Source organism: Asterias amurensis, chromosome 6, assembly GCF_032118995.1.
Source record: "Asterias amurensis chromosome 6, ASM3211899v1".
Lineage (NCBI taxonomy): Eukaryota > Metazoa > Echinodermata > Asteroidea > Forcipulatida > Asteriidae > Asterias > Asterias amurensis.
Genome location: NC_092653.1, coordinates 14,270,014 through 14,330,961, shown reverse-complemented (window position 1 = coordinate 14,330,961; position 60,948 = coordinate 14,270,014). Strand labels below are relative to the sequence as shown.

Here is a 60,948-nt window from a genome sequence, read left to right as displayed (position 1 = left end):
GTATACGAATTTTGATAGACTAATAATTGTTGTTTACTAATTGAAAAATCCAGTTCATTAAAACTGCTACAGCACCAAAAGGGAAAATAGTTCAACTCAGAGATTGAGACTCTAAAGCGTGTAGATTCGTGACTATACTCGCCTTCGTCACGGTACATTCTATTCGCGAAACTTCACGTTTTTAAACCATCTCCTTTAAGGCAGTGGACACAATTGGTTATTGTCAAAGACCAGTCTTCACAGTTTGTGTGTCTCAACATATGCCTAAAATAACAAACCTGTGAAAATTCGAGCTCAATCGGTCATCGAACTTGCGAGATAATAATGAAAGAAAAAACACCCTTGTCGCACGAAGTTGTGTGCGTTTAGATAGTTGATTTCGAGACCTCAAGTTCTAAACTTGAGGTCTCGAAAACAAATTTGTGGAAAATTACTTCTTTCTCGAAAACTATGGCACTACAGAGGGAACCGTTTCTCACAATTTTTTATACCATCAACCTCTCTCCATTTTTTGTCACCAAGAAAGGTTTTACGCTAATAATTATTTTGAGTAATTACCAATAGTGTCCACTGCCTTTAACTTAACAGAACTGCTGAAGGTTTGTAGTCTACAAGCTTTTGCTTTTAATGGGTCATGCCTCAGTTTCAGTCTCTGTAAAATCAAATTGTTTATTTTGATGTATATGTATGAAGAAAAAAAAAGTGGTTGATGTTGATTGATTGAGGTTTGATTCCGATAAGTTCTCAACAAAAACACCACTTGAATATTTCCCGGCCAAACATTGAACTAAATAATCGCCAGCGATCGAACACTGTTCCCGGTTGTGATACACGCCGGCTCATTACATTCGGTTTGGTACGCACTGCACGTCGGCTGGTTATAAACACTGGTCATTATCAGAAGTTTATACACCCCCAAGTGACGCGCTCTCCACCAATAGGAATACCGAAACTGTCTGAGATGTTTATGAATAATATATGGTTATTAGTTCCAGTCCAGGTCAGTCGAACACGTGACACAAAACCTTCCCTAAATAAAGACCACCGATTCCTAGTATAATCAAGTATTCCCAATTCAATTAATAAGGTACGCCTACATCTGCTATGCTTGACTGGCAAACAAACTGTATTTCCGGCGTAAAAAAAGGCTAATATATAGATTCTCCGAAAAAGATCATAGGTCAGAACCAAGTGTATGAAATAGCCCGCTTGTCTTTTGTCAACCTCTATATATACATCGCACAGTTTGCTATTTCCGTCCATACAAAGTAACCAGCGACGCAATATCAAAAAGTAGACTGCGGGTCCACTGCGCCCACTGTCACCCCATTCTATGACAACTTAACGCTTTGAATGATATTCCGAGATTTGGGGCTGTAGTTGTTGTCAACGGGTGTCAAATGTCACATGTATCACGTTAATGGTCCTTCGTCATTATACAAATATTGAGTGGCTCAGAGTAGAATGGGAGGAATAGTATCGCAAGGTAAAATTTGGACTGTTCCATTTCACAAGGCGAAGCCGAGTGAAATGGAACAGTCCAACATTTTACCGAGCGATAATATTCCTTCCATTCCACGAATTATAGGCACTCAATATTTGTTTTATATAAACTGAAATATAGATCCTTGTCATTTTGATGTATTTTAAAAGTATAACGTTATGAAAAATCACACAAATTACTGGTTCGGAACAAAATTAATTGTATTTCAATTGTAAATCATATAGCGCCGCGTAGCGGCAACAATGCACAAATTTAATAGCGATCGGATCACAACCTTTTGCACAGGTGTTCCTTTGTTTTAGCAGCGGCGCGGCGGCGCTGTACTGCTCAACCACATTGGGAACAAGGATGATCCTAACTGTTGAATGGGAAATGCTACTCCCCATGGGCGAATAGGTCTTATTGATCGCCGGTGCGGATGGGAGTAATAGTGAATGTCACGTGAAGTAAGTTCCACCAATCAAATGACAAGAATCTGTATGTCAGTTATATAAAACTGAATATTCGATTGAGCAGCTGGAAGCATGAAGTTTCTTGGGTCATTCACATGGTTTGTGTCCTCGTCACTGTATCGTTATTTCCGTTCATTATGTTTGTGCAACTTCGATTACCAATCGAGGCAAAATGTTCACAGCTTTGTTATCGTTTGCTATATGTTGGGATACAGCACCAAATATAGGGAGGGGGGGGGGGAGTTCGGGGGCTTTTATTTTGTTTATCGCATTAGTTAAAACTTAAAACTGCTATTTTTTGAAAGTATGATGGCGTGATTTATAATACACGATAAATTCCAATTTGCAAAGTATTTATTTATCTACTTGTTTGTAAACTAATATATTGAAGCCTTCTCAGTATTACAACTGCTATCTATCCATTTAAAGGCACTGGACACTATTGGTAATTACTGAAAATAATTGTTGCCATAAAAACTTACTTGGTAACGAGCATTGGAGAGCTGTTGATAGTATACAACATTGTGAGAAACGGCTCCCTATGAAGCAATTTCTCGGTTAAATATTTAAATTGATTTCGAGACCCCTTATACGCATGAGGTCTCGAAATCAAGCATCTGAAAGCACACAACTTCGTGTCACAATGATGCTATATTTGTCTTACTTATTATCTCGCAACTTCGACAACTAATTGAGTTCAAATTTTCAAAGGTTTGTTTTGTATACATATGTTGAGATACACCAAGTGAGAAGACTGGTTTTTGACAATTGCCACTAGTGTCCAGTGTATTTAAAAGCCCTGTGTACAAAGAGTAATAAAGTAAACTACAAAACAATAAGAATAGCCGTAAATTAAACGAAAATTCCCATCTATTAAAAACAACTATTTCAAGTTTAGGCATACAAAACTACAAAAAAAAATAAAAATAAAAATTACCATCAAAAGAAAATCCCTAAAACAGGGTGTATGAATAAAAAAAAAACAGTTATGGGTAATATATGCATACATGATTACCTTTGCACCGCATTTAAAGGAACGTTACAAAATTGTTTTTTTTTGTCACGAAACAGTTGATGGCAGTGTAAGCAGATTATGTAATCCATCATATACATAAACTGACAAACCTGAAGTTTGAGATCGATCGGCCATCTTGGTCACGAGAAAAGAGTGAACAACCGATTACACATTTTATCAATTCAAAAGAAAATCTAACAACGCTCACTGAACGATAAACTCCAAACGGGAAGGTAGTTTAAATTATTTCTCATCAAATAATATGACATTTCATACAAAATTATTTCGAGGGATGTTTTCTATCATCATTGAATTTTTCCATTTTCAAATTTGTCCTTCACACCATGCAAAGCATCAAACATAACTTCTTGTTATTCTTACTATGCATATAAGCGGTTGACCTTCCAGATGAAGAGTGCCAGCGACAGACCACCCAGACCAAGACCAGCCAATATGATGGGTATTAATACAAATAAACCCAGTCCCGCGAACTCAGAACCTGTTGGGTACACAATCAGATATAGTTGTCCATATTCAAAACTTATATTGAGTCAACAAGTGGAATAAGAAGATCATGAAATTATACAGACATTAGATAATAATATAAACTAGTCAAACAATAGTTAGCAAGAACAGTGTTTACAAAGTGCTATTCATAAATACCTAAGACAGTTTATCCATTCTAATTGGTCGAGAGGGCAACACGTGGGTGTGTTTGAACGGCTGATATAACACCTGTCCAGTAAAAAGTGTTGAAACTTGGGCGTGACACACAAGCTTGCACCTGTGCTTTCTTCATTCCTATTGGTCGAGAGCAACGGCTGGAACAATATTGTGCCACTAGATCACGCGATACGCGCGACGCGCAAGCAATCTCCTTATAAGGAGTTGTTTACCCGAGGGCCTCACCATTTCATACTCGGAGGGGTGTTGTCTTGAAAGAAATGATTTAACAATTACAATTCTGGCATTTATTTTACTCTTTGACCAAACAGTGTTGATGTTTTTTTTACCGAAAGGGTATTTATGAATGGGAATCAAAGTGTGTTGCATCGGTTTTCAACAAGTGGTTAAAATCCGCCGAGGCCTGGTTCCTGATAATTGATTTACCTCGACTCAGTCTCGGTAAAACTATCAAGAACCAGGCCTCGGCGGGTTTAAACCACTAGTTATAAACCTCTTCACCACACATTGATTCCCTTATTCCAAAAGAGAAATGGCAACATGCAATCCTTGGGCAAAATATACACACAAGTTGTGAAAACAGACAAAAGCAAAGCACTCATCTTTACTGAAACAGGTTACTTCAACTGGCGATTGAACATGAAAGTTGTGACGTTTTTGCAAGATGGTTGGAATTGGTGACAACATAATCAACATCCTGGCAATTGCGAGGGCACTTTGGTGCTTTTGGAGTCTAGCTGAGCAACACAATGGGTTTTTGGAACACTGATGGTATATTTGTATTTTTGTTTTTTTGTGTGTATTATATGCAACCTTTAAAGGCAGTGGACACTATTGGTAATTACTCAAAATAATTATTAGCATAAAACCTTTCTTGGTGACGAGTAATGGGGAGAGGTTGATGGTATAAAACATTGCGAGAAACGACACCCTCTGAAGTGCCATAGTTTTCGAGAAAGAAGTAATTTTCCACGAATTTGATTTCGAGACTTCAGATTTAGAACTTGAGGTCTCGAAATCAACCATATAAACGCACACAACTTTGTGTGACAAGGGTGTTTTTTTCTTTCATTATTATCTCGCAAGTTTGATGACCGATTGTGCTCAAATTTTCACAGGCTTGTTATTTTATGCATATGTTGAGATACACCAACTGTGAAGGCTAGTCTTTGACAATTCCCAATAGTGTCCACTGTCTTTAAATGCACCCTTAAAGTCATTCAAAAGTAACAAATGAGCAACTCAGGCCAATGGTGCAGTAGTTTCAAACGATTTAATTATCTACGCCCCTGTGATGAACCAAATACTTTTACTTGCTATGTATGTTGCATTTGTGAAGTTTTGAAAAGGGGAACATGTTTAATGTAGGCTATCTGAAAACAATCTGTCCCCTGAAAGTCCACATGTACAGTACAACTAGAGGTATTATTCTAGTTGACTGGTATACTTACTTGTCTCCTCACAGTATGTACCAGTGAATCCGACTGGGCAGTCACATATTGGTTCGTCACCTTCAAGATATGCTAGGTAAATTCCGCCATTCAGACATAGTGCACCGTCTACAATTATGTGGAAATAAAACAATTGGATCAAAACCACTGATGTCATACGCCCGCCTATTGCCTGCCATTTTGGTGGTCGAATTAAATGTAATTTGTGATTATCTTTATATTGACATGCAAATTAACATTCATTAAAGGTGTCAATTTGCGTTTAAAGATGTTGCTCGTCTATTAGCACACAGTACCTAAAAAATAGCACCACACAATCACACATGAATTTTGAATCTTAAACTGGTACAAAAATATTTGATTAATAGGTGATTGTGTCAACATGTATACATTATTCTGTTTTGACCGGAGCCAAGTTTTATAAAACTGTATACTTATGACAATGTCTGCTCATGCGCAAATGAGAATGATACAAGGCACACATTGTGTATACAGGTTTACATTAATTAACTGTCTTTTTTTACATTTGGCTATTATTCAAAATTAAAACATTTTAAAAAACATCTCTAAGAAGAGTTGCTATTATATACAAAAAAAAAGGCAAACAAATAAAAATAATTGTAGTTAATTGTGAACCCGATGATACATGTTTGTTCTCTTTTTTTCTTTTATGTATTTACCTTGCTTGGTTGCCTTGTATGTAATTTTGTTGCTGCTAGTATACTTATATACTTTCATATAGTTGTTTTTGTTTGTTCTTTTCATAGGATCAGTTGGAGAGGAGAGCCTCTCGACAGGAAATGTGTTTTTAGGCAATCCCTCGGGCTCCCCCTGTTTCTTTTTCTTTACTGTATTTAAATTGATCTTCGCTGTTTTTTTTTTAAATAATTTTTTTAACATAATGACAGTGTTTTTTATTTTTACGTTTTATTCCCGAGAAATGAAATAAGTATAACATATAAATGTAAGTGTTCACGTGACATGGTAGTTTCGCTGGTGACCTTAATGTGGTAAGAATGTTTTTCTACGCATAGCTGCTTTTTTTATGCTGAAGCAGCTCCGTGGAACTTGGCCCTGGTCTAAATTTCATAGAGCTGCTTAAAGATGCTATGTCAGATTTTTTGCCCCAAACATTAAAAAATAGATTTTTTTTAGTGAATGGTATTTCAAAGAGTTTCCCGCTCTAACGAAACCATGACAAAACAGGAACCATGACAAAAATTTAAAACGTTTATTTTAAAACACATAAGAATTGGTCACGTGATACATTGTCGGGATCCCGACAAAAATTAATTTTGAGCACTTTATTTCACTGCTACTAACAGTTGACGGACTTTTTCGAGCAATGGCTCAAATGAAAGCTGGTAAATTTCTCGACCTCCATCAAAATACCTATTGAATTTTAAATCAAAATGTTTGGGTCAAATCGGCCAAAAATCTGACAGCATCTTTAAACAGAACAATATGCTTAAAATTTGTCTGCTATTGCAGCAATGAACAGGATACAAGTCACAAATTGTTCATCTGACATGATAGTTTTTGCTGGTAACCAACCCTATTGTGCTAACCATCATCTGGTTGTGCTAAGCTAGTTTATGTGCTTAATCAACTCTACGTAAACGGGCCCTATAGATTAATGCATAATCTTATGTGGGTCTGGTGTCCTACCCTGTTCACAGTGTTCTCCATGCCATCCTGCCTCACAATCACAGAACGCGAAGCCCCCAATATCCGTACAGCTCCCTCCATTGAGACAGGCCAAACTTGCACATGGAGAGGGTATTTCTGGAGATAAACAACAAACAAATGTTTTCTTGAATGTTTTTAAGTGTAAAAGTTTCCGACTATACATTATTTAATTCCGAAAAAAGGTCAATTCAAGTAAACATTTATTTTATACTATCTCTTTTTAAGATATATCGTATAAGCAAAATAAAGAGTATGAGGCTGTCAGATTAAGCCAAGGCTTGTAGACGACAGCCTAGATAGAAAAAACTACAAACAAGGAGACAAGACAAACAGGTAACTAGATAACATCTAAAAAAACAACTTAAAAAAAACCGGATTGCTATGAAAGAAATAATGTATACACTATAACATGTACAAATACAAACAAAGGAATTGTTCTGGTTGACTGGTAAACTTACTTGTCTCCTCACAGTAGGTACCAGTGAATCCGAGTGAGCAGTTACATATTGGCTCTTCACCTGCATTATACGATAGGCATATTCCGCCATTCTGACATGGGTTTAGTCCACGGCACTCTTTGGCTACATATGGATACAAAATATTCGAATCAAAACCACTGATGTCATACGCATGCCTGTTGTCAGCCATTTTGGTGGCCGAATTGAATGTAATTTGTTCTTACCTTTATAATGACGTGTATTAAACACTACTCATACTGTTCTTTCCCGTGTTCGGTAAACAAAAATTTACAGGACCGTTTTTTATTTTTTATTTTTTATTTAAAAAGTATTGAGTGCTTTCGAGTGTACAGTGCTACAATACACATTGGTGTAGATTAAAAATACATAATATTTTCTTCATCCCGTTTCGAAAATTAGCATAAAGGTGTAAACATTGCCTGTAAAGATGTTGCTCGTCTATTAGTATGCCATTTGCACACAGTGCCTAGAAAATAGCACCACACAAGCACACATGAAATCTGAATCTTAAACTGGTACAACAAGATTTGATTAATAGGTGATGATGTCAACAGGTACATTTCAATCAAGGCCCGGGCGTACCCAATTTCATAATCTGCTTTATAGGCCTAAGCAACAGATAGTCCTTGACAATTCTGTCTGCTATTGCAGAAATGAGCAGGATACAAGTCACCAATAGTTGAACATGTGACATGGGAGTTTCACTGGCAACCCAAGTGGTACGAATGTTGTGTTTTTTTTTCTTTCTATATGCAAAGCTACTTTGTATGCTTTAAACAGCTCCATGAAAGTGTGCCTTGGTCAAAATTTCGAAGAACTGCTAAAACATAAAATATTGCTTAAAGGCAGAGTACAGTATTGGTATAATTACTCAAAATAATTATTATCATAAAACATTTCTTGATTACGAATACGAGTAATGGGGAGAGGTGGATAGTATAAAACATTGTGAGAAACAGCTCCCCCTGAAGTAACGTAGTTTTCGGGAAAGAAGTAATTGTCCACGAATTTGATTTCGAAACCTCAGATTTAGAATTTGAGGTCTCGAAATCAAGCATCTGAAAGAACACAACTTCATGTGACCATGGTGCGACAAGGGTGTTTTTTCTGTCATTATTATCTCGCAACTTCGACAACCGATTGAGCTCAAATTTTCACAGGTTTGTTATTTTATGCATACATGTCTATGTTGAGATACACCAACTGTGAAGACTAGTCTTTGACAATTACCAATAGTGTCCAGTGTCGTTAAACATTGTCTGCTATTGCAGAAATGAGCAGAATAAATCAGTCACAAATTGCACATGTGACATGGTAGTTTGGCTGATAATTCTGGGTAAGCATCATTTGGTTGTGCTTAGCTAGTTTTTGTGCTTAAGGAGATCTACGTAAACGGGCCCTTTAGATCTTATATGGGTCTGGTATCCTACCTTGTTTACAGTGATCTCCTTGCCATACTGTTTGACAATCACAATAAGCGGCACCCCCAGCTCCTGTATAACATCTCCCTCCGTTATAACAGGCCCAGCTTGCACATGGAAAAGGTATTTCTGGAGATAAATAATACACATAAACTTTGTCTTTGTAAATGAACACATTATGTTGTATGTTTAATTTAACATTACTGAAAAACGTGTTTGCCCACTTTTGTCATAGTTACGTCCGCCCAGCCTTCCATTTTGGTGGTCGAATTGAATGTACTTTGTTTTTACCCTCAATGTGGTAGGAATGTTTTGTTTTGTTTTTCTATGCACAGCTGCTTTTACTGCTTGAGCAGCTTCATAAAAGAGGGCCTTGGTCCGAATTTCATAGTACTGATTACATAGAAAATATTGCACAAAAATTGTCTGCTATTGAAGTAATGAGCAGGATGAAATGACAAGTCATTTATCATTGACATTGATGTTTGGCGGTTATTCTGGTAAGCACCATTTGGATGTGCTTAGCTTTAATTGTTGTGCTTATAAGCAGCTATACGTATCAATCGATGCATATCTTATAATGGGTCTGGTATCCTTACCCTGTTCACAGTTATCTCCTTGCCACCCTTCATCACACGAACAGTCCGCGTAACCCCAATCATCCCGACAGCTCCCTCCATTGAGACAGGGCGAACTATCACATGGTGTTGGTACATGTAAATCTGGATAAACATATCGAAAGGTCTGGTTAATCAATTATGAATACACAAAAAATAGTTTTTTTTCTGCTAATTGACTTTGCTCTTTGAAACATTCTCACTATTGTCAGTGCAAACATGAAAGTATAATATTGAAGTGTATAATGTATTTTATTTTGTAAAGTAATTTCAAAGATTGATCCCCTAACAGACACAACAAACATAAAAATGGTGTAAAGATCACTGGTTGGGACAATGTAAGCAAATTTTCACTCAAATCCTCTAAAAATTATTACTTATAGATAAAACCAAAAACAAGTTACGTTATTTCTTTTTAGCTTTGTGATTTACTGCTCGTACATTTGCTCAGACACCTTGAATAAAATAACTGCTACCAACGGAGGAACATCAAGAGTTTTGCACATTTGACTTCCTCTTTGATATACTTACTTGTCTCACAGTATGCACCCGTAAACTCTAGAGGGCAGTCACATGTTGCACCATCACGTGCATGGGGTAGGCATGTGCCACCATTCATGCATATTACACTCAGGCAACTTACAGGGTCTCTACCTGGAGAAAAAAACAACACTTACAAATCAAACCATGTGTTACACGCCTGTGTCTCATTTGGTGTATCCCAACATTATGCTTACAAATAACAATTAACTTTGTTTTACTAATTTCTCAAAAACTACCGCACCACCTTGGCAAGTTTTATATAAGGGAAGCTTTCTATACCTATATTATCTTCAAGCGGTGTAAACTTTAAAGGAACACGTTGCCTTGGATCGGTCGAGTTGGTCTTTGAAAAGCATTTGTAACTGTTTTTTATAGAATGCATATGGGGAGAAAGATGTTGTAAAAGTAGAATACAATGATCCACACAAACATGCCTCGAAATTGCGTGGTTTTCCTTTTACCTCGTCGACTAACACGTCGGCCATTTATGGGGGTCAAAATTTTGACCCCCATAAATGGCCGACCATGTTAGTTCGCACAGTAGAAGGAAAACCACGCAATTTCTAGGCAAACTTGTGTGGATCATTGTATTCTACTTTTAAAACATCTTTCCAACCATGTGCATTTTATAAAAAACGGTTACAAACGCTTTTGTTTTGACCAACTCGTCCGATCCAAGGCAACGTGTTCCTTTAATGTAAATCTGTGGACATGGTGTTTTGTATCGTATCCAAACCCTCTGCAACGTTATGAATCAGCGTAGTCAAAAATGTTGTAGATTATACCGTGTTGAAATAAGAGCCCGAATCACTTACAAATGTAAATTGATTTAGGCGGTTTTGTTTCAGGGAGCAATTTTTTTCATTTGAAATAATTTGTTATAAATGGGTCTGGTTTCTTACGAATTTCACAGTTAGCTCCACGCCATTCTGAATAAACACATCTACAGTACGCTTCACCCATCAAAACCACACAGGTTCCTCCATTATTGCAGGTCAAATAATCACACGGATCTGGAGACAAAAACAAATAAAAACTTAAAGACAGTGGACACTATTGGTAATTGTCAAAGACCAGTCTTCTCACTTGGTGTATCTCAACATATGCATGAAATAACAAACCTGTGAAAATTTGAGCTTGATTGGTCGTCGAAGTTGCGAGATAACTATGACAGAAAAAAAACACCCTTGTCACACGAGTTGTGTGCTTTCAGATGCTTGATTTTGAGACCTCAAATTCTAAACTTGAGGTCTCGAAATCAAATTCGTGGAAAATTACTTCTTTCTCGAAAACTACGTCACTTCAGAGGTAGCTGTTTCTCACAATGTTTTATACTATCAACCTCTCCCCATTACTCGTTACCAAGTAAGGTTTTATGCTGATAATTATTTTGAGTAATTACCAATAGTGGATTTTTTTTCTTTTAAACATAAGAGTATATGTTTATTAACAATAAAACAATTTTTTGAGTAATTGTTTGTCACGATTTATATGTTAAAAAAATTAATTAAGTGCTTTGGGGGTTGACTCCGCCTACCCCTTTTGTGACGTAGGAAAGGGAAGACTTTGCCTCGATGCGTAGATAAACACACGTGCAAAAGTACATGTAATTCAAAGACGTGAGTTTGTACGCTGCGAAAAAGTTTTTTTTGGGGGGCACTTTTCCGGCAATGCCGACCAGGTGTATTGCTGCTGGATGCAGCAAAACAACTAAAGATGGGGTCAGTCTTCATCTATTTCCTGCAGATCCCAAGTATAGGCGGTTGTGGGCTGCGAAAGTCAGATTAACTAGAGCAAAGTGGTCCGGTCCGACGTCTTTTTCAGCGCTATGCAGCGAACACTTCGAGCCGTCGTGCTTCGAATCCGGGATACACCACTCATTTGACATGACGAGAAGAGCCATTCTTAAACACGACGCCGTCCCAACAATTTTTCCAGCTAGTGGGAAATCGAAGAAGGTATCTGAAATACGTTACGAACCCAGAGGAGCATTTGCTAAACGTGAACAAATTCGGGTAAGTTTGAACTTTGAGGGTATGTTTTTAGCTTTTGCCAAGTGACACGATTTTTTTTTGGTATCGCATGCGATTCACCGTGCGTGCAGGTCTTATGTGACCGTCCGCACTTTATACAGCAGCCATAGTGCGTGCGTGCAGTCTGCTCCGTGGCCGTATTTCTATATAATACGTAGGCAGACCCACATCTTACAACCCATTTGGTCACTAAAAAGTCGCATAGTTAAATAAAAATAGCAAAGGTAAATGCTTTATTGTAACTAAGCTGCGTTGTTTTTATGGTGTACATGCACCTTTTTGTTCATAAGGCTTTGCATTCCAGAAATAGAGGAATTATTCTGGTTGACTTGTATACTTACTTGGCTCATCGCAGTATGTACCAGTAAACCCGAGTGAGCAGTTACATATTGGATCTTCACCTGCAATATATGATATGCATATTCCGCCTTGCCAACATGGGTTTAGTCCACGGCATTCTTTGGCTGCATTATATGGAAACAAAAATATTTGAATAAAAACCACGCATGCCTGTTGTCAGCCATTTTGGTGGCTTTATAATGACGTGTTTTTACCTTTACAATGATATGTATTAAACACTACTCGTACTCAAACAGTTCTTTCATGAGTTCTGTTAACACAAATCCACAGGTAATTGTTTTTCTTTAACAATTCGGAAAAATGTACAGTGCTACACATTGGTGTTAGTAGATTAAAAATACAGATTGTTTTCCTCATCCCGTTGCAAAAATTAGCATAAAGGTGTAAACACTGACTGTAAAGATGTCGCTCGTCATGCCAATTGCACACATATGCCTAAGGTAGGTGATGATGGCAGTAACATTTCTGTTAAGACCTGAGCCAAACTTTTTTTAATTTTAATTTTATTTTATGTCTTTAACTTGCCCTCTTATGTATGTTTTTTTTTATGCGTCTTTGCTTTTATTGCTGCTATACTTATATAATGTTATAAGTAATTTTGTTTTTCTTGTTCTTAGGATCAGCTGGAGAGGAGAGCCTTTCGACAGGATTTTGTTTCGTTAAGGAAATAGTTCAGGACTCAACTGTTTCCCTTTTTTACTGTTTTTAAATTGCTCTTTGCTGTTTTTTGTAATGTTTTTAATTAGTGTGCATTTTTGTACTTTTTATTCCCGAGAAATAAAATATTTATAGCTAGGCCTATTTATATATATATACACGTGACATGGTTGTTTCGCTGCCAACCTTAATGTGGTAAGAATTCTGTTCTAGGCACAGCTGCTTTTTTTGCTTAAGCAGCTCCATAAAAGAGGGCCTGGTCCAAATTTCATAGAGCTGCTTAAACACAAAGTATCGCTTAAAAGTTGCCTGCTATCGCATTAATGAGCAGGATACCAGTCATGGAGTGTACATGTGACAGGGTAAATTGGCTGGGAATCTTAATCTGGTAAGCATCATTTGGTTGTGCTTAGCTATAGTTTTTGCGCTTAAGCAGCTCTACGTAAATGGGCCTATAGATTAATGCATATCTTACATGATGTTCCCCTCCATTCATCACAGTGTTCGCCATACCATCCTAAATCACAATCACAGATCGGCCCGTCCCAAATATCCTTATTACAGGTCCCTCCATTAAGACAGATCCAATCTACACATTGAGGTATTACTGGAAATAAAAAATACACCAAAGTTTGTTATTGTAATAAACACACTAGGCCCTATATTGTATGTTTTCCCACTGGCTACAACCTTCCATTTCGGTGTTCGAACATACCAATTTCGCTACCAATGTTTAAATGTGATCACGTGACATATAGTGGGTAAAAGAAAAAAACACAGCTACACAGTAAAGACATAATTATGGCAAGACTCGTACCGACGGACCATTACTCGGCTGCAATTTTGATAAATAACACTTTAACTAAAAACGACGCCCCCCCCCCTTTTTTCGGTTATAGAAATGAATGTTGTGACAATGATACCCCGAGTTCTGCGAACGAAATTCCACAGTCAATTGTTGCTCCAAAAAACCTGGAAAAATAGTGAGTGTACAGTGTACATTGATGTCAGGTAAAAACACAAAACTGTATTTGTTTTGTATCAAGGGTTCGAAAGTGATGTTGCAGGTCTCAGAGGGCCTAAAATATAGCACCGCAAAATCACACACGAAATCTGAATCTTAAAACGGGATTTGCTGAGGGCGATGATGTCACCAGGTACATCCTATATGGACCTGGACCCAATTTCATAATCTGCTTATAGGCCTAGAACGCCACAAACAATCCTTGACGATATTTGTCCGCTATTCCAGAAATGAGCAGGATACAAGTCACTAATAATTGTGCTTAGTAAAAGGTGAGTTTGGCTGGTAACCTTATTTTGGTTGTGCTTAGCTAGTTTGTGTGCTTAAGCAGCTCTACGTAAACAGGCCCTATAGATTAATGCATATCTAATACGGGTCTGGTGTCCTACCTTGTTCACAGTGATCTCCTTGCCATGCTGTTTGACAAATACAATACGCAGCACCCCAAGGTCGCGGATAACAGCTCCCTCCATTATGACAGGTCCAGTTTGCACATGGAGAAATTATTTCTGGAGATAAACAATACACCGAAGTTATTGTAATAAACACATCATATTGTTTAAGCGAACATTACTGAAACAAAATGTGTTTGCACACAGATGTCATACATATATGCATACACCTTATAATGGGTCTGGTATCCTACCTTGTTCACAGAAATTCCCTTGCCACCCTGCATCACAATCTGAACACTCCGCGTAACCCCAATCATCCCTACAGCTCCCTCCATTGAGACAGGGCGAACTATCACACGGAGTTGGTATTTCTGGGAAAAAAAAATACAATTCTTTGTTGTATAAACACATCAAATGATGGTAAATAAAAAAAAAGGTTTTTTTCTTTCTGCTGATTGACTTTGCTCTTTGAGCTATTCTCTAGTGTCAGTGCAAACATGAAAGTATAAACATTGAAGAGACTAACTCTGGTTGGTTAATAAACTTAAATAGTTTGTTTTCACAACAACATACAAAAAGAAAAACATGAACATGTAGGTTCCTTTAATATGGTGCACAGATCACACGGGTTGGGGGAGAATGAGTCCATGTTCAATCAAGTGTGGCACACAAATCCCCATACTTAGAAAAAAAGAAATCATTAATTAGATAGAGAAAACAAAAACAAAGACCTTCCGTTTACTTCTAAGCTTTGTGATGATACCCAATACATTTGCTCCGACACTCAGTTCTTTGATATACTTCTTCTATTGTTATAAACAAAGGATCATCAAGTGTTACAGCACATTAATAAGGGAATCGATGTGTGGTGAAGAGGTTTTAAACTAGTGGTTTAAAACTGCCGAGGCCTGGTTCTTTATAATTTTACCGAGACGAAGTCAAGGTAAACTGTCATAAACCAGGCCTCGGTGGGTTAAACCGCTAGTTTAAAACAGATTCAACACACTTTGATTCCCATTCACAAATACTTTTTCGGTCAAAACATCGAAACATTTCGATCAAAAATTTAAGACAAAATCAAAAATTATAATTTGTCAATGATTTATATCAACACAACACCCCTCTAGCTAAGAAATGGTAAGGCCCTCTGGTGAAAACTCCTTATAAGGAGATTTAGGTGCGCGTCGTGCGTATCGCGTGATGTGGCACAGGTGTTGTCGTTGTAAACTGTCTTATATGCCTCTCTTAACATTTATGCATGACGTCATAGTTCTAACCCAAAATCAGGCCATGGGCGCACGTCCCTCATACTTGCAGGGGCTGCGCCCGTCGCCTCGTTTTGAGTTAGCATTTGACGTACCTCACGCATAAATATTAGTAGTGGCGTATAAGCACAGGTGCAAGCTCGCATGTCACGCTCCATTTTTACGGGTGTTATATCATCCGTTTAAACACCCCCACGTGATGCCCTCTCGACCAAGTAGAATGGATAAACTGTCTTAGGTATTTGTGAATTTGACTTCCTCTTTGGTAGGTGGCTGATTGATATACTTACTTGTCTCACAGTGTGTACCAGTGAAATCCTGTATGCACAGACATCTTGGCCCACTAACTCCATTTATGCATCTACCATTTATACACGTTATAGCACCAGGGCATCTAGTTGTGTCTATATTAGGGAAAATAAAACACTTAAAATCAAAACCTGTACTAGTCATCACTTGCTACTGTGTCATTTGTGTTTGTATTTAAGCAAGCCTACTCTCAGTATATAGTTCTAAGAACTGTAACAATAAAAAGTCGCAGTGGCTGGGTAAGGAAATACTCTTAGGTTGGGCTTAGCTGTAGTTTTGTGCTTAAGCAGCTCTACGTAAACGGGCCCGTTAGATTGATTCATATCTTACCTTGTTCACAATAATCTCCTTGCCATCCTGCTTCACATGAACACTCCACGTGACCAAAATCATCCCTACAGCTCCCTCCATTGAGACAGGGCGAACTATCACATGGAGGTGGCATTTCTGGAGAACAAGTTTTACAGTTTGTTATTGTATAAACACATCAAAGTTATTTTCCCACCCAGCAAACTGGAATATTATTTTGAAGACATAATTAGCTAATGGGCCAAATTAAATAGCTTAATAGTTACAACAAAAGTTGGCTATTAATGTAAGTTACAAACACAAATCGTGAGTCATTAGCCATATTATTACTGTTACTATAAAACAAATCTTGTTAAAGATTTGTTTTATATTAACAAATAAATAACATGAAAACCATGCTCAAAAAATATTTGGATTTCTTTTGAAGTGTTTTAAGGACAAAGTTTGTAATTATCAATATATGTTATCTTATGACAATATCTTCAATGTAGTTTTAAAACAATTCTTCATCGTATTTTAATTTGTTTGTGTATTATTTTGGTGGGGTGGGCCCTTGAACAATAAAAAACAATGACTGATTAAGTTGTGTTTGTTTTGTTTTGCTAAAACGAAATAATAAATATATTATGAACCGGGCTTTAAGCAGTAAGTTGTGACGTTGCAGTTTCCATGCGCAATACCATACTGAATTGCGCCATCAAAATAGAGTGCGTAAGTTGTGCCATTTTTGTGGCGTAACTTTCAGACTTGCCCCACTTTTATATACGTGGCGTAAATGTCGTGAAATCGGCGTAACTCGACCATAAATTTGTGGCGCAACTTACGCCATAAACGTTGCGCAAGTGGACTTACGCAGTTTCGTGAAATCGGCTGCGGTGACTTTAAGGAGATCTACGTAAACGGGCCCTATAGATCTTGTATGGGTCTGGTGTCCTACCTTGTTCACAGTGATCTCCTTGCCATGCTGCTTGACAATTACAATAAGCGGCACCCCCAGCTCCTGTATAACATCTCCCTCCGTTATAACAGGCCCAACTTGCACATGGAGAAGGTATTTCTGGAGATAAACAATACACCAAAGTTTGTTATTGTAATCAACTCATTATATTGTATTCTTAATCGAACATTACTGAAAAAATGTGTTTGCCCACTGATGTCATGTCCTCCTACTCCTTCCATTTTTATGGTCGAATTGAATGACATTTGTGTTTACCCTTATATTGATGTTAAACACTACTCATATATGTACGCAATGCTTTCCCGAGTTCTATGATTACTGCATAAATGTGTTCAAGTTCTTTTTAACTCTGTGTAAGCATTCATGAAGGGCTTGGTGCTAGGACCCAATTGGCCATGGTTGTTTGGGGTCAATATAAATTATTCATTATGCGCACTTTTGACCCAGAGGGGATACCCCAACATCCCTTACAAAAAAGTTCTATAGAATTCTAAAAAAAAAATTCTATAGAATTTCTATAGGCAATTCTATAGAAATGTTTTATAGAAATTCATTAGAAAAATGGGCCACTTTTCTATACGAATTCTATAGAAATATAAAAAGGACTTCTATAGGATTTCTATAAAACATTCTATACAATGGCCTATAGAAATTCTATAGAATTCTTTTATAGAATTTTTATTCTATAGAAATCTTTTGTAAAGAATTCTATAGACCATTTTTATAGAATTCTATAGGACTTTCTATAAACAATTTAATAAAATTCTATAGAAACTTAGTCTCTTTTCTATAAAACCTGGAACCAGATTCTTTAGAAAATTTGATTTTTCTATAATAAACCATTTGATAGGATTCTATAGAAATTAGGTCGCTTTTCTATAAACCATTTCATAGATTTCTATAGAAATTTGGTATCGTTTATATAGAACCTGCAATCGAATTCTATAGAAATTGTGTTGCTTTTCTATACACCTGCAATAGAAATCTCGCCTTTTCTATAAACCATTTGATAGAATTCTATAGAAATTTTGCATCTTTTTTTTTATATAAAAAATGCAATAACATTCTAGGAAATAGTATTTCTATAAACCATTTGATAGAATTCTATAGAATTCCATATGTGACTCCGACAGATTGGTTCTTTATCAAGACTGGAAATAGCATTATGATGATATAGTTGTAATGTGTTTTATTCCATTGTTCCAACAGTGGAAACCGCGCGCCAGCGCTGTACAAAACTATACCTCTTTCAAAAACAACTCCTTACAGAATGGCGTATTGAGAACAACTGAATAAAGACTATGAAAAAGACCCACATGAACCAGTGTACTGCATTCCTGGGCTATGACTAAGCTAATGAATAAACATGAATCAACAAAGGAGTATGCAAATGAGACTAGTGCTACTTGTGGCTCCAATAAACAATGACCATGGGGTGCAAAGATTAAGATTAAGATTGGCTGAAGTTAAACCTCACAGTTTATTTGCATAATCTTGGGGGTAAGTTTATCATAAGAAAGGATCCGGGTGTCGGCTGATAGAGTGTACATAGAAGTGTGTGGGAAGTAGATGAATAGGGATAGTGGGAAAGATGCTAATAATTATTTTGAATAATTACCAATTAAATAGTGTCCATTGCCTTTAAACTTGTTTGCTATTGAAGAAATGAGCAGGATGAATTAGTCACAAATTGCACATGCGACGTGGTAGTTTTGGCTTTTATTCTGGTAAGCATCATTTGGTTGTGCTTAGCTGTAGATTTTGTACTTAAGCAGCTCTACGTAAACGGGCCCGTTAGATTGACGCATATCTTACCTTGTTCACAGTAATCTCCTTGCCATCCTGCTTCACATGAACACTCCACGTTAACCCAATCATAAATGTGTTCAAGTTCTTTTTAACTCTGTGTAAGCATTCATGAAGGGCTTGGTGCTAGGACCCAATTGGCCATGGTTGTTTGGGGTCAATATAAATTATTCATTATGCGCACTTTTGACCCAGAGGGGATACCCCAACATCCCTTACAAAAAAGTTCTATAGAATTCTAAAAAAAAAATTCTATAGAATTTCTATAGGCAATTCTATAGAAATGTTTTATAGAAATTCATTAGAAAAATGGGCCACTTTTCTATACGAATTCTATAGAAATATAAAAAGGACTTCTATAGGATTTCTATAAAACATTCTATACAATGGCCTATAGAAATTCTATAGAATTCTTTTATAGAATTTTTATTCTATAGAAATCTTTTGTAAAGAATTCTATAGACCATTTTTATAGAATTCTATAGGACTTTCTATAAACAATTTAATAAAATTCTATAGAAACTTAGTCTCTTTTCTATAAAACCTGGAACCAGATTCTTTAGAAAATTTGATTTTTCTATAATAAACCATTTGATAGGATTCTATAGAAATTAGGTCGCTTTTCTATAAACCATTTCATAGATTTCTATATAAATTTGGTATCGTTTATATAGAACCTGCAATCGAATTCTATAGAAATTGTGTTGCTTTTCTATACACCTGCAATAGAAATCTCGCCTTTTCTATAAACCATTTGATAGAATTCTATAGAAATTTTGCATCTTTTTTTTTATATAAAAAATGCAATAACATTCTAGGAAATAGTATTTCTATAAACCATTTGATAGAATTCTATAGAATTCCATATGTGACTCCGACAGATTGGTTCTTTATCAAGACTGGAAATAGCATTATGATGATATAGTTGTAATGTGTTTTATTCCATTGTTCCAACAGTGGAAACCGCGCGCCAGCGCTGTACAAAACTATACCTCTTTCAAAAACAACTCCTTACAGAATGGCGTATTGAGAACAACTGAATAAAGACTATGAAAAAGACCCACATGAACCAGTGTACTGCATTCCTGGGCTATGACTAAGCTAATGAATAAACATGAATCAACAAAGGAGTATGCAAATGAGACTAGTGCTACTTGTGGCTCCAATAAACAATGACCATGGGGTGCAAAGATTAAGATTAAGATTGGCTGAAGTAAACCTCACAGTTTATTTGCATAATCTTGGGGGTAAGTTTATCATAAGAAAGGATCCGGGTGTCGGCTGATAGAGTGTACATAGAAGTGTGTGGGAAGTATATGAATAGGGATAGTGGGAAAGATGCTAGTAATTATTTTGAATAATTACCAATTAAATAGTGTCCATTGCCTTTAAACTTGTTTGCTATTGAAGAAATGAGCAGGATGAATTAGTCACAAATTGCACATGCGACGTGGTAGTTTTGGCTTTTATTCTGGTAAGCATCATTTGGTTGTGCTTAGCTGTAGATTTTGTACTTAAGCAGCTCTACGTAAACGGGCCCGTTAGATTGACGCATATCTTACCTTGTTCACAGTAATCTCCTTGCCATCCTGCTTCACATGAACACTCCACGTTAACCCAATCATCACTACAGCTCCCTCCATTGAGACAGGGCGAACTATCACATGCAGGTGGTAGTGCTGGAGAACAACATTACAGTTTGTTATTGTATAAACACATCAAATGGTATGGTTAATAAGAAAACGTCAATTAATATCGTCACTTTGCAGTCTTGGCTATAGGCAGTTCCCGTACATGCGTAGAGCTCACTTATTGGCGGATGGTTTCGCTAATGGCTTTCATTTGGGTTACACAGGGCCATGTATAAGTAGGGATTCCGGGTGCCCCAGTTCAGCTTTAGAAAGGGCAGATATTGTTTTAACTAAGTCGAATAAAGATATAGCTCTTTAGTAGGATTGCATGGCCTCTTGTTAATAAGCCATTTCTTAATTTACAGTGCTGTCACATAGGTTTCGTCCCAAAGCACGAACCAGGCGAGTTTTGATTCATTCACAATTTGTCGTTTCCACTCTAGGAGGTTCAATATTGTCGACCCACCATGCCTGGCTCGCGAAGCAGATATCAAGTTGGTGTTTCGGCTATTGCATGTGGCTCCTTCCGATCACGAACTTCGGCTCAGGTTTTTATCATGCGGCCGCCGACCCTGCCGGCTTTAAACGGCCGTTGAAGAACTCGTTGCTAACCCCTGTTTTCCCTTATTATTGACCTCCTTTTTGATAAGTGGTTGATACTTACTTGTATCACAGGATGTACCAGTGAATCCCTGTAGGCAGGAACATGTTGGCCCGTCTTCAAGGTATCGGCAAGTTCCGCCATTTATACACACATCATCGAGGCACATCTCTATCATCAGAAAAAAAATAAAACACTTAAATTCATAACCTGCAGTATAGTCATCACACACTATTGTGGTATTTGTATTTACCTTTAAAGGCAGTGGACACTATTGGTAATTACTCAAAATAAATATTAGCATAAAACCTCACCACTTGGTAACGAGTAATGGGGAGAGGTTGATAGTATAAAACATTGTGAGAAACGGCTCCCTCTGAAGTAATGTAGTTTTCGAGAAAAAAAGTTATTTTCCACGAATTTGATTTCGAGACCTCAGATTTATAATTTGAGGTCTCTCAGCACACAACTGCGTGTAACAATAGTGTATTTTCTTTCATTATTATCTCGCAAATTGGATGACCGATTGAGCTAAATTTGACAATTACCAATAGTGTGCAGTGTCTTTAGAAGCAATCCAACTCTGATACTCAAATTTAGTAGACAGTGCATAACCAAATAATATTGGAAATGAACGAATTGTGTTTGATTAACAGCAATCAAAAAGAGGTAGTGTGAGATATTGTGGCATACACGCTTGTTTTACATGATGTGACATAAGATTGAGTCTTTGAAACACACATAGTGCGTAAAAGGCTCTGGGTACTTTTTGTCGTATACACAAACAAAATTCCAAAGATTAACATTCAACCTTCACACCGTTTGAAGATAATGACGTTAGAAAGCTTCGATAAAAACATTACTTGATGAGGTGTTGTATAGTTTTTGAGAAATAATTGAAACAATTTCAGAAAAGTTCCAGCAAATAATATCTTTAGGGAAGCTTAATGAAACGTGTTGTTTTATGTTGTACAAAAAGTACACACAGCCTTGGAACAGTCACATGATTACTGTTTAATCTGCAAAACATTCAATATTGTATCGTGTTGAATTAATAGTACAACCCAATTCACATACAAATGTAAATTTATTTTGGCGGTTTTGTTTCAGGGAGCAGATAGTATGATAGGTCAGATTTCTTACGAGTTTCACAGTGAGGTCCAGTCCATTCTCTACTACAACGACAGCCCGCCCGACCTATAGTCGAATATACCGTACAGGTTCCTCCGTTCTCGCAGGTCAAATCTATACACGGATCTGGGGACAAACAAATACATTAAATTGTATTTTTTAAATTATCTTTATAAATGCTTTATTATGCAACTAAGTTGCGTTGTTTTTACAACATTATGGTGTTCATGCAACACGAATTAGTATGATTATTTTACTACTGCTACTACTACTACCACTACCGCTGCCGCTGCCGCTGCCGCTGCCGCTGCTGCTACTAGCACTAAGTTCTTGTTTACCGCACGTATGTACAAACAAGGTACTTTAAAGGCGTTTATGATAAACAAACAGAAACAAAAAAGTTGTTTGACTATGAGACATTGACAAGGGTTCACAAGGTGCCAGTGCACTTAGCAGCCTCTGCCAGAAACACCACGGCGTCCTTTGCAATCTTTGTAAGTGGGTTCTTTTGCAAGCATTACACAACACACGGGACCTACAGCTTTACGTCTTACAAAATGACGAAACAGTAATGGTTAAATGTCGTGCTTGATGACACTACAAGCGGGTATGACTACAAGAGTGTCAAGAACGGGACTCAAACCCACATTCTGCTGCATGATCGGAAACACAAGAGACCAAGTCAGGTGCTCTTTAACTGCTCGACACGCCACTCCAAAGATGATTTTAAGCTATGTCTAGAAGATGCAGTGACATCCCCAAAGAGACAACAGTGAAACAAGCCAGAGTTTCCCTTAATTGTGTACCTTCAAACTCGCACTTGCGACCAACCAAACCTTCTGGGCATTTACAGAACACCTTATCTTCCAAGTCAGTGACGCACAATCCTCCATTTAGACAGGGTGATGGACGATGAAAGCTAACGCATGGATCACCATAAACCACTGGTAAAAGAAAAATACAATGCATGAACAAATATCTGAGAAGACTCAATAGGATACTTTTGCACGGTCCTTTTTCACAGTGTCTTGCCATTAGAATGTGTGCTCAGAACTATACGCGCGGGCACAACTGAGCCACAACAAACAAGAAACGTTTTGCCTGCTGCTGCCAGAGTCTCAAAAGTTTCCCATTATGTTTTAGCCATCCTTGTTTGATTGAGATATAGACGATATAAAACAAAGTCAGACTATAGTGTTCATAGGTTTTGGAGGTACATCGGCCGGTCGACCACGTCAGAGCCAATGAACAGCTCTCCCTGGGTAGCTCCACCCACAATGTACATACACGACGAACGTTGCACAGGTTTTATTTTATTCTGATTCATTACAGCAGGGTGAATATTCATGCATCGGCCTCTGCGATGACGAAACACCTAGTTTGCCTGTAACATTCCAAGTTACCCATACAGTTCCCTCTGTTAAAAACGCACCCCTGATGAGACCAGCAAGTCTTTATGTTTTGCTCAAAGCCCAGTGCAGGAATATCTCCACTCACGTTGGCGTTTTGGAACTCTTTGTTTCACTCAGTGTTTATTTTGTTTTCTTATTTTAAATCATGAGATATACATAAGAGTTACAAGTTGTACAGGGGCTGTCAAGGTTAAAACAAAAGTATAAAAACTGTCATCAAAAGATGTGTAAAACCAGACCCCCGCCAACGATAACAATATAATTATACGATATAAAAAGGAGATTACACTGAAACAAGCACACCGTCTTTTCATTCGCCTTTGAACAGCGCGGGTATAAGCTTACCAGGTGTTTCGTCATCGCAGAGGCCGCTGCATGAATATTCACCCTGTGAAATGACTTACAATAAAGGAACCTTGTGCAACGTTCGTCGTGTATGTAATTTGTGGGTGGAGTTACCCAGGAAGAGCTGTTCATTGGCTCTGACGTGGTCGACCGGCCGATGTACCTCCAAAACCTATGAACACTACTTGTACTTACAGATGTCGCAATGTGGGCCCCTTCGACCCGTGGAGCAGTGGCAGACTGTTTCTCCATGGTATTCCTTACAAGTACCAAAGTTACATTCTACGCCCTCACAAGTGACAAAATTCTCTGGTGAAGGGAAAACACATTATTGTCAGTTTAAGTTCACAGTACTGCAGTGTTCGTAACAGAGTCATTTTGTTCTCAAATCGAATCACAAGTAAATATCGCTCAGGTCAAGTCATAGTATTTGTCGCTCAAGTCAATTGTAATACACAAGCCACATGCATATTGTCCCATGGGGACATGACAAGCATAAATACATGACAAGCAATACCAGTTATAAAAAAAAAAAAAAAAAAAAAAAAAAAAAAAAGAAATCTATCCATGAGTCATGCACCCGCGTGTTTGCATATCTGTGCAGTTAACTCTCGGACTTATGTCAAAATGCACTCGAAATCGTCAGGATATCGGCATCGGCATTGTCCTTGAGGTCTTGACATCGCCACATGTTTAACAAAATTTACTCCTGTCAATTCTCAACTCTCAAACAATTTTTGGGACCCACGACGAAGTGATCACAACCAAGAGATGATAATGTAAGGGTTTCCCATACCACAGAAAGGTCCATAGTGATGATTATCGCAGACGCAGTATGTGTCATCGACTGTAGTGCTGTTGTGGTAACAGGTTCCTCCATTCATACAAGTTACGTTGGCACACTTTGATGGTCCAAGTGATTCTGGATGAAACATTAATCACAATGTGATGTAAATAATCAACACTTTGTAGTTAGGCGTAGCTAGTTATTACTCCACAAGATGGACTTATCAAGAACAACATTTGGCACAATACCTAAAATGTATGAAAGGCAGTGGACACTATTGGTAATTACTCAAAATAATTATTAGCATGTAACCTTACTTGGTGACGAGTAATGGGGAGAGGTTGATAGTATAAAACATTGTGAGAAACGGCTCCCTCTGAAATGACATAGTTATCAAGGAAGACGTAATTTTCCACGAATTTGATTTCGAGACCTCAGATTTAGAATTTGAGGTCTCGAAATCAACCATCTTAAACGCACACAACTTCGTGTGACGAGGGTGTTTTCCTTTCATTATTATCTCGCAACTTTGACGACCAATTGAGCTCAAATTTTTACAGGTTTGTTATTTTATGCATATGTTGAGACACACCAAGTGGGAAAGACTGGTCTTTGACAATTACCAATAGTGTCCAGTGTCTTTAAAGGATGCACATATGTACATCATAGCCCTTATGGAGGGGTTTGCGGTAACACCATGTAATGAGTATCTCTAAATGAGTTGGGGTGGTTCTGAAAAGAACCGTTAGTTTCAACTCGACGTTTCGATCAGGATGCTCTGATCGTCTTCAGCCGTCTCGAGAAGGCAGGGTCTCGTACACTTGCCCTCCAATGTTAGATGGTGGAGTCCAGTCTAGAATATCAAGGCTGTTCAACTCGCACCGGCCCGGGCCGGCCCGGGCATTGTTAGTGGGACAAAAAGTGTTACTTTTAGGCGTCTCGGGAAGCCAGGGTCTCATACACTTGCCCTCCCATGTTAGATAGTGGAATGGTCCAGTCTAGAATACCAAGACTGTTCAACTCGCCCGGGCCCGGCCCGGGCATTGTTAGCGTTACTGTTAGGCGTCTCTAGAAGACAGGGTCTCATACAGCATGCTTACCTGTAGAGCAATTTCCACTGCGTCCATCTTTGCAATCACATTGCCATGTGTCAGAATCAATCACAGTGCAGTGGCCATGATTAATATCACATGGGAAATCCAAATGGCAGATATCTCGGTATTCTGCAATTAAAAGAATAAACATAAACAATTGAACACTTAAAAGGAAACTGTCAAATTAATAACAAAATACACGATTAAAGAATCCGAAACTGATCCACCTAATTTTTAGGGAAGATACTATGAACCTGAGCGGAGGATGGGGTAAATCATGATCAGATCAATCGGTAATGAACATAGACTTAACTCAAGTCGGACTTTCGTTGAGTTATTGTAAGCCTGTATATTCAGCACCCACAAACAGCGCAGCTTCTAATACAGTACTTTGTTTTGCACCTTCATTCGCCAGGAAAGCCTTTCGAAAAAATTAAGATTTTTTTTTTTTTTAGGGAGTACTGCTGCTCTATTTTTTTTCCGATGAAATATTTTTCTGCTTCCCTAAAAATTGTTCTTAGGAAAATCTGCTGCCCTTAACATCTTTTTTTCTTACGAAATTCTGCTGGGTAAACATTTTCTTGAGGTGTTCCTGTTTCGTTTTACAAATGTAGAGGCTACTTACGGCATCTGTTGCCAGCAAAATCTTCGGGACAGAAACAAACTCGGCTTCCATTAATAGTCAGACAAGTTCCACCCTCCTCGCAGTAACCATAGTAACACAGATCAGTTGAAACGGTCGCTAAATTAGGATATTGGGAGAAAAGATAGACCAGTCAGAATGCAAACTCTACAATAATAACAGGTGAACGTAAAAGTAGTCCCCGTGGTGGTTGAAGCACTTGGAGCCTTGCAAAAGCATTGGGGAATCATGTAGATGAAATGAGGATACTTGTGTGAGTGCAGAGGTGTTACAGAAGGCGGTGCTTTTAGGAACAGCGAGGATCCTTGTAAACAGATCTTTGAGATCTAAGACTATTGGATGTAGCCCGCCACAGAGAAAAATGTCAATTTTCTTTTGGTGATAATTGTATACAGATGAAATAGTATTAACAATAGTAATAATGATAATGTGCCTAATAATAGAAACGTATTAAACGCGTCAATCCACAAGTTTGGGTAACACAATCAAGAACATCTACACGTAAAAAAAATTATAAACTGAAACTTAAAGCCATTGGACACTTTCGGTAAACATTATTGTCCAAAGGCCCACACTTCGTGTATCACAACTTATATATAAAATAACAAACCTGTGAAAATTTAGGCTCAATCGGTCATCGGAGTCGGGAGAAAATAACGGGAAAACCCACCCTTGTTTCCGCACGTTTCACAGTTTTACATTAAACTTTCACAATCTAATGCTGATAATAGTAGAAAACATCCCTTGAAATATTTCTGTCTGAAATGTCATATTTGACGAGAAATAAATTAAACTACTTTCCCGTTTGGAGTTTATCGCTCGGTGAGCGTTTTGTTAAAATTGTTTTTGAATCGGTTGCTCACTATTTTTTCGTGACCCAGATGGCAGATCAATCTCAAACTTATACAGGTTTTTAGTTTATGTATGGTGGATTACAGCAACTTTCAAGCCAGCAACTATTAACAGAAAATGTGTTCCTTTAAACAATATGAATGAAAACATTAGCCTTCAAGCACTTTCAATTGGGGACATGAAACAGGTGAGTGTACTTGCAATGGTAATGTGTCCATCCGTAAATAATTTGATATGAGCTCAAAAGGGTTAGAATTGTAAAGTAAGAGTTGTATTAATATCGTACACAATCCGTTTGTATTCGTGATGGGTTTATCCGTAAAAGTAACACTCAGCTGTGCGAAGGAATGTTAACTTTACCAGTGATGGTAATTTTTTTTCCAGAGGTGTGGCGCAGCGTGTGAGAAATATCGGTCACTCGGTGACTTACTGGATATGGGCTCAAAAGGGGTTAGAATTGTGAGATTAGAATTTTATTAAAGTGTTGGTATACCTTTTGTAGATCAAGTTTTTGGCCATGACATTAATCCCTACTGACTTTGCATGAAGATGTACTAATATAATTTACCTGCTAGAAGATTCAACTTCAGCATGTTGTCAAGCTTAATTTTAGCGGGAAAAAAATAATAATAATAACAATAATAATAAGGGGCCATGTTTTCTGGAGAAGAAGATCGTAAATGACAGTACTGGTAAATACGTTGTTTACGCTACAATAATTTTCGCCTCCAGAGAAGGAGTTTTAAAAAAAACAAATTCGTGACAAATTTGAACAAAATAAAATGCGTTTTTATGTAGTTTAATGTAGTGACAGATCGCTATTAACCATTTTGAGATTATTATGGTGGAGGAAGAACATAGAAAAAATAAAACAATTCTTCCTCCCTGGGTGGACGCAGCACCGCTGGCCCCCTTTTTTCGTTCTTTAACAACAGACCGTGTCTCCCGTGCAGGCTTGAGGGGGAGGAGCTCCGCTGGCCCCAACCAACACTTCCCTGCAAAAGCCTCCGACTTCGCAATTTGCCGTGCTCCGGGAAGACCGTCCTTGCACCAAGTCCAGGCCGTGTCCTTAGCCCCTTACCAATGATTTAGTAAAGGACCGTGTCTTCCGTGCAGGCTCGTGGGGGCGGAGCTCCAGTGGCCCCCACGAGCACTCTCCCACGATAGTCTCCGACTCAGTACTTTGCCTTGCTCCTATAGAAGACCGTATTTGCACCAAGTCAGGGCCCCGTGCTAGTAGGCCCACAACCCAGCCGGGCGAGGGTCCAGCCTGCCCTACCCTCCCGGGCGTGCTTTGATAACAGACCGGGTCTTCCGTGCAGACTCGTGGGGCGGAGCTCCGCTGGCCCCAACCAGCAGTCCCCTGGATAGGCCTCCGACTCCGTTATCCGTGCTCCTGGAAGACCGTCCCTACACCTAGTTCAGGCCGTGTCCTAGGCCCCAAACCCGGGCAGGCAAGGACCCCGCAAGCCCCCTCGGTCCTGCTTTCATAACGGACCGTGTATTCCGTGCAGACTCGTGGGGGCAGAGCTCCGCTGGTCCTCACCATCAGTCCCCTGCGAAGGCCTTTGACTCCGTACTTTGCGGTGCTATGGAAAGACCCTCTTTGTACCAAGTCCATACCGTGTCGGAAGCCGTGACGCGGCACAAAGAGTTATTATTACATTGCTGGGATAATACTCATGGTTGGACATATGCATGAAACCAAAACAATATTTTGTGTTACTCCATAGGTCATAATTGCAAGAGAATAATGAAAGAGTTGTGACAATTCTTTCACATATTTGTGTGCTTTCTGGTTCATAATAAAATGCCTGACTTTCTTCAGAGAGAGACGTTTCTCACAATATCCTTTACTATCAACAGCTCTCCTTTGCTCGTTACCAAGTTTTTGTTTATGGTGACAGTTATTTTGAGTAATTACCAATAGTGTCCATGAACTTTATAACCAAGGATCCGATTCATGGTATGCAATGAAACATTTTTAGCTCAATCTACAGCCCGTGATCTTTTGTTAACGAGAAGATGGTTTCGAATCTGAGAATTTATGTTTTGTATAATTCAAAACACTTTAAGAGTCTATGTACTTTTTGTAGGACAAAAAAAACACAATGTCCACAGATTTACATTAAACTTTACACAGTTTAACCATCATGATGATAGAAAGTTTCTCTGAACATGTTACTTGCTGAGGTGCTGTAGTTTTTGAGAAACGAGTAAAACAATGTCATGGAAATAATTTTTGTCTCAGTGATCATGAGACGAAAATTATTTTAAGCATGTACAAACGTCACGTTTCATTTCTCAAAATCTACAGCACCACAGCAACTAATATTTTAAGGTACGCTTTCTATACTAACATTATCTTAAAACGTTGTAAGTTTAATGTAAATCTGAGGACATTGTGTTTTGTGTTTACAAAAAAGTACACAAATCCTTTAACTGTATAGTAATTACTGTATACTCAGGAGAGTTAATTCTGAACTTAATTGCTTACGAGCAATAAACCAAGCTAGTCTCTGTATAGTGTTTGCCAGATATATTTTTCGCCCCAAGCAATTCATTTTGAACGGTGTGATTGCATTAGTGAGATGCCAAACAAGCCCTTTCTAATGTACATGACTAAGAAGTGGAACGATTGTCACTAAACCGTGTTTTCTCTTATTAGTGTTCCTAACTCGACCTTCCTCATTACCAGCTCAGCATGGACTATTCACTTTCTTTTGTATAAATTTATGTTATGCCACGTTTTGCTTTTAAAGACACTGGTGTATCTCAACATAATACATACAATAACTAAATTTGAGCTTAATTGGTCGTCGAAAGTGCGAGATAATGATGAAAGAAGAAACACCCTTGTCACACGAAGTGTGCTTTCAGATGCTAAATCTGAGGTCTCGAAATCAAGTTCGTGGAAAATAACTTCTTTCTCGAAAACGTCACTGCAGAGGGAGCCGTTTTTCACAATATTGTATACTATCAACCTCTCCCCTATTACTCGTTACCAAATAAGGTTTTATGCTAATAATTATTTTATATAAATTACCAATAGTGCCCACAGCCTTTAAATGATTGACATAATTATAAGCTTTTACCTTTGCTTTCAATTTTGCCTACTTGTAATTTTGTTTTAATTTACTTGTAATTCCCTACATAAATTGTAAAATCTGTTGGTGTTCGATGTTTGTGTTCTACATAATATTATTGCCTTGCATTCAACACTCTAGATGGGAGGGACTAAAAGGTTGGTCCGGGGGATGTAGTTGGGGACCGGTATTTTTTATTTTTCTTATTTTTATTTTTTTTTAAAGGGGGAGGGTAAATCTTTTAAAATATATAAATACTTTTGTTCACTGCCTCGGATTTAATTTGTGTGCATAAATTAGATTGGTCCCTGATTGCAGTCCTTTGGATTTACTTTAAATCCCTCCCATTTAGAGTGAACAGTAGGCATGCATCTCCGTTTTTTCTGTGTAAGATTTAACGCCATTTAAATTATTTTAACTCGGATTTTCAACTATGTACCTTTCCTACTCCCATTTAGAGTGAAAAGTACATCTCCGTTTTTCTGTGTAAGATTAAATGCCATTTTAATGATGAATGTAATGTGTCACCCAATTTTTTTAATTATGTAACAGTTCATGTAATTCTGCTGCTGGCAGCGAATTTAATAGATTTTTAATAAACCATTGAATGAATGAATGAATGAATGAATATAAAAGCAATATTTGATTTCAGTTTCAGATCAGTACACCATTGCAATAAGGAGGCATGACTATTTTAAGCTTTCCATTGTTTCAGCTTATTCAACTGGAACCAGTGACATAGAGTTTGGTGTCAAAACTTGCAGGCTTTAGTTTGAGTTTGGTTCTTTGAAATCCTGAGGTAGTTGTTTGAGTATTTTTTTTAATTGTTTTGCTATTCCCAAAAACTAAATAAAAAACTAAATTTTTTTTTAACACTTCTTTTTTCCACAAACTTCAACATTATTGGAAAACATAGTTGACAATTACAAAAAATTACTGGAAATCGTATATATAAAAATCCACCTTAGGCTTGTACTTTACCAAAAACAACTCAACTCAAAGAGTAAAACTTAAAACAAAAACATTTCCACTGAACGCGGACGGACGGCCAGACGGACGCCGGGCGGAAATTTGTATTATAATTACATAGGCTCGCACTGCTTGGCAGCTCGCCAAAAACACCATTGGCGCACAGTTCTTTCAGCTCCCTAACAATGTTAAAATACTAAGATGTGTAGACTGTGCAAGGACTTAAGTCTCGCGCGCACCGGAGCGAGAAAACACGACAACTGAAGAACTTTATTGTTTTTATGAATCAAATCTTTGCTTTAATTTATTCTTAATGCCGAATCAGAACAACAAAAATACCCATTAGAGCTTGTTAAAATAATGTCGCCTTCAGCTAGGGCCTTTATCACTCGGCCGCCGACCCTGCCGGCTTTAAACGGCCGTTGAAGAACTCGCCGCTACCCTTTTATTCCCTTATTTTGTTCTCTCTTCTTACAGTTATTTTAAGTAATTACCTATACTGTCCAGTAAATAGAGACACATAATGTGGTATCCTGAAACAAAATAAAAATCATTATACTAAAACAAGACAAGAGTTATCGAAATAAGAGATGTTACATTTGCATCGGGGATGAAGAATATTAATTTTTGTTTTTACCCAAACACCGATGTGTGTTAGCACTGTGTATACACAGTACTTTCCCGAGTCCCGTGAAATAAAAGACTCGGGAAAGTACCGAGTATATAAAGTGCTAACACACATCGGTGTTTGGGTAAAAACCAAAATTAATAAGTTATGGAAAGGGGTTTCCTTTAATAAATTTAAGTGTAAAAGTTTACATAAAGATGTAAATTCAAGTAAACATTTATTTCATACTACTGTTTTCAAGATAATATTTATCGTATAAGCAAAATAAAGAAAGTGTAAGGTCGAAGAATAAAAACGAGGAGACAAGACAAACAGGTAATAACAAGAAAACATTACAAAAATTGCCATGAAAGAAATATTATGTAGAAAAGATAGTAAGTCTAAAGCTAAATGGCCGACGGCATAAGCCATTTTGAGACAGTTCATGGTGACACTACTACACTGTAAAAAAATTGGGTAAAAAAATGCCCAACTTTTTACCCATTTAAGGGCGAATAGTGAACTCCTCCAACTTTTGGGCAAAGTATTACCCATCAAAGTTGGGCGCTCTGATTGCCAAATAATTGGGTAATATTTCATCATCAATAGTTGGGTATATTTTGGTAACCAACAGTTGGGTAATTTTTTGTTTACCCATTTTCTGGGTATTTAATAATTATCAATTACCCACTTATTGGGCGATGATTTTATTCATGATCTAGTTAAAATGTTTAACCATTTTCGGTGTTATCCAACAAATGGTGAATGTATTTAACCCTTTGATTTACAGTTTCTCCTGTGATACGTCATACAACCAGGCATATAAAATATATTTTCCACGATGGCAAACGGTGGTGAGTTGTGACCTTGGCATCTCTCTCAAAATCGTGAGGGTGCTCAGTGGTTTGTAAATGCTTTGGAAGGTTAGTTTTTAACTAAATAAAGTTTTTTTCCTGTTCAGTTGTTGTACACAGTCGTGACAGTTGCAGCGCAAGCAATGCAGTGTTAGTTCCATGCATGTATTTCATACACAAAGCAACACAACAACCACGCATACATGCCACAACCGGCGTTGCACATAATGGCATGATAAAACTGAAACTATCACAGTAGTGTCAATGAGTTGCTCGCTCTGCAATTGTCACGACTATATGTACGACTGAATAGAAAACACAACTTCATATTATTTAGTTAAAAACTCACCTTCAAATTGGATCTATATCCACTGGACAACCCCGCTCGTCACAGCCACTCCTCCACTCGCCATGTTGGAAAATATCTTTGTTCTACTGTTTAATGCCCAACTTTTTGGCAACTCTTTAATCGTAGTGCGCATGATCGGACGATTTTGACCAACTAATGTGCATAATTTTAACCAACAATCGAGATTACCAAAAAGTTGCCCAATAAATAAGCAAAAGTGTAACCAACAGTTATGATGAATTCAGATTACGAAATATTTTCCCAACACTTGCCCAACTTTTGTTCCGCTTTTTAAACAAAGAATGGGCAAACAAAATGTTTGCCCAACAAGACCAATTATTTGTTTTGTTGGGCAATTATCGACCATTAATTGTTGAAGTTACTTTGCCCAACAAATGATTTGATCAACGTTTTTGCAGTGTAGGTTTCTCATGATTAGGTTTGTCGTACACCCAAATCAAACTGTGCACTCACAGTGTCCACCATTCCTCAAATACGGCTAACAGGAGCTGGGCTGATGCATAATACAGAGAACTACAATTGGAGAGAATAAATCTGTTGTACGGATACTTGAACCTCATTCGTGTTTTAGAGATTATTCACTTGTTTGTAAGGAGTTGTTTGGTCTAGATATCTTCGTACTTACCATTTTCAGATGACACTGCCAACAACACTGACCAGGTGCAGCTCAAGCAAAGTAACACACCGAGCACCGTCCCCGCCGGGCTGCGAAACATTCGCGACGGCACCATGTCAACCCAAACACTGTCACGCTACAGTATTGGAGAAGACTCTATTAAAACTAGCTGTACAAAAGTGTTTTAGGCCTGCCTGATTAAAATGTGCGGGTTTGTCGGGGACCCAGTATCAAGTTGAAGTCTTTCAATAGTCAGCTATCCGGAGTGTTTGTGAACGGACTCCTTCTATCACTTCATTTTTATACTATTACCAGTCTAATGGGCCGGAAGTGATGCACATCATTGTGCACGTCACCCACAGTGCCCGGTTCTATCACACAAAGAACTAAATCATTGTACACTGAACTCACGTTTTTGCTTATATCAACACGCACAAATCGAAAGACCATCGACTAAAATAGTTGTACCTTCTTATCCCGTTCCGATCCCCTTGGGCTGGAACGAACTATTCACTATCCCAACTGTTTATGTGACGTCACTGTGTTGCTGAAAGGGTAGATTGCTTTTACGAATCTACACAATTTATTGTTAGCTGAGCAAACTGACACAGTACTCTATATGTTGCAAGCACTAAAGTATACCTGTATAATATATTGCAAAAGCATTTTCTAAAATGAAACAAAGCATCGTTTGACAACGTACACGAAATAAGATAGACTAGTTAGTGCTATTATACTATTGAGAAATCAAATTCATTGAAACTGTTACATAACCAATTGGGAAAAGTTTAAGTCAGAGAATAGACTCTAAAGAGTGAAGATTCGTGACTACAATGTACTCGCCTTCGGCTCGTACATTCCATTCACGAATCTACACTTTCTCGAACATTATCCTTTAACCCTATAGCTCTATGCTATAACTTAGCAGGGTATACTGCTGCAGGTATGTTGCCTTAGCCTACAAACTTTTGCTTTCAATGGGTCATGCCTCCATACAGGTTTAGTTTCTGTAAAATCAAATTGTTTAGTTGTATGTATGTATGGACAGATCATGTTGGTTGTTGATTGATTGAGGTTCGATTCCGAGGAGTTCTCCACAAAAACTCACCAATCAAATTTGAGTATTTACCGGCCAAACATTGCACTACATAATCGTCAGCGATCGAACACTGTTTACGGTTGTGATACGTCGGTTCAGTACATTTTGTTTAGAATATACCTACGCACAGACACGTGGGCTAAACTCCCCAATCACAATCTACATAGGTCATAGTTTATGGGACCATCAAAACAAGAAATGGCGGTCATACTGAATGGTTAATAAATGTCGGTGCTATATCTCACCCAGTGACGCTATCAACTTGCTGAAATGTAGTAACTTGAAAATTGTTGTTTTGACAGTTACAAATCCAAACACGGTCACTGTGTTGAACTATTAATATTCAGATTGTTTGGGTAGTAGTAGCATTCGAGGTTTCGCTTTTTGTTTGTGTCCACTTCATCGTCATTCATGTGGGTCAATTCAGAGAATCAGGTAAAGCTCTTTGTATCCTTAAAAGCACTGAACACCTTTAGCAATTGTCAAAGACCAGTCTCCTCACTTGGTGTATCTCAACATATGCACAAAACAACAAACCTGCAAAATTTTAAACTCAATTGGTCGTCGAAGTTGCGAGATACCAATGGGAGAAAAAACACCCTTGACATACGAAGTTGTGTGCTTTCAGCCGCTTGGTTTCGATACCTCTAAATCAAATTCTGAGGTCTCGAAATTCGAATATTTAAGTGAGAAATAACTTCCCCCTCGAAATCGACGTCACTTCAGGGGCGCCGTTTCTTACGACGTTGTATAATATCAACATCCCTCCATTGACTGCTAAAAAGTAAGTTTTTAATGTGCTAGCAATTTTTTTGAGTATCTTGTGCCTTTAAAATGTGCAGGTTTGCAAAAAATCGCCACAAATGTCTAGTGTCCCCCTCCAAACACACGAAAACAAATTATAAATGAGGATTTGTGTCTCTTATGTAGTGACGATCGCAATGAGCCATTTTGAGATATGGTGGACACAGCGCTATGACCATTTTCGAAACCACGGCTGAAGCCCTGAGCGCGTATACGCAAAGCACGCGCATAATATGTCAAATCAACCAGCAGGGCCAAGCTAGCCTGAGCCGAATCCGAAGCCGTCGTTTCGAAAAGGGCCTATGACACAATTAGGTTTGGGTACAGGAAAGGACCCCGTCAGCCCCCTCCTTCGTGCTTTAATAACGGACCGTGTCAGGCTCGCGTGGGGTCGACGGAGCGGAGCTCCGCTGGCCCAAACCAACAATCGCCTCACAAAGGCCCCCGAATTCGCACTTTGCCGTGCTACGAGAAGACATTCCTAGCACCAAGTCCACGTCATGTCATGGGCCCCAACCCAGTCGTGCTTTTGTAAACAGACCGTGTCTTCCGTGCAGGCTCGTGGGGGCGGAGCTCCGCTGACCCCAACCATCAGTCCCATGCTAAGGCCTCGACTCCTTACTTTGCCGTGCTCCGAAAAGACCGTTGTACCATGTCCAGGCCGTGTCCTAAGCCGTGGTGCGGCACAACAAGTTATCATGGCATTACTGTTTGAATAATAATAATCATCATTATGATTCATATCAAACATTGTTCAATAACGACAAATCACACCAGATAACACACAAAAACACTTCTTCCAAATAGAGCAGAATTCCAAAATTTTAACAATTTTAGGGGTCAGCCTGAAATTGATCTGGTTTGAAGAAAAAACATAAGTGTGGCATGCAGCCTAAACTGTGTAATTTAAAGCAATCGCACAACAGTATTGTCCTAAGGCCCATACACACTTCGTGTATCACAACTTACATATAAAATAACAAACCTGTGAAAATTTAGGCGTAATCGGTCATCGGAGTCGGGAGAAAATAACGGGAAAACCCACCCTTGTCTCCACACGTTTCGTAGTGTCATGACATGTGTTTAAAATGAATCCGTTATTCTCGATATCGAGAATTGATAATTGTTTTAATGTTTTCTCAAAAAGTAAAGCATTTCATGAAATAATATTTGTAAATCTGTGAACTTTAATTTTTTGTTCTGTACCGAAAGTGTCCAATGGCTTTAAAACACTTGTCTTCGTAATTAACTGTATACTCGGGGGAATAATGTGGACTCTGAAACTCACAACCAATAAACCAAGCTTTATGTGTAATTTGTGCCGGCGATTATTTTTTCAACCGTGTGATTCCACAAGTGAGATGTGCTGTGTGTTTATAGATACATTAACCACAGTGACATATACTTTGTATAACTACTCATTCGCGGTGCCCTGGTGCGAAGGTTTGTTGATGGTGCCACATATATACTCACTTTCTATGTGAAAATATTAGCGTTATTTCGGTAAAACCTTAATAAATCCCGGGCTCGTTTTCTTGGATGATTTACGCAAAGTTCATTTTGAAATCAGTGGAAAATAATGACCCCCCTCCATACAAACCACTATCCCAGCTCGGCCACTGGGCCAGATAAATAAAAACTAGCATTTGCTTTTACTAGTCTTTTACTTAAATCCTTATAAATAAAAGTAAGCCTTAATATTGCTAGTAATTGGTCGAACTAGAAGGTAAAAATCAATGCTTGAGGGACTCTTCTTATTGAGATGTAAATAAAACCGACATTTTACTATTACCTGATAGTTTCACAAGATACTGGGCCGTGTAAAGGCCAGCATTAACAAAATGTCGATAAGTTTAAGATCAGGCATGAGAATTTGCTCAAATCTCTATAAATAACCTTTTACTGGAAAAACACCATTTACTTGAACGGATTAGTAAATGGTCAGAGAAAAGTACAATAGCGGGGTATTCAGGAGTATAACAATAGAGGCATGGACTCGCTGATCAATAGCGATTAACTGAAATGCAGGCAGGGCAGTTTCCACTTAGTCAAGTTTTTGATGGCGGCAGTGGCTATGATGAGGAAACAGCCAGCCTCTCCACGCCAGCGCTCCAGAGATTGGTTCTTTTAGAGCAATTAAAGTACACAACAAATTTATAAGTAACATTTATCGTTGGATCATTAGACCAATGGAAAAATAACCATTTAATACTGACCCGATACCGAGCCATAATATGCAACACTGTTGTTTAAGTAAAATCTCAAGCTCCTCATGCAGTAGCTTGTAAAAATACAAGTAATTGCTACAGTATGTTAGTAAAATGTCGTTTTTATTTATATGTCTATAAGTGAAAGGTAATCCAGCGAGCAAAATGTTCATGCCTGATCTTTTACTTTTCAGTCTTCTTGCTAATGCTGAACCTTTAACTTGATAAGTAATTGCTAGATTTTATTTATCCGGCCCACTGTCTCTCCCACTTAGATCTTGTCTTTGTAACAAAGAAATCCATTACTCTTCTTTAAACTTATCTTATGCCTCAGAAGTTAGTTTGTTACGTTTACTTTTCGTTTGTTTTGTGGGCTGTTGCTTTATTGCGCCTTCAACACCAAGCCGGTTGGATATATTATGCGCAATACAAGTCGTCGTTATTGTTATTATATCAATGTTCTTAGTTTCCCACTCAAGGTCAGTCGAGAAACGTTACACAAAACCTTCCCTAAACAAAAACCACCAATTCCTAGTATATTTAGTTATTCCCTTTCTTTTTTTACTCATAATGCCTACAAAAAGTTTAACGCCTTCATTTATTGCTACTTGACTGGTAAACAATATATATTTCCGGTGTTTAAAAAAAACACCAATAGATTCTACGAACAAGAACATGGGTCAGAACCAAATGTAGGAAAAATCCTGCACGGTGTCTTTCATAAACCTCTATAAAGTTTGCTATTTTTGTCCATACAAAGTAACCAGCGACGCAAAATCTAATAGTAATCTGCTGGTCCACTGCGCCCACTGTCACCCCATTCTATGACAACTTAACGCTTCGAATAATTCCGAGATTTGAGGCTGTGTTTTGTGTCAAAGGGCACAGGGTTTGTATCACGTGACAATAGTCCTACGTCATAACTGAATATTCATAAGTAGCTGATGGAAACATGAAGTTTCTTGGGTTATTCACGTGGTTTCTGTCCTCATCACTGTATCGTTATTGTGGGCCACAGTGTCCAAGTTAAGTGCGAGTCGTTAGTTATACTTAAAGGCGTAGTCACTTTTGGTATTCACTCAAATAATATGTTATGAGCATAAATACTTACTTGGTAACGGGCAGTGGGAAGCTGCTGACGGTATAATACGTTGTGAGAAACGGCTCCCTCTTGAGTAACGTAGTTTTTGAGAAACAGGTTTAACTTATAAATTAACTTATATACACTGAGATATTATATGAATCTGAAAAATACCTCAGGCCTGATGAAGCCTTTTATTCGGGCATCTGAAAGCACTCACAGAATAGTGCATGCAACAAGGTTTTTTCCCATTCATTATTGTTTTGCAACTTCGATGACCAATCGAGCAAACTTTTCACATATTTGTTATCGTGTGCATATTTTCGGATTACAGCAAATAAGGGGGGGGGGTGCGGGACCGTTTACTTTATTTATCGCATCACAGTTAAAACTTTAAATGGTTATTTTTTGAAAGTATGATGGCGTGATTTATAATACACGAGAAGTTCCAATTTGCAAAGTATTTATTTATCTACTTGTTGGTAAAATTATATACGTATTGTAGCCTTCTCAGTAATACAACTGCTATCTATCCAATTAAGAGCCACGTGTACAAAGAGTAACATAGTAAAATAAAAAACAGAAAGAATATACATACATCAAACAAACATGTCCATCTATTAAACACAAATCTTTAGGCAACAACATTACCAAAATGTAAAAAGACGATCTAAGACGATTTTTTTTCTTCTCATTAATCTTGTAGGGTTCCTTTAGGCAAAAAAATGTATGTCACAGCTTCGATAACTTAAAAACATGTTATAAATAGAAGCAAGCAGCCGTCAAAACGACAAGATTCAGTGTTTTTGCAACCAACTTGGAGTTAAAGTTTATAAAGGGAAGGGTAAACCTTTGGTAGATAGTCAACCATTTAATGAGCATAAAAACTTACTTGGTGAAGTGAACTAGAGAGATGCTTATTTAATAAAACATTGTTAGAATCGACACCCTTTGAGGTAGTGTAGTTTAAGATAAAGGGGTAGGTACCTCTTCACCCAAACTTTTGAAGCATAGAAATGCTGCAGGCACGAAAGTCTTGAAAGCCGACGCTCAATGTCTTGTGTTTTTTAAAGCCATTTGACACTTTCTGAACAGAACACAATAGTTAAAAGTTTACATGTACAAATAACTTACAGGGTTTAAAGAAGGTAATGGTGAAAGACTTCCCTGGAAGTATTATTCCATGAAATGCTTTACTTTTTGTGAAAACATTAACAATTATCAATTCTCGATATCGAGAACAACGGATTTATTTTAAACACATGTCATGACACGGCGAAACGTGCAGAAACAAGGGTGGGTTTTCCCGTTATTTTCTCCCGACTCTGATGACCGATTGAGCCTAAATTTTCACAGGTTTGTTATTTTATATATAAGTTGTGATATACGAAGTGTGGGCTTTTAGACAATACTGTTTACCGATCCTGTGCGATTGCTTTAAGGACCCCGATGGAAATAAGGTGTTTTTTATTTCATTTTTTTGGATATCCTTGGTTTTATATTTAGTGTAAATTTCATGTATTTCCTATGTGTGTGCTTGATTTTACTGCCACAGGTTTTCACAGGTTTTGTGTAGGCGTGTGTAGTGATGATGACACTGGTTTTTGACAACAAATTACCAAAAGTATAACATGCCTTTAAAACTGTGCAATGAACAACTATATAGGGAAGTAAGAAACGTTGAATTAAACAAAAGTAGAGAGAAATGACATAAACCAAAACCCAAAACAAATAATACATAGGTCTAATTATACACCGAACCGTAATAAGCGATTCTAAAACCTTAAGTATAACACATTGTACCCAGAGTGTAAAAATTGTACACAAATAAAAATATATTTATAAAGAGAAAATTTAAATATATTTCGGCTAAAAAGAAATTTGAAACTGCAAAGAGTGTTGATGACTTACACGTATAACTTACATGTGTTTAAAAGGGGCCTTCTTCTGGACTAACTATAAATTATATTGTGAAGTTTAGTCATTTCATTTTTGAACAAATCTATTGATGTTGTAATAACATCAGTTTGATATTCATTAGGTCGATTACACACTCAACACAGGCGCACAAAAGAGATTCAGAACACACAGTGTTGTCAAATAATAAAACCAAGAACCGGCAATTGGTTCCTCACAATTTTTTTTTTCTCGAGAAAGAACTTTGTAATTCTAGGTTGAGGTTTAAAAAATACCGGAAATCAATCAAACTTTGAACATTTTTTTTTTTTTTTTTTTTGGAAACTTGTTTTGATTCACATAATGTAGTGAGGAGGGAGTTTTAAAAACAACTAGTTATTTATACAAGATCCTAACTTGGATATAAAATCACAAGCGTCTGCTTAGAACTATAAGGTCTTTGGTGCATTTTTTATCGATTTCATAAAACTGACTATGCATATTCTGGAGCTCCTGGTACTATTAGGGTTTATTGCGTAACGCAGTAAACCGATTTAACACCGGGAAATATGCATATTCATGTATATTCATGTTACAGTCGGGGCTAAGCACTTGTGATTGTTCAGATGTGTTTCCATTGTTCTTTTCAACCAACCAAAGCAGGGCATTTCGGGGAAAGGGTGCTCATTATAAATTTGTCGTTTCACCACTGAATTCAGAATACGGAATAAAACAAAATCACTCGTGGCAGAATTCACTGCAACAACAAATCCTTGTGTCTGCGTATTTGTCAGGTGGTAAATGGGGTTTATTGATCAAGAGTGGTCATCACAGTTTGGCAAAAGAAACACTCATTTTTGAAGTAAAACATTAATATTTGAGTACATAACTCAACACCAAAAACCAATATATATATAAAATAGATCTAAATATACACCGTATCATAATTATGGTAAGAGATTCTTAAACATGAAGTATAAAAAAAAAAATCAAAAATTAAAAAATTGTACAAGAAAAGACAAATTTAGAGAAAGTTGTAAAATATTGTGGATAAAAAAAAAATCTAAATCTATAATTAAAGTATTAAAAAAAGCCTTTATCTTAGTCATTGGACGTTCGAAAAATATCTCTTGATGTTGTAATTACATCAGTTTGATATCCATTAGATCAAAATACACACTAATCACAGACGCACCAAAGAGATCCAGAACACAGTGTTATTTATTATACCAATAACAGGTATTTTTTTGTTCTTTTTTTTCAGAAAGTCCTTTTTTTAAACCTAGGTTCAGCTTTCAAAGTAGCGGATATAAAAAAAGAATCGTCACCTTTCAAATGACACATCTTGGATAATTCAAGATAAACTCGCAAAAAACATGTGTTTATTCACCTATGAGAAGAATTTTGGTTTTAAAAGCAACCAATTATTTATACAGATTCCTGAGTTTGACATAAAACAACATTAAACTACAGCAGAGCCTGACTATTCTTTGATAACAAGTGTATGCTTTTTTTAAAGTGATTTTTCAGGGACAATTTCTAAAGATGAGCCTTGATATCCATCATTTTCGGAATCAACACCAACCAAATTTGGGAAACTGGGTATGTTAGCAACTTTAATTAAAACATGACGCTCGAAGTTACTTTTCTTGAAGATTGATGTTAGACTATAAAGATGTATTTCTCTGTGTATTGGTGTAGATCTCGGCGGCGTGGTGGTGGCGTCTAGATGGTTAGTGTGTGCACAGATACCGAGCGTGCTAGGAGTGGTGTGGTCCTAAGTAAAAATCAAATGAGCACACAGGTAGGTAAAGGGTTATGTTACTGTACGAAATGCTACACTCAACAAATAAAGGTCTGACGACTTCCAGTGAGGAGTGTTCATACCATGCTGAATCACCAAGACGTTTCGAACCATACACTCTGCCTGAAAACGAGCAGGAGCCCTACTGTTCGAAATGTCGCGACCAAACCGGCCAAACCTCCCTAAAAAGAGAATTGTTACATTGTTGGTTGTACCCGCAACCCCCCGCAAGTTTACTATTGTTTATAGTTTATTATTATCCTTCACATCGTGCAAAACTTCAAACATAACAGGCAGTGGACACTAATGGTAATTACTCAAACTAATTACTAGCATAAAACCTTACTTGGTAACTAGTAATGGGAAGAGGGTGATAGTATAAACAATTTTAAGAAACGGCTCCCTCTGAAGTGACATAATTTTCGAGAAAGAAGTAATTTTTCACGAATTTGATTTCGAGACCTCAGATTTAGAATTTTTTAATAAAAGGTCTCGAAACCAAGCATCTGAAAGCAAACAACTTCGTGTGACAAGGTTGTTTTTTCTTCCATTATTATCTAGCAACTTCGACGACCGATTGAGCTAACATTTTCACAAGTTTGTTATTGTATGCATATGTTGAGATTCACCGAGTGAGGAGACTGGTCTTTGACAATTACCAATAGTGTCTATATTTCTTACTTTTTATATAAGCGGTTGACCTTCCAGAAGAAGAGTGCCAGCGACAGACCACCCAGAACGAGACCAGCCAAGGTGATGGGTATTATTGCAAATAAACCCAGTCCCGCATACCCAGCACCTGTTGGGTAAAATTATACAGACATTTGATAATAAAAACTAGTCAAACAATAGTAACAATAATAGTGTTTACAAAGCGCATTTCAAAAAAAGAAATGACAACATGGAATTCTTACGCAAAATAATACGTGAAAACAAACAAGAAAGCAAAGCAAAGCAATAATATGCAATGAAACAAGTGACTTCATCAACTGGCGATTAAAAATTGTGACGTTTTGGCAAATTATCAAATTCCTAGCAAAGACTTTTTTTAAACATCCTCAAAGTCGTTCAATATTTTAAAATGAGCAAAACTTTACACCGATGTTAAATTACTTTCAAACCGCGGTTTTTTAATTATCTATGCCCCTGTAATGAACCAAAATACTTTTACTTTCCTATGGCTGTTTCATTTGTGAAGTTTTGAGAAGGAAACATGTTAATGTGGGCCTCTGAATAAAAAATCTGTCCCCTTATAAAGGCAGTGAAAACTATTGGTAATTACTCAAGATAATTGTTAGCATAAGAAGTATTTTGGTTATGATTAATGGAGAGCTGTTGAAGGTTTAAAACATTATGAGAAACGATACGTAGTTTTCGAGAAAGAAGTAATTTTCCACGAATTTGATTTTGAGATCACAGAATTAGATATTGAGGTTTCGAAATAAAGCATCTGAAGCACACAACTTCGTGTGACAAGGGTGTTTTTTCTTTCAGTTATCTCGCACCTTCGACGTCCATGAGCTCAAGGTTTGTTGTTTTGTGCGTAAATGTTGAGATAAAGCACCAAGTGAGAAGACTGGTATTTGACAAATTACCAATAGTGTCCAGTGAATTTAAAAGTCCACATGTACAGTAAAATTATATGAATTATTCTTGTTGACTGGCGTACTTACTTGTCTGTTCACAGTATGTACCAGTTGATTCTGGTGGGCAGTCACATATTGGATCTTCACCTGCATTATATGATTGGCATATTCCGCCATTCTGACATGGGTCTAGTCCACGGCATGCTTTTTTTTAGCTATATATGGAAATAAAAGAGTTGAATCAAACCACTGATGTCAAACGCCCGACTATAACCTGCCATTGGGAGTCAATTGGATGTTTTTTTTACCCTAATATTAGTGTGTATTAAAGCCATTGGACACTTTCTGAACAGATTTACACAGATTTACCCAAGTTCACAGAATTACAAATAACTTACAGGGTTTACAGAAGGTAATCATTTGGTTTTGCTTAGCTAAATGGGTTCTTTATAGAGTAATGCATATATATCTTACATGATGTTCCCCTCCATTCATCACAGTGTTCGCCATACCATCCTAAATCACAATCACAGATCGGCCCGTCCCAAATATCCTTATTACAGGTCCCTCCATTCAGACAGATCCAATCTACACATTGCGGTATTACTGGAAATAAACAATACACAAAAGTTTGTTATTGTAATGAACACATAAGGCCCTATATTATTGTATATTTTAGCAAACATTACTGCAAACAATGTGTTTTGGTGGTTGAAAGCGCTACCAATATGATCACGTGACCTATAGTGGTAATATAAAAGCTACACAGTAAAGACGTGGGAACACTCGTACCGACGGACCATACTTGGCTGTATTTTCGATAAATAACACTTTTATGTGAATATGTGTCAAGTTATGTGTTAAGTTGACAGTTGTAACAATAGATTTAAATCACATTATTTTGCCTCGAAGTTGCGTGGTTCTCCTTTTACTTTGCGAACTAACACGGTCGGCCATTAAATTATGGGAGTCAATATGACTCCCATAAATGACCGACCGTGTTAGTCCACGAGGTAAAAGGAAAACCGTGCGATTTCGAGCCATGTTTGTGTGGATCATTGATTGCAACGTTTACAGCATCTTTCCATATGCATTTGATAACAAACGATTACAAACGCTAAAAGATCAACTCAAGTGAGCCTTGGTCAAAATTTAATAAAACTGCTTAAACAGAAAATATTGCTTAAAATGTGTCTGCTATTGAAGAAATGAGCAGGATGAAATGACCAGTCATATCATTATACATGTGACATGGCAGTTTGGCTGGTAACGTTACTCTGGTAAGCATTTGGTTGTGCCAGGCTAGATTGTGTGCTTAAGCAGCTCTACGTAAACGGGCCCTATAGATTGACGCATTATACGGGTCTGGTGTCCTACCTTGTTCACAGTGATCTCCTTGCCATGCTGTTTGACAATCACAATACGCGGTACCCCAAGATCGCAGATAACAGCTCCCTCCATTATGACAGGTCCAGTTTGCACATGGAGAAATTATTTCTGGAGATAAACAATACACCAAAGTTATTTTAATAAACACGTTATACTTGTATGTTTAATCGAACATTACTGAACAATGTGTTGCCCACTGATGAGCCTAGAGCCCTTCCAGTTTGGTGGTCGAATTGAATGTAGTTTGTCGTTACCTATAATTATATTGATGTGTATTGAACATTACTTATACAGTGCTTTACCGAAGTCTATGACCAAAAATCCACATTGTATTTGTCTTCAAATACATTGGATTTGAGTGCTAATTACTCATTGGTGTTAAAAATAGGGTTAAAAATAGGGTTAAAAATACAGATTGTGTTCTTTATCCACAGTGCGCAAATTAAAGGTGTAAAATTTCGTGTAAAGATATGTTGCTCGTCTTTATACCATTTTGCAGAGTGCCTTAATACAGATAGCACCACAAGATCACATACGAAATCTGAATCTTAAATTGGGATTTGCTATGTGCGATGATGTCGACAGGTACATTTCTGCTAAGACCTGGGCCCAATTTCATGAATCTGCTTAGGCAACAAAACGTCCTTGACAATGTCTACTATTCCAGGAATGAGCATGCAGGATACAAGTCACCAATCCTTTCATTGTGACATGGTAGTTTCGTCTGTGACCTTAATGTGGTAGGAATGAATTCCTTTCTATGCACAGCTACTTTTTATGCACAGCTACTTTTAGTGGGCAATACATTTCATAGAGCTGCTTAGACAGAAAATATTGCTTAAAAATGTTCTGCTATTGAAGTAATGACAATTCAAATAATTTACATGTGAGTTTGACTGTTATTCTGGTAAGCACCATTTGGTTTTGCTTAGCTATTTTTGTGTGCTTCAATCAGTAGCTCTACGTAGTGGACTCAATAGATTGTTGCTTATCTAACATTGGTCTGGTGTCCTACCTTGTTCACAGTAATTTCCTTGCCATCCTTCATCACATCCTGAACACTCCACGAAACCCCAATCATCCCTACAGCTCCCTCCATTTAGACAGGGCGAACTATCACATGGAGTTGGTATTTCTGGAGAACAAAATTACAATTCGTTTGTATAAACCCATCAAATGGTATGGTCAATAATTTTTTTTTTTTTTCCTTTCTGCTGATTGACTATATGTACATTATCTAATCGGCTTAAAATGAATTCAAGTAATTATGTTTCATACTACAAGTTCTCAAAATAAAACGTATAACAATACATCGATAAGCAAAATAATAAACACACGGAGATGAGAGCTAAAATACAGAGAGTGTGAGGCTGTCAGATTAAGCAGGCTTGTAGAAAACGGCCTATACTGAGAAACTACAAACAAGGAGACAAGACAAACAGGCAACAAGAAAACACTTTAAAAAACAGACTGGGTTGTAAATGAGAGAAATATGTATATAAGGGCTAAAGCTAATGGTTGATGACAGAAGCCATTTCGAGATATTTGATGGTGAACACAACTTATGACCCAATATTTAGGTTTGGTAAATATGTCTGTATATTATATGCAATTAAATCAAACAGTGTACTCTATCGTAGTGTCCGTCACTCTAAACAAACCTAACAGGAGCTGGACTAATAGAGAACTAACGCCACATAGGCCCTAATGAATTTCATTTACTTTGTGATAGAGTAATTTATTTGTAATGGAAGTGTTTGGTCTAGTAATTATGTTATTACTTACCACTTTCGGATGTCATTGCCGGACTGCCGAACACTGCCAAGGTGCAGCTGAAGCAAAGAAACACATCGAACCACAACGGGCTGCGAAACATTCGCGACGGCACCATGTCAACCCAACACTGTTACTCTACAGTATCGGAGAAGACCTTATTCAAACTAGTCGTACAAATAATGTTTTAGGCCTGCTGATTTATGTGCGGGTTTGTCGGGGACCCAGTATCAAGTTGAAGTCGTTCAATAGTCTGCCATCCGGAGTGTTTGTGAACGGACTCCCTCTATTACCCCGGGTTTATACCAGTCGTACACGCGTACGGGTCGGAAGTAATGCACACTATTGTACACCAGTCAAGTGCCCGGTTAATACATCAAGCAAATAACTACAATGCACAATGTACATTGAACTCAGTTTTGCTTCAACAGTCACATACTATGCCAAAAAATGATAAGGCTACCTTCTCAATCCGTTCCGTACCCCGTGGTTTGAAAAGAGTTATTCCTTTCTTCTTAACAGGTTAAATACTGCTGCAGGTGTGCTGCCTACTACGGGCTTTTGGTTCCATGAGTCATACCTCCATACATTTTCAGCTTCTGTGAAAACAAAAAAACATTTTGATGCATGTATAAAAGTAAAAGTTTGTTGTTGATTGCTTAAAGGCAGTGGACACTATTGGTAGTAACTCAAAATAATTATTAACATAAAACCTTTCTTGGTGACTAGTAATGGGGAGAGGTTGATGGTATAAAACATTGTGAGAAACGGCTCCCTCTGAGGTGCCATAGTTTTCGAGAAAGAAGTAATTTCCCACGAACTTGATTTCGAGACCTCAGACTTGGAACTTGACGTCCCGAAATCAACCATCTAAACGCACACAACTTCGTGCGACAAGGGTGTTTTTTCTTGTATTATTATCTTGCAAGTTCGGTGACCGATTGAGCTCAAAATTTTACAGGTTTGTTATTTTATGTATATGTAGAGACCCACCAACTGTGAAGGCTAGTCTTTGACAATTACCAATAGTGTCCACTGCCTTTGAGGTTCATTCCGAGAAGTTCTCAATATTTTTGTTTTGAACATTGCACTACATAACGCACTACTACCAGCGATCGAACACTGTTCCAGGTTGTGATACGTCGGCACATAACCGTTTTGCCTTGAACATTATTCTTACGCACAGACTCGTGGGCTAACACTGTTTATCGAAAAACTGTGTTTATCAAGCGATAAACAGAGTTTTTCGAAGTGATAAACAGAGTTTTTCGATAAACAGTGTATATCAAGTGATAAACACGGTTTATCGAAAAACAGTGTTTATCGGGTCGATAAACACAGTTTTTCGATAAACACATTTTATCACTTGATAAACAAGGTTTTTTGATAAACACAGTTTTTCGATAAACACAGTTATTCGCCAACGCCAAATGCTCATTAATTCGATAAACTCTGTTTATCACTTGATGAAGAGTTTTTCGATAAACTATGTTTATCACTCGATAAACACGGCGATAAACATAGTTTTTCGATAAACAGTGTTTATCAGTTGATAAACAGAGTTTTCGACAAACAGTGTTTATCAGTCGATAAACATAGTTTTTCGATAAACAGTGTTTATCACTTGATAAACAGTGTTTATCAGTCGATAAACAGTGTTTATCACTGATAAACAGTGTTTATCACTTGATAAACAGTGTTTATCTATTGATAAACACTGTTTATCGAATTATTGGGCATCTGGCGTCGGCGTGAAACTGTGTTTAACTGTGTTTATCAGTCGATAAACATAGTTTTTCGATAAACAGTGTTTATCACTTGATAAACACTGTTTATCGAATTATTGGGCTTCTGGCGTCGGCGTAAAACTGTGTTTGTCAGTCGATAAACAGAGTTTTTCGATAAACACTGTTTATCAAGTGATAAACACTGTTTATCGAATTATTGGGCATCTGGCGTCGGCTTAAAACTGTGTTTATCAGTTGATAAACACAGTTTTTCTCGATAAACAGTGTTTATCAACCGATAAACACTGTTTATCGAATTGATAGGCATCTGGCGTCGGCGTAAAACTGTGTCTATCGACCGATAAACACTGTTTTTCGATAAACAGTGTATATCGAAAAACTCTGTTTATCACCTCGAAAAACTCTGTTTATCGCTCGATAAACATAGTTTTTCGATAAACAGTGTTTATCAACCGATAAACACTGTTTATCGAATTATTAGGCATCTGGCGTCGGCGTAAAACTGTGTCTATCGACCGATAAACACTGTTTTTCGAAAAACAGTGTATATCGAAAAACTCTGTTTATCACCTCGAAAAACTCTGTTTATCGCTCGATAAACATAGTTTTTCAATAAACAGTGTTTATCAGTCGATAAACACTGTTTATCGAAAAACTCTGTTCATCACCTCGAAAAACTGTGTTTATCGCTTGATAAACATAGTTTTTCGATAAACGGTGTTTATCAAATGATAAACAATGTTTATCTCGAAAAACAGTGTTTATCGGTCGATAAACAGTGTTTATCGGCGATAAACAGTGTTTATCGGTGATAAACAGTGTTTATGGAATTATTGGGCATATGACTTGCCATACACGCGGGCTTTTTCCTACACTTGGTTCTTACTTATGTTCTTTTTCGGAGAATGTAATGGCGTTTATGAACACCGGAAATACAGATTGTTGACCAATCACGTAGCAATAGCTGTCAGGCGTTACTACTTATTATAGGCATTGTAATTAAAATAGGCATACTTGATTATACTAGGAATTGGTGGTCTTTGCTTAGGGAAGGTTTTGTGTCACGTTTTTCGACTGACCTTGAGTGGGACACTAAATAAACATTGATTTAATACGAATAACAAAGATTTGTATTTCGCACAAAATATCCAACCGGCTGGGTGTTGAAGGCGCAGTAAAGCCACGCAACAAACAAAAAGGAAACAGAAACAACTAATTAAGAAACCTGTGGCATAAGATAAGTTTAAAGAAGAGATTTGAATTTTGCGGCACAAAGACAATATCTCATAATGTACAGAGATCTGTGCCTGCGTGGTATGGGGGGGGGGTTGCAATTTCCCATGATTCAACAATGATTTGAACATAGATAGGGTATCGCTCGAAATTGCGTGATTGTCCTTCTACCTCGTCGACTAAACACGAGTCAAATTTTTAACTCCCAAAAATGGCCAATCTTGCTAGTTCGCAAAGTAAAAAGAAAACCACGCAATTTCGAAGCAAATTTGTGAGGATCATTGTATTCTACTTTTAAAACATCTTTCTAACCATATTCATTTAATAACAAACGGTCACAAACGCTTTTCAAAGACCAACTCGACCGATTCAGGGCAACGTGTTCCTTTAATAACATATCCACCATGCTGGGTGTTCCATGCACAGTAATACCAAAACAAAACGAAACAAAAACGTACGCAACAAAGTTGGTCTTTGAAAACCTGTAACATAAGATAAGTTTTGAAAAGAGATGGTGAGTTTTGTGGTACAAAGACAAGATTTTATGATATTAAGTGGTAGCGGGTTCTGTTCTAGATGCGTGGCGCAGCTGAAGAAAAAGACATGTCACCCAGGAGTGTTGAGACTTTGGGTTCAATGAGGAGAAGCATGGAACTTGATCGAAGAATCCTCGTCTAACAGCAATCATGAAATTGTATTGCTATGACAACACCCAAGTTACAGGTTTAAAGCCGCCTTTGGAAACATTTGAAGAGTCAAAGTTGTCATAGATTGGGGTGGACCCGCAATCTACTTTAACATGTTGTGTCGGGCCTTTTGAAATATTTGAAGCGTTAAGTTGTCATAGAATGGGGTGGGCCCGCAGTCTTTTTTTAGATATTGCGTCGCTGCACTTTGAATGAACGAAAGTATCAAACGCGGGCTTTTTTCTACACTTGGTTTCTGACTTATGTTCTTTTTCGGAGAATCTATTGGCATTTTTGAACACCGGAAATACAGATTGTTGACCAATCACGTAGCAAAAGATGTCAGGCGTTACTACTTTTTATAGGCATTGTATGAAATAATAGGCATACTTGATTAAACTAGGAATTGGTGGTCTTTATTTAGAAAAGGTTTTGTGTCACGTTTTTCGACTGACCTTGAGTGGGAGAATAACAAAGATTTGTATTTCGCATAAAATATCCAACCGGCTTGGTGTTGAAGGCGCAGTAAAGCCACGCAACAAACGACAAGAAAACAAAAACAACTAATTAAGAAAACCTGTGGCAGAAGATTAGCTTTAAGAAGAGATTTGAATTTTGCGGCACAAAGACAATATCTCATATATGTGGTACAAAGCTCTTTGCCTAGCTGGTGTGGGGGTTGCATTTTCCCCTGATTCCACAGTGAATTGAATATAGGGTTTAACCAAGTTTATAGTTTTGGTTTCTTACGAGGATGACACATGCCTACACCTGAAATGGAAGAGCCCCTTTGACTTTTGATTCACATGTAAGCCCATTTAAAGACGCTGGACACTATTGGTAGTTGTCAAAGACAAGTCTTCTTACTTGGTGTTTCTCGACATATGCATAAAATAATTATAACAAACCTGTGAAAATTTGAGCTCAATCGGTTGTCGAAGTTGCGAGATATTAACGAAAGAAAAAAACACCTTTGTCACGCAAAGTTATGTGCTTCCAGATGTTGATTTCGAGACCACAAATTCTAAACTTGAGGTCTCGAAATCAAAATTACTTCTTTCTCGAAAACTACGTCACTTCAGAGGGAGCTGTTTCTCACAAAGTTTTATACTATCAACCTCTCCCTATTACACGTAATCGAGAAAGGTTTTATGATAATAATTATTTTGAGTAATTACCAATAGTGTCCACTGCCTTTAATGGCACTGGACACTATTGGTAATTACTCAAAATAATTGTCAGCTTAAAAAAGTTACTTGGTTACGAGCCACGGAGTGATGCAGTAAATAAATGTGAGAAACGGTTTCCCCTCTGAAGTGACGTATTTTTTTTTTTACTTTTGAAAGGTGTAGTACATTTCTCACTCAACTTTTAGAAGACATAATGCCTTTTATTATGAGTCTGATGAAGGGACACAGCTTGTGAAAGAATTTTTTTCTCTTCATTTGTCTCTAGCAAAGAGATATGATAATAACGATTTTAAATTGTATGCATATTTTTTTACTTGGAAAGGCCTACATCAAGTGAGCATATTGATAAAATTATACAAAAGGCTTGCAGGGTCCTTGCTTGCCTGGGTTTTGGGGGCCTAGGACACGGGCTGGACTCATACATCGAAGGTCTTTCCGGAGCACGGCAAAGTGCTAAGTCGGAGGCCTATAAAGCAGGGGATTGTTGGTGGGGGCCAGCGGAGCGCCGCCCCCACGAGCCTACACGGAAGACACGGTCCATTATTAAAGCACGACGGGGCTTGCCGGGTCCTTGCCTGCCTGGGTTTGGGGCCTAGGACACGGCATGAACTCGTGCAAGGAATGTCCCCCCGGAGCACGACTAAGTGTGGAGTCGGGGGCCTTTGCAGGGGACTGTGGTTGGGGCCAGCAGAGCTCCGCCCACCACGAGCCTGCACGGAAGACTCTGTCCGTTAATAAAGCACGACTGAGGGGCCCGGGCTGGCGGGGTCCTTGCCCGCCTGGGTTGTGGGGCTAGGACACGGCATTTGTATTTGTATTTGGGCCGATTTGGCTGACCAGCAGCGCACTCCCACAAAGCCCTTCCGCGCCAAAGCCCCACATTCTCTCCAAACCAAAAAGCTTGCTGGGCCCAATATCGTAAAGCCTAGTAAGCACACAAATTTACTTAGCATGAAATTTATTCCTTGATAAAATCAAGATTACCAACCAAATATCCATTTGTTGCATATTGTTTGTTACTGGCATTCAGCTGTTGTTTGCTTATCCTAAAAAATCATGTGGAAATTTGGTTTTAATCCTGTTTTTATTAAGGAAGAAATTTCATGCTAAGCAAATTGTTGTGCTTAGCAGCTCTATGAAATTGGGCCCTGTTTACTTCGTTGCGGTGCTGGGGTGCCTTAAATGAAGGAAGTTTCTTTATGATCCAGTATTGTGTGTAAACTTTTCATTGTTTTGGTAGTCTCCAGATCTTTATTTTATTGAATGAAGCATTTCTTAATGTGGCATGACCATTTATACCTGTGCTCTTTCTGTTTTTTAGGGTCTCAACACCACTTCTGCCACAAACAACGGTATCTGTGCACACACTGACCATCTAGACGCCGCCACCACGCTGCTGAGATCTACACCAATACACAGGGACATACAACTTTATAGTCGTATACCAGATTTCAAAAAAGTAACTTCGAGCGTCATGTATAATAAAAGTTGCTTACATACCATGTTTACCTAGTTTGGGGTGATGATTCCGAAAATGACTGATATCAGGGCAAATTTTTTATTAATTATTCCTGAAAAATCACATTTAAAACAGCATACTCTTTTCATGCTAAAAGTAGCCAGGTTCTGCTGTAGTTCAAACCAGAAGTTGTCAGGATACCATACAAGTCAGGTACCGTGTTATCCAATTATTATAGTTCTGAATGTAATTCACACATTAACACCAAAGTAGGTTCAAACTAGGTTACCAACTTTACGCCCTTATACGCTAACCCCATTAAGTAGAGCCCTTATAATTAAGGTTTCAGAATCGCTTAACATGGTCCGGTGTATAATATTTAGACCTATTATATATTGGTCGTTGGTGTTGGGAAATGTTTCTTTATTGTTTGATGATCATATTTTGTGGATTATTTTGACCTTTTAATTATTAGCTTTTGTGGTGAAAATGAAAGTTGTTATTGTGTAAAGCAGTTGGGAGCATTTTTATTTAATTTGGCGCTACAAAAATGTTTTAGTATTATTAGTATTATTATTTGTCTCTATATGTTTGTGTTTATTTCAACTTTTCTTACTTCCTTTGTCCATTGCAACTGTACACGTTTAAATGTATCAATACTTTTGGTAATATGTTGTCAAAGACCAGTATCATCATCATAGGTGTATCTTATACACGAGCTTTAAATAAAACTGTGAAAACCTGTGCCATTACAATCAAGCATACACATAAGAAATACATAAACATTTACACTTTTTTATGAAACTACACTACCTCAAAGGGTGTCGATTCTTACAATGGTTTTACATCATTAACTTAATAATATAAATAATTGTAAATAATTAACATTTGTAAAGCGCCCGGTGCGAAGACTCTCAGCCTATATGTACTATAGCAGGTTTGTATGTTCATTTAATTTATAGTAGTTCAAAAGGTATAACCTCCCTTTAAATACTTTAACTCGAAATCGGTTACAAAAACACCAAATCTTGTCGTTTTGACGGTTGTTTGTTTCTGTTTATAACTGGTTCCATTGCTAGTTACCAAGTAAGTTACCATGGGCAAATGTGGAAAGTCCATAAAACAACGACGAAATTTCGCTTCACGGAGTCCGTAAACTTACGGACATGTTTAACACCGCAACTTCTCTTCCACTTAATCTTAGATCTTTTTTTTTTTTGCTCCAAAAAAATAAAATCTCTGCTTTAAACTTTGTTATATTATGCCTCAGTAATTTAGTATGTTTTCTTTTTATTTGTTGAGTGGCTTTACTGCGCCTTCAATACCCAGCAGATTGATATAATGTGTGAGTTGCAATTCTTTGTTATTGTCGTTATATCAATGTTTAGTTGAGTGTCCCACTCAAGGTCAGTCGAAGAAACTTGACACAAAACCTTCCCTAAGCAAAGACCACCAGTTCCTAGTATAATCAAGTATGCCTATTTTAATTACAATGCCTATAATAAGTAGTAACGCCTGACATCTATTGCTATGTGATTGGTCAACAATCTGTATTTCCGGTGTTCAAAAATGCCAATAGATTCTCCGAAAAAGAACATAGGTCAGAACTAAGTTTAGGAAAAAGTCCGCTTGTCTTTTATCAGCCTCTGTTATATCGCACAGTTTGATATTTTGGCCCATTCAAAGTACCAGCGACGCAATATCTAAAAGTAGACTGTGGGTTCACTGCACCCAATGTCACCCCATTCTATGACAGCTTTCACGCTTCAGATACAAATATGTGGTCTTAGACGAGGAATCTTTGATCAAATTCCATGCTTCTCCTCATTGAACCCAAGTCTCGACACTCATGGGGTGACATGTCTGTTTCTTCAGCTGCGCCACGCATCTGGAACTCTCTACCACTGAATCTTAGATCTTGTATTTGTACCACAAAATTCACCATCAGCTCTTCTCAAAACTTATCTTATGTCACACGTTTTCAAGAACTATATTTTGTTTTGTCTGTTTTTAATTTGTTTTACTGCGCCTGGATGTGTGCGCATTACAAGTCTATATTGGTATTGTTATAAATAAAAGGGCGCTGGTCAAGCTGCTACCGCATCAGTATAAGTGAGTGTCTTTTAATTTGTTCCGTCTGAAACTTATTGATTTTTTTATTGGTCAAAGAAATAAATAGTAATAATATTAATAACTCCTGTAAGGGTCTTGTGTTTTCATTTATTTATTTATTTATTTATTTTTTATTGTTGTGTTTATTTGGTTTTACCAGTTATTAGCTTTTTAATCACTGCCTTAATATTTTTTTGTATGCACTAATGTACATTTTCAAGAACGTGCGCAATGTATCAATATACTATAGGCCTACTATCATTGTTATGACTCTATTATAGAATCATAACAATAATAGTAGGCCTAGTCTATTGATTATTATAACACCCCTTGCAAGTATTGTGCCTGCTCATTGGTTTAGAGCGCGTCACATGACATGTCTTAGTTTTGCTAGACGACGGCCGTGTGATAGAGCGTCGGTTTGCCATGCGCTAGTCCGACAGACTAGCACACGGCGTGCAGTACCCAGACGTCCGTTGCGTGTACGAGGATGATAAATTAATAGTCTGTAACCATTTCGGATTGTCCGACACTACATGCAACACAGTAGGTAAAAGTGCTTGCAATCTGTGTTCGCGTCGTCCGTGGATTGTAGCATTCAGGTCTGTAACTTAATAATAATAATACAGGTTTTAGAAATGTTTGGGGTGTTATAAAACAAATATTGACTGCTTTTACTCGTGCAATGGTTAAAAACTATGACTCCCTCGGTGATCCCCGGAGCGTTCTATTTTCCCTCGGCTTCGCCTCGGGAAAATAGAACGCTCCATGGATCACCTCGGGAGTCATAGTTTTAACCATAGCACTCGAAGCAGTCAATATTTGTATACTATTACCGGCCATGAACCAGGAATAGCCGCTAGTTCTGTGTATAACCGACACTCCATTGAGTGGGTAAGTGACGTTTTCCGAAAGGTTTACACTGCGCTGTTTTATGACAATACCCAACTTCAGTGAGTTTTACAGGTTCAAAGCCACTTTCGCTTTGTATATGAAGTTTGATCTCACGCATGGGTGTATCAGAACAATTAATATACCCAAAGTGGGTTTTATAGGTTCAAAGCCACTTTCGGTTTATATGAATAGTGATATCATGCATGCTGGTTTCAGAATGGGGGCAGCAAACCGTTCATCTCAACACATAAGGCTTGTAAACCAATTGATATTTTGTTAAATTAAAGGAGAACAGACGAATAAAGGTGTAGGTTTGTAAACAGAATGTTTGAGCCGGAGGTGAACTGTAACCAGGGTGATGAAATAAAAGATTTATCGGATTGCTTGAGACACTTCTCAATTCTGAAATGAACTGTCCTGCTTTTGTAGCAATTACCTGGGCGGCAGGTATAGACAATGGGCTGGGGCTACTACTGCACCTTATAGGATCATTATTAAAGGAACACGTTGCCTTGGATCGGACGAGTTGGTCTATGAAAAGCGTTTGAAACCGTGAATAAAAACATTACGTGAATAAGAAAATGACGAAGTGACATAGCCGAACGTTGACAAACACCACCAACAATCATGAAAGGTATTGTCACACACAAACACTGTATTGCCATATCGACACCCAATTTACAGCTTTAAAGTTGCCTTTTAGAAATATTTGAAGCGTTAAGTTGTCATAGAGTGGGGTGAAACCGCAGTCTACTTTTAGATATTGCGTCGCTGTTTTTTGTGTGGACGAAAAGAGCAAACTGTGCGATAACTCTATAGAGGTTGATAAAAGACCCGCAGGCTTTTTTTCATATATATTTCCTGCTGAAATGGTTCTGACCAATGTTGGGTTTTTTTATATTCGGAGAATCTATTTTTTTTTTTTTTAACACCGGAAATAGAGTCACGTGCATGTATAGGCGTTATACTTATCGGCCCTATGCATTTTTGCTTTTTAAGAATTGAATTAGGCATTGGCTTACCTGATTACGAATTGGTAGTCTTTGTTTTGGGACAGTTTTGTGTCACGTTTTTTTTCGACTGACCTTGAGTGGGAAGGTAAATTAACATTGATATAACAACAACATCAAAGATTTGTAATTCGCAAATAGAAAATTGTGCGATAGTTGTATGTTATTAGAGGTTGATAAAGGACACGCGGGTTTTTTCCCCTTAGCAATTTATGAAAATGGTTCTGACTAATGTTGGTTTTTATTTTTATTTTCGAAGAATCTGTTGGGATTTTTATCACCGGATATACAGTCACGTACAGATGTAGCCTTTATATGACTTTTTCCTTTTTAATGACCTTGCGTTGGAAGCTTAGTAAACATTGATGTAACAACAATAACAACGATTTTAAATGTTGGCATATTTCCAAACTGCTGGGTTTTGAAAGCGTTGCAGTAAAAACCACAAACAAAACCCCAAAACGCAAAGAAAACAGAACAGAGTCAAAATTAACTGTATTTTTTAATTGTTGATTATTTTCAAAATGTACAGCTTAAATATGTCACTATGGTCTGAAAATTGCTCACGCAACATTATTTTGAAGCCAAAGGTTTTTGTTTTACCTTCTTCTCCCTCAAATCGTTGAAATACATGCTGTTGGTTTTCCTATGCAAACATCATAGTTTAAACATTATAAATGTCGCTTCGTTGCATTACTGTATCGCACTTGTTGTCGTGCTTGAATTTCAAGGGATAAAAAAAATTATTCGCAGCGTAAGTTGCCATGGGGTGTAAGAGTTAGACTTGATTCAAGTCCCGTTCTCGTGCAAGAGGTCCCTAAGCGAATCGCGCACGAGCCGTACCGTGTAGCAGTGCTCACTCGCCGTACCATGTAGCAGTGCTCACTCACCGTCAACAGTTTTCTGACGCCAGGCGACGGGACTGAAAATCGTTTACTTTAAACTTTCACTGTGTTCAAATGTATTTGTTTACAAATTTTTGATATTTCATTCTTTTTATTTAATGTATGTGTAATAATATTTCACTTGTTTTCTTGTTAACTGTACATTTCGGCTTTTAGTCGCCTTATTGCAGTATTTTAATAAACCATGAATATTAAAAATAAAAGGACTCCCACGGGATTGGGACTTGTGAAAAGTCTATGTAAGAATAGACGCTGTCAATGGTCAGTGTTATACTACTATACATCATTGATATTCGGGGATATGCATAATTTTTGAGGTATCAAAACAATACTTCGAGGGAACGAAACAATAATATTTCATTGGAACGAAATAATTGTGTACGCTCGAATTAATTATTTCGACCTTTCGGGATAATTTTGAAGTCTGACAAATAATTTGCACTTACAGATTGCAAATTTTGGGGGATAAAATACTTAACATAGTATTAGCCAGGTGTGTCTGTTTGTCTTTTTGAATCTCCGTGTTAAATTTGTACACTTTTCAACGAAAGTAAATGTATCGTATAAGTATGGACAGTTTTGACACCTTTTTACATTTCCAGCATATCTTGACGCCCTTTAACCAAGTCTTTGTGGCGGGTCATGACCAAGCGGTTAAGAGCACCCGACTCAAGCTCTGGTGTTTCTGATCAGCCGTGAACGTCACTGCGCTTTATTAGAGGCCACCATTGATATTATTAAAGGCAGTGGACACTATTGGTAATAACTCAAAATATTTATTAGCATAAAACCTTACTTGGTAACGAGCAATAGAGAGCTGTTGATAGTATAAAACATTGTAAGAAAAGGCTCCCTCTGAAGTAACGTGGTTTTTAAGAAATTAGTAATTTTCCACGAGTTTGATTTTAAGACCTCAGAATTAGGTTGTGAGGTTTCGAAATCAAGCATCTGAAAGCACACAACTTCGTGTGACAAGGGTGTTTATTCTTACGTTATTATCTCGCAACGTCGACGACCAATTGAGGTCAAACTTCCACAGTTTGGTATTTTATGCATATTTTGAGATACACTATTAAAAGCGAGAAGACTGGTCTTTGACAACTACCAATGGTGTCCAGTGTCTTCAATAATATATTATTATAAAACTTTGCTAATTGATGTTTTTTTCCCTATGTAAACCATCCAGTTATGGGTCTTGCGAGTTTACTGCTGATGTTATTGTTTCTGTGAAGAAAAAAGATCGCGTGAATAAGAAAATGACGAAGTGACATAGCCGAACGGTGACAAACACCACCAACAATCATGAAAGGTATTGTCACACACAAGCACTGTATTGCTATGACAACCCATTTTGTACAGCTTTAAAGTGGCCTTTTAGAATTTTTTGAAGCGTTAAGTTGTCATAGAATGGGGTGGGCCCGCAGTCTACCTTTAGATATTGCGTCGCTGTTTCTTTTTTTGTATGGACGTATAGCCAACTGTGAGAGAGGTTGATGAAAGACACTCGTGGGTTTTCCTAAACAATTTCCTACCGATATGGTTCTGATCAATATGGTTTTTTTTTTAACACCGGAAATAGAGTCAGGTAGCTGTTGGGGTTTTATACCTACAGGCATTTTTTAATAAGAATTAAAATAGGCATTGTCCTACCTGATTACGAATTGGTGTTCTTTGTTTAGAGACAGTTTTGTGTCACGTTTTTTTCTCGACTGAATTTGAGTGGGAAGGGAAACAAACACTGATATAACAACAATAACAAAGATTTGTAATTCGCATATATAGCAAACTGTGCGATAACTGTATGGAGGTTGATCATGACACGCGGTTTTTCTTTTCCTTAACAATTTCTAAAATGGTTCTGACAAAATAATTTTTCTTTTTTTTTCTTTTCGAAGAATTTATTGGGTTGTTTTTAACACCGGAGTTACAGCGTCACGTTAGATGTGGTTGTTAAAAGCGCTGCAGTAAAAGCCAAAAAAAAAAAAAAAAAAAAAAAAAACACCCAAAAAACAAAGAAAACGCAAAGAAAACAGAACAGATTCACATGCATTTTTAAATTGTTGATATTTTCAAAGTTAACAGCTTAAATATGTCACTATGGTC

General features: G+C 37.6%; 2 protein-coding genes and 1 long non-coding RNA gene across 3 annotated transcripts; all 3 read right to left on the bottom strand.

Moving 5' to 3' along the window:
• Window positions 1–2,352: 2,352 nt before the first annotated feature.
• LOC139938837 (uncharacterized) lies at window positions 2,353–34,183 on the bottom strand. Its single transcript, XM_071934479.1, has 24 exons — window positions 33,979–34,183; window positions 26,598–26,714; window positions 25,979–26,101; window positions 24,888–25,013; window positions 24,287–24,400; window positions 23,141–23,278; window positions 22,347–22,460; window positions 21,267–21,374; window positions 20,534–20,650; window positions 17,145–17,264; window positions 16,229–16,345; window positions 15,880–15,993; window positions 14,576–14,695; window positions 14,319–14,438; window positions 13,381–13,512; window positions 12,230–12,352; window positions 10,758–10,868; window positions 9,844–9,966; window positions 9,295–9,417; window positions 8,705–8,824; window positions 7,254–7,376; window positions 6,775–6,891; window positions 5,107–5,214; window positions 2,353–3,470 (listed from the first exon to the last, which is right to left on the bottom strand). Exons 1-24 carry the CDS (start codon window positions 34,082–34,084, stop codon window positions 3,352–3,354), a joined length of 2,853 nt encoding a protein of 950 aa, XP_071790580.1. The 5' UTR covers window positions 34,085–34,183; the 3' UTR covers window positions 2,353–3,351.
• Window positions 34,184–39,670: 5,487 nt separating this feature from the next.
• LOC139938609 (uncharacterized) lies at window positions 39,671–44,654 on the bottom strand. The gene is made up of 3 exons (XR_011786178.1): window positions 44,534–44,654; window positions 43,542–43,659; window positions 39,671–42,833 (listed from the first exon to the last, which is right to left on the bottom strand). It is a non-coding gene; the product is annotated as an uncharacterized lncRNA (long non-coding RNA).
• A 222-nt stretch (window positions 44,655–44,876) lies between these two features.
• On the bottom strand, window positions 44,877–48,077 carry LOC139938233 (uncharacterized). Its single transcript, XM_071933642.1, has 4 exons — window positions 47,621–48,077; window positions 46,851–46,970; window positions 45,824–45,943; window positions 44,877–45,052 (listed from the first exon to the last, which is right to left on the bottom strand). The coding sequence occupies exons 1-4, from the start codon at window positions 47,724–47,726 to the stop codon at window positions 44,877–44,879; spliced, it is 522 nt and encodes a 173-aa protein (XP_071789743.1). The 5' UTR covers window positions 47,727–48,077.
• Window positions 48,078–60,948: the final 12,871 nt, after the last annotated feature.

What these genes read in the sequence shown, in the direction of transcription:
- LOC139938837 (XM_071934479.1), bottom strand. Translation starts at nt 34,084, where the DNA reads ATGGTGCCGTCGCGAATGTTTCGCAGCCCGGCGGGGACGGTGCTCGGT. An exon ending in GGCAGTGTCATCTGAAAATG is followed by an intron (nt 26,715 to 33,978) that starts GTAAGTACGAAG and finishes ATCCTAATTTAG; the next exon opens with CGACCGTTTCAACTGATCTG. An exon ending in CAGTGGAAATTGCTCTACAG is followed by an intron (nt 25,014 to 25,978) that starts GTAAGCATGCTG and finishes TGTTTCATCCAG; the next exon opens with AATCACTTGGACCATCAAAG.
- LOC139938233 (XM_071933642.1), bottom strand. Translation starts at nt 47,726, where the DNA reads ATGGTGCCGTCGCGAATGTTTCGCAGCCCGTTGTGGTTCGATGTGTTT. An exon ending in AGGAAATTACTGTGAACAAG is followed by an intron (nt 45,944 to 46,850) that starts GTAGGACACCAG and finishes GTTTATCTCCAG; the next exon opens with AAATAATTTCTCCATGTGCA. An exon ending in AGGAGATCACTGTGAACAAG is followed by an intron (nt 45,053 to 45,823) that starts GTAGGACACCAG and finishes GTTTATTTCCAG; the next exon opens with TAATACCGCAATGTGTAGAT.